Raw genomic sequence first — 72,089 nt, 5'->3', positions numbered from 1 at the left:
CAGTGCAATCCCTATCAAATTATCCATGACATTTTTCACAGAACTACAACAAACAATCCAAAAATTTATATGGAACCACAAAATAACCAGAATTGCCAAAGCAATCCTGAGAAGCCAAAACCAAGCAGGAGGCATAACTCTCCCAGACCTCAGGCAATATTACAAAGCCACAGTCATCAAGACAGTGTGGTACTGGAACCAAAACAGACATACATACCAATGGAACAGAATAGAGAACCCAGAAAAGAACCCAGACACCTTGGGTCAATTAATATTTGACAAAGGAGGCAAGAATATAAAAATGGGGGGGGGGAGTTCCCGTCGTGGCGCAGTGGTTAACGAATCCGACTAGGAACCATGAGGTTGCGGGTTTGGTCCCTGCCCTTGCTCAGTGGGTTAATGATCCTGCCTTGCCGTGAGCTGTGGTGTAGGTTGCAGACACGCCTCGGATCCCGCATTGCTGTGGCTCTGGTGTAGGCCGGCGGCTACAGCTCCAATTCGACCCCTAGCCTGGGAACCTCCATATGCCGCGGGAGCGGCCCAAAGAAGTAGCAAAAAGACAAAAAAAAATAAAAAAATAAAAATAAAAATAAAAATGGGGGAAAAAACAGTCTTTTCAGCAAGTGGTGCTGGGAAAACTGGACAGCTGCATGTAAATCAATGAAACTAGAACACACCCTCACACCATGCACAAAAATAAACTCAAAATGGCTGAAAGACCTAAATATAAGACAAGACAACATCAAACTCCTAGAAGATAACATAGACAAAACATTCTCTGATATCAAACTTACAAATGTTTTCTCAGATCATTCTTCCAAAAGAAACAGAAATAAAAAGCCAATCAATCAATGGAAAAATGGGCAAAAGACCTGAATAGACTGTTCTCCAAGGTAGATATACAGATGGCCAGCAAACACATGAGAAAATGCTCAAATCACTGATCATAAGAGAAATGCAAATCAAAACTACCATGAGATACCACCTCACACCAGTCAGAATGGCCATCATTCATAAATCCACAAATAACAAGTGCTGGAGGGGGTGTGGAGAAAAGGCAGCCCTCCTGCACTGCTGGTGGGAATGTCAACTGGTACAGCCACTATGGAGAACAGTTTGGAGATACCTTAGAAATCTATACATAGAACTTCCACATGACCCCGCAATCCCACTCTTGGGCATCTATCCGGACAAAACTCTCCTTAAAAGAGGCACATGCACCCGCATGTTCATTGCAGCACTATTCACAATAGCCAGGACATGGAAACAACCCAAATGTCCATCGACAGATGATTGGATTCGGAAGAAGTGGTGTATATACACAATGGAATACTGCTCAGCCATAAAAAAGAATGACATAATGCCACTTGCAGCAACATGGATGGAACGAGAGACTCTCATCCTGAGTGAAATGAGTCAGAAAGACAAAGACAAATACCGTATGATATCACTTATAACTGGAATCTAATATCCAGCACAAATGAACCTTTCCACAGAAAAGAAAATCATGGACTTGGAGAAAAGACTTGTGGCTGCCTGATGGGAGAGGGAGGGAGTGAGAGGGATTGGGAGCTTGGGGTTATCAGACACAACTTAGAATAGATTTACAAGGAGATCCTGCTGAGTAGCATTGAGAACTATGTCTAGATACTCATGTTGCAAGAGAACAAAGGGTGGGGGAAAAATGTAATGTATACATGTAAGGATAACTTCATCCCCTTGGTGTACAGTGGGAAAATAAAATTAAAAAAAGCAAAAATAAACCAATGGGACTTAATCAAACTGACAAGTTTTGCACAGCAAAAGAAACCAAAAAGAAAACAAAAAGACAATTTACAGAATGGGAGAAAATAATTTCAAATGATGCAACTGACAAGGCCTTAATCTCTAAAATATACAAAAAACTCATACAACTCAACAGCATAAAATCTAACAACCCAATTGAAAAATGGGCAAAAGACCTGAATAGACATTTCTCCTAAGAAGATATACAGATGTATAGATTTCTAAGGTATCTCCAAACTGTTCTCCATAGTGGCTGTACCAGTTTACATTCCCACCAGCAGTGCAGGAGGGCTGCCTTTTCTCCACACCCCCTCCAGCACTTGTTATTTGTGGATTTATGAATGATGGCCATTCTGACTGGTGTGAGGTGGTATCTCAAGGTAGTTTTGATTTGCATTTCTCTTATGATCAGCGATGTTGAGCACATGAAAAAATGCTCAACATCACTGATTATTATAGAAATGCAAATCAAAACTACTATGAGGTACCACCTCATACCAGTGAGATTGGCCATCATTAATAAGTCCACAAATAGCAAATGCTGGAGTGGGTGTGGAGAAAATGGAACCATCCTACATTCTTGGAGGAAATGTAAATTGGTACAACCACTATGGAAAACATAGAGGTTCCTTAGGAAACTAGACATAGAAATACCTTCTAATCCAGCAATCCCACTCTTGGGCATATATCCAGACAAAACTTTCCTTGAAAAAGACACATGTACCCTCATATTCATTGAAGCACTCTTCACAATTGCCAAGACATGGAAACAACCTAAATGCCAATCAACAGATGAGTGGATTAAAAATATATTGTACAGAGTTCCCGGTGTGGTGCAGTGGAACCAAATCTGACTAGGAAACATGAGGTTGTAGGTTCGATCCCTGGCCTTGCTCAGTGGGTTAAGGATTCAGCCTTGCCATGAGCTGTGGTATAGTTCACAGACACAACTCAGAATCTGGCATTGCTGTGGCTCTGTTGTAGGCCAGCAGCAACAGCTCCGATTAGACCCCCTAGCCTGGGAACCTCCATATGTCACAGATGCAGCCCTCAAAAAGACAAAAGACAAAAAAAAAGATGTTTTTATATATACACAAAGGAATACTACTCATCTATAAAACAACAAAATAATGCCATTTGCAGCAACATGGATGGAACTAGAGACATTCATACTAAGTGAAGTAAGTCAGAAGGAAAAAGAAAAATACTATATGATATCACTTATATCTGGAATCTAATATATGATACAAATGAAACTTTCCACAGAAAAGAAACTCATGGACATGGATAACAGACTTGTAGTTGCCAAGGGGGAGGGGAGGAGGAGGGAGTGGGATATACTGGGAATCTTGGGTTAATAGATATAACCTATTGCCTTTGGAATGGTTAAGCAAATAGATCTTGCTGTATAGCACTGGGAACTATATCTAGTCACTTATGATGGAGCATGATACTGTGAGAAAAAAGAGTGTATACATGTATGTGTGACTGGGTCATCTTGCTGTACAGTATAAAATTGACAGGACACTGTAAACCAGCTATCATGGAAAAAATAAAATCATTATTTAAAAAGATGAAAGCTGGAGTAGCAATACTTATACCACAAAATGGACCTTAAAATAAAGAATATTATAAGTAAAGAAGGACATTACACAATGGTGAAAGGATCAATCCAAGAAGAAGATATAACAATTGTAAATATATATGCACCCAACGTAGGATCACTACAATATATAAAGCAACTGCTTAAAAGGAGAAATTGACAGTAACACAATAATAGCGGGGGATTTCAACACCCCACTTACAGCAATGGACAGTTCATCCAGACAGAAAATCAACAAGGAAACACAGGCCCTAAAAGAAGCATTAAACCAGATGGACTTAATAGATATTTATAGGACTTTCCATCCAAAAGCAACAGAATACACATTCTTCTCAAGTGCACATGGAACATTCTCTAGGATTGATCACATTCTGGGCCACAAGTCATGCCTCAATAACTTTAAGAAAATTGAAATCATATCAAGCATCTTTTCCAACTACAATGCTATATGACTGGGAAAAAAACTGAAGATAGAATCATGGAAATCATCCAATCATGAAAGCAGACAGAAAACCAAATGAATAAAACGTGAAAGCAATAAAAGAGACCTATGGGATAATATAAAGTGTACCAATCTATGCATAATGGGGATTCCAGAAGGAGAAGAAAAAGAAAAGGGGATTGAAAATATGTTTGAAGAATTTATGGCTGAAAACTTACAAAATCTAAAGGAAACTGATATCAAGATACAGGAAGTACAGAGGGCCTCAACCTAGTTGAACCTGAACAGACACATGTCAAGGCAAATTATAATAAAAATAGCAAAAGATAAAGAGAGGATTCTAAAGGCAGCAAGAGAAAAACAAAGAGTTAATTATAAAGGAACCCCCATTATGCTATCAGCTGATTTCTCTACAGAAACACTACAGGCCAGAAGATAGTGGCAATATATATTCAGAGTCTAAATGGGAAATATTTGCAGCCTAGAGTACCCTACCCAGCAAGAATATCATTTAAAATAGAAGGAGAAATAAAGAATTTTTCCAACAACAACAACAAAAAGAAACAATAGAATACAGCAATACTAAACCAATTCTAAAAGAAATACTGAAAGGGCTCCTCCAAAAAAGAAAGAAATAAGAAGAAATAGGATAGGGCAAATCACAGTTGGAAAATAATCACTAAAATAAGCCAGTATACAGATCTAAAAGGAAAAAAAAATACTGTAAAAGTGATGATATGCACAAGGAACATCAAAAAGATAAACATGAAGATATTAAAGAAAGACATCAAAATCATGAAATGTGGGGAAGGAAAGTAAGAAAATCTAGACTCTTACTTAGAATGTGTTTGAGCCTACATGACTATCAGCCTAAAGCAAGCAGATATAGGAAGGGGTTAACACACTTGAAAAACAGGGCAATGACAAATCAAAACCAAACTATACCAGAAGTCTCTCTGGTGGCTCAGCAGTAAGGAGCCCAACTAGTATCCATGAGGATATGGATATGACCCTTGGCCTAACACACTGGGTTAAGGACCCACCATAGCAGTCAGTTGTGGTGTAGTGTGCAGATGCAGCTAGAATCCAGCACTGATGAGGCTGTGTCATAGGCCAGCAGCTGTAGCTCTGTTTCAACACCTAGCCAGGGAAATTCTATATACCACAGCTGCAGCCCTGAAGGAAAGAAGAAAGGAAGAAAGGAAGAAAGAAAGAAAGAAAGAAAGAAAGAAAGAAAGAAAGAAAGAAAGAAAGAAAGAAAGAAAGAAAGAAGGAAGGAAGGAAGGAAGGAAAGAAGGAAGGAAGGAAGGAAGGAAGGAAGGAAGGAAGGAAGGAAGGAAGGAAGGAAGGAAGGAGAGAAACAGAAAAGGCAAACACTACATTCACAAAAACTAAAAAGAAGAGGACACAACCCTAAAATAAATGGAAATCATCCAACCAAAAAAAGAAAAGAAAAGAAAGGAACAAAGGAAAAACATAGAATCAACTGGAAAACAAGTTTTAAAATGGCAGTAAATACATATTTATCAATAATTACCTTAAATGTCAATGGACTCTATGCTCCAATCAAAAGACAAAGAGTGGCAACTGGACAAAAAAGACCTTACAATATGCTGCTGCCTACAAGAGACTGACCTTAGGGCAAAGCACACATATAAATTGAAACTGAGGACATGGAAAAAGATATTCCATGTGAATGGAAAGCAAGAAAGCAGGAGTTGCAATACTCATATGAGACAAAATAGGCTTTAAAACAAACACCATAGAGAATGACAAAGAAGGACACTATTTAATGATATGAGCATCAATTCAGGAAGATGATATTACACTGGTCCATATATATGCCACTAATACAGGAGCACCCAGATACCTATAATGAATCCTAACAGACATAAAAGAAGAAATTGATGGGAATACAATCATAGTAGGAGACTTTAACACCTCACTCACATCAATGGACAGATCCACTAGACAGAAAATCAAGAAGACAACAGAGATCCTAAAGGACATAATAGAAAAGTTAAATTTGATGGACACTGTCAGGATATTACATTGAAAAAAATCAGAATATACATTCTTTTCAAGTGCACATGCAACATTCTTAAGAATTAACCACATACTGGGATAGAAATCTAACCTCAACAAATTTAAGACTATAGAAATTATTTCAAGCATATTCTCTGACCACAATGGCGTGAAACTAGAAATGAACCACAGAAAAAGAAATGAGGAAAAAACTGACTACATGGAGACTAAAAAACATGCTACTAAAAAACCAATGGGTCAATGAGGAAATCAAGAAGGAAATTTAAAAATACCTTGAGACAAATGATAATGAAACCACAACCATTCAAAATCTATGAGATAGATGCCTCAAAAGCAGTTCTTAGAAGGACGTTCATAGTGATATAGGCCTTCCTCAAAAAAGAAGAAAAGTCTCAAATCAACAAATTAACCTACCACCTAAAAGAATTAGAAAAAGAATAACAAGCGAAACCTGAAGTCAGCAGAAGGAAGGAAATCCTAAAGATCAGAGAGGAAATCAACAAAATAGAGATTCAAAAAACAATAAAACCAAAAGCCAGTTCTTTGAAAGGGTAAACAATGTCGAAATCCTCTGGCCAGACTAACCAAGAAGAGGAGAGAAAGAACTCAAGTAAACAAAATAAGAAATGTAAAAGGAGATATCTCAACAGATACTGTAGATATACAAAAAACCATTAGAAGAATACTATGAAAGATTATATGCCAACAAATTTGACAACCTAGAAGAAATGGTCAACTTTCTGGAGACATACAGCCTGCCAAAACTAAATCAAGAAGAAATACATCATTCGAACAGACTGATCACTAGAAAAGAAACTGAATATTTAATGAAAAACACCCCCTACAAACAAAATCCAGGACCAGAGGGCTTCACAGGCGAATTCTACGAAAGAATGAAAAACTTATACATCTCTTTCTTAAACTTTTTCAAAATGTTGAAGAAGAATAAAACGCCTCCCACGGCATTTTATGAATCCACTATCACTCTAATACCAAAATCAGAGAAAAATACTACCAAAAATTAAAATTATGGGCCAATATCTTTGATGCATATAGGCATAAATATTCTCAACAAAATTTTTCCAAATAAATCCAACAACATATCAAAAAGATCATATACCACAACCAAGTGGGATTAATCCCAAGTTCACAAGGATGGTTCAACATAGGCAAAACAATCAACATCATTCACCACACTAACCAAAAAAACATAAAAAAAGAAAAACATATGATCATCTCAATAGATACAGAAAAAGCACTTGACAAAATCCAACATTCATTCATATTATAAACTCTTACTAAGTGGGTATAAAGGGAACATAACATAATAAAAGTCATAGATGACAAACCCACAGCCAGTATAATACTCAATGGAGAAAAGCTGAAAGCCTTCCCACTAAAATCTGGAATAAGACAAGGATGCTCACTCTCACCACTTTTATTCAACATGGTATTAAAAGTCACCAATCAGCCAAACAAAAGAAATAAAAGGCATCCAAATTGGAAGAGAAGAGATAAAATTGTCACTGTATGCAGATGACATGATACTATATATAGAAAACCCCAAGGACGGCACACAAAAACTACTCAAACAATGAATTCAGCAAAGTAGCAGGATATAAGATTAACAATCAGAAATCAGTTGCATTTTGGTATGTTAACAATAAAATATTAGAAGAGGAATATAAAAATACAATACCTTTTAAAATTGCACCTAAGGGAGTTCCCATTTTGGTTCAGTGGAAATGAATCTAATATCCATGAGGACATAGGTTCAATCTCTAGCCTTGCTTAGTGGGTTAAAGGATCTGGCGTTGCCATGAGTTGTGGTGTAGGTCACAGACACGGCTCAGATCCCGTGTGGCTGGGGCATGGGCTGGGAGCTACAGCTCTGATTCAACCCCTAGACTGGGAACCTCCATATGCTAAGGGTGTGTCCATAAAAAGAAAAATAATAAAAAATAAAATAAAGAAATAAAATTGCACCTGAGGAGTTCCCACTGTAGTGCAATGGGATTGGGGGCATCTTGGGAGCACTGGGATGCAGGTTCTATCTCTGGCCTGGCACAGTGGGTTAAGGATCTGGCTTTGCCATAGCTGTGGCTTAGGTCACAACAGTGGCTCAGATCTGATCCCTGACCAGGGAACTCCCTATGTCACAGGGCAGCCAAAAAAAATTTTTTTTAATTTAAAATAAAAAAATAAAATTGCACCCCAAAAAATTACTATGCCTAGGAATAAACCTGATCAAGGAAGTCTAAGACACATGCTGAGAACTATAAAGCATTAATCAAGGAAATTAAAGAGGATTCAAAGAAACTTAAAAATATTCCATGCTTCTGGATTGGAAGAATTAATATCGTTAAAGTAGCCATATGACCCAAAGCAATCTACATATTCATTGAAATCCCTATAAAAATCCCTATACTCATGACATTTTTCACAGAACTAGATCAAAAAATCCAAAACATTTATGAAACAATAGAAGACCCAGAATTGCCAAAGCAATCCTGAGGGGAAAAAAAACAAGCAGGAGGCATAACTCTCTCAGACCTCAGACAATATTACAAAGCTATAGTAATCAAGACACTATGGTTCTGGTACAAAAATAGACATACAGACCAATGGAACAAAATAAAGAACCCAGATATAAACCCAGACACATGCAAACTCTGTTCAACACACAGATGAACTCAATTTCAGAGCAGAAAAAGACTCTCAGACTTTGTAAAACCTATGGTTACCAAAGGGGACACATTTGGGGGGAATGAAATGGGGGCCTGGGATTGGCATATGTACACTGAGGTATATGGAATAATTGGCCAGTGGGCCACAGAGAAATCTACCCTGTATTATGTGATAATTTAAGTGGGAAAAGAATCTAAAGGAGTATGGATGTGTGTATATGTACAACTGAATCATTTTGTTGTCCAGCAGAAATTATCACAAACTTGTAAATAAACTATACTTTAATAAAACTTTAAAAACTGGGGTGAAAATCAGTGGCCTTTCTATTAACCAACAATGAATACTCTGGAAAAAAATTAAGAAAATAATCCCACTTTTAATAACAAAAAAGGAATAAAATACATAGGAATAAAATTAACCAGAGTTGAAAGATTTTTATACTGAAAATTATAAAACAGAAAAAAGAAATTAAAGACACGAATAAATGTGGAGCTACTCCACATTCATAAATTACAAATATAATCAAAATGTCCATACTACCAAAAGTGATCTATATATTTAACACAATTCCTATCAAAATCCCAATGACATTATTTACAGAAGTAGAAAAAAAAAATACTAAAATTCATATGTAACCACAAAAGTTCCCAAATAGTCAAAGCAATCCTGAGGAAGAAAAACAGCTAAAGACATCACACTTCCTAATTTCAAAATATATTTTAAAGTTACGATAATGAAAAACAGTTTAGTACTGACATTAAAACAGACATATAGATCAATGAACAGAATGGAGAGCCCATAAATAAATCCATACATTTATGGTCAACTGATCCTTGACAATGGTGCCAAGAACACACAATGGGTATAGGATACTCTCTTCAATAAGTGGTGTTTGGAAAACTGGATATCCATATCCAAATGATTGAAACTGGAATTTTATCTCACATCTTATACAAAAACCAATAAAGCTGTATTAAAGAAATAAACATTAAACTAGAACAAATAATCCTAAAATTTATATGAAACTATAAAAGACCCATAATTGCCAAAGCAATTTTAAAGAGAAAGAACAGAGAAAGAAACATAATTGTTCCAGATTTCAGACAATACTACAAAGCTACAGTAATCAAAACATTGTGGCAATGGCACAAAAACAGACATACAGATCAATTTTACAGAATAGAAAGCCTAGAAATAAACCCACACACCTATGATCAATTAATCTTCAACAAAGGAGGCAAAAATATAAAATGGGAAAAAGACAGTCTCTTCAGTAAGTGGTACTGGGAAATTTGGAAAACTGCATGTAAATCAATGAAAGTAGAATACACCCTCACACCATGTACAAAAAATAAACTACTGGCTTAAAGACTTAAACATAAGACATAAGGAGAATGTAGACAAAACATTCTCTGACATAAATTGTATCAGCGTTTTCTTATGTCAGCCTCCCAAGGCAACATAAACCAAACAAAAATATACAAATGGGACTGAATCAAGGTTACAAGCTTTTGCACAGCAAAGGAAAAAATAAACAAAATTAAAGACAACCTATGGAATGGTCTTCTATGTTATATTTACAAATGACGTGACCAACAAGGGCTTAATTTCTAAAATATACAAGCAGCTCACACAACTCAACAAGAAAAATACAAGCACACACACACACAAAAAAAACAAAAAAAAAAACAGGAGTTCCCTTGTAATGCAGTGGGTTAAGATTCTGGCATTGTCACTGTAGTGGCTTGGGTTGCTACTGTGGAACAGGTTTGACTCCTAGACCAGGAACTTCCATATGCCAAGGGCAGGCCAAAGATGAAAAAATTAAAAAACAAAAACAAACACAGGGAACTATATCCAGTCTCTTGGGATAGACCATAATGGAAGATAATATGAGAAAAAGAATGCATGTGTGTGTATTTTTAATTATTTTTATTTTTTCCATCATAGTTGGTTTACAGTGTTCTGCCAATTTTCTACTGTACAACAAAGTGGCCCAGTCACACATAGATATACATATTCTTTTTCTCACATTATCCTCCATCATGTTGCATCATAAGTGACTAGATATGGTTCCCTGTGCTATACAGCAGGGTCTCATTGTTTATCCACTCCAAAGGCAATAGTTTGCATCTATTAACCCCAGACTCCCAGTCCATCCCACTCCCTCCCACTCTGCCTTGGCAACCACAAGTCTGTTCTCCAAGACCATGCATTTATTTTTTGTGGAAAGGTTCATTTGTGTCATATATTAGATTCCAGATATGTGATAGCCTATGGTCTTTCTCTTTCTGACTTACTGCACTTAGTATGAGAGTCTCTAGTTAACATCTATGTTGCTGTAAATGGCATTATTTTGTTCCTTTTCTGTGGCTGCGTAGTATTCCATTGTGTATATATACCCCATCTTATTAATCCATTCATCTGTCAATGAACATTGAGGTTGTTTCCATATCTTAGTTATTGTGAATAGTGCTGCAATGAACATACGGGCACATGTATCTTTTTCAAGGAAAGTTTTGTCCAGATATATGTCCGAGAGTGGGATTTCTGGGTCATACAGTAGTATATATTATATATATATATATATGTGTGTGTGTGTGTGTGTGTGTGTGTGACTGGGTCACTATGTTGTACAGTAGAAATGACTTAACATTGTAAATTGACTATACCCTAATAAAAAATGAGTTTAATTTAAAAAACAAAAACAAGGAGTTCCCGTCGTGGCGCAGTGGTTAACAAATCCGACTAGGAACCATGAGGTTGCGGGTTCGGTCCCTGCCCTTGCTCAGTGGGTTAACGATCCGGCATTGCCGTGAGCTGTGGTGTAGGTTGCAGACGCGGCTCGGATCCCGCGTTGCTGTGGCTCTGGCGTAGGCCGGTGGCTACAGCTCCGATTCAACCCCTAGCCTGGGAACCTCCATATGCCGCGGGAGCAGCTCAAGAAATAGCAACAACAACAAAAGACAAAAGACAAAAAAATAAAAAAATAAAAAATAAAAATAAAAAACAAAAACAAAAAAACAACTCAATTGAAAAATGGGCAGAAGCCCTAAATACACACTTCTCCAAAGATGCCATACATACAATAGGCAAATGAAAATATGCTCAACATTGCTAATTATTAGAGAAATGCAAATCAAAATTGAAATGAAGTACAACCTCATACCAATAACAGTGGCCATCATTACAAATTCTACTAATAACAAATGCTGGAGAGGGTGTGGAGAACAGGGAACCCTCCTATATATATTTTTTGGCCATGTATGTGGCATGTGGGAGTTCCCAGGAAAGGGATCAAACCTGGGCCACAGCAGCAACTGGAGCCACTGCAGTGACAACACTGGATCCTTAATCCATTGAGCCACAAGGGAACTCCAACCATTCTGCATTGTTGGTGAGAATGTCAGTTAGTATAACCACTATGGAAAGCAGCATAGAAGTTCGTCAAAAAACTAAAACGAGAATTACCATATGACCCAACAATCCCACTCCTAGACATATATCTGGAAAAAAACTATAATTCAAAAGGATACATATACCCTGTTTATAGCAGCACTATTTACAATAGCCAAAACATGGAAATAAACTAAATGTCCATCAATAGATGAATGGATAAAGAAATGGTACATATATACAATGGAATACTACTCTGCCTTTAAAATAATGAAATGATGCCATTTGCAGCAACATGGATGGGACTAGTGCTTATCATACTAAGTGAAGTAAGTCAGGAAAAGAAAGACAAATATGATATGATATCACTTACATATGGAATCTAAAACATGACACAAATGAATCTATCTACAAAACAGAAACAGACTCACAGATGTAGAGAACAGACTGTGGTTGCCAAAGGTGGGGGAGAGATATGAACTGGGATTTGGGGTTAGTAGATACAGACTATTAAGTACGGAAGGGATAAACAACAATGTCCTACTGTATAGCACAGGGAAGTATATACCTAAGATAAATCATAATGGAAAAGAATACTGAGGAGTTCCCATTGTGGCTCAGTGGGTTAAAAACCTCACATTAGTGTTTGTGAGGATGCAGGTTTGATCCCTATCCTCATTCAATGAATTAAAGATCCAGCATTGCAGCAATATGCAGCATAGGTTGCAGATGCGGCTCAGATCTGATATTGCTGCGGCTATGGCATAGGCCTGCAGCTGTAACTCAAATTCAACCCCAGTCCAGGAACTTCCATATGCCACAGGTTTGGCCATAAAAAGAAAAAAAGTAAAGGAATATTAAAAATAATACATATATGTACATATAACTGAATCTCTTTGCTGAACAGTGGAAATTAACACACCATTGTAAACCAACTACGCTTCAATAATATATGTGTATATATATATATATATATATATATATATATATATATATATATGAAATAAACATTAGATCTGAAATTGTAAAACAACAAAAAGAAAACAGACAAAATGCTCCTTGACCTCAATCTTACCATTATTTTGGCTATGATAACAAAAGCACAGACAACAAAAGCAAAAATAGACAATTGGTACTAAAACAAATTAAAAACTTCACAGCAAAGGAAATAATCAACAGAGTGAAAAGACAACATACAAGATGGAAGAAAATATTGGCAAACTCATACAACTCAAAGCCAAAACAAAGGAGTTTCCATCATGGCTCAGTGGTTAATGAATCCAACTAGTATCCATGAGGATGCAGGTTCGATTCCTGGCACAGCTCAGTGGGTTAAGGATCTGGCATTGCCATGAGCAGTGGTGTAGGTTTCAGACAAGGCTTGGATACTACGTTGCTGTGGCTGTGGTGTAGGCTGGCAGCTACGGTTCCAATTCAACCCCTAGTCTGGGAACTTCCATATGCTGCAGGTGCGGCCCTAAAAAGACATAAGACCGAAAAATGAAAAGAAAAAAAATCTTGATTTTTAAATGGATATAGGACCTGGAATGACATTTTTCAAAGAAGGCAAATAAATAAATAGGTGCTCAACATCACTAAATATGCAGGAATTGCAAATCAAAATTACAATATATATTATCTGCCAAGATGATTATTATCAAAAAGACAAAAAATAACATGTGTTGGCAAGGATATGGAGTAAAGGGTATCCCTGTACATTGTTGAGAGGAATGTAAAATTGGTACAGGCATTAAGGAAAACAGTATGGAGATTCTTCAAAAGTTGAACTACCAGAGTTCCTGTTGTGGCACAGCGGAAACAAATCCAACTAGTATCCATGAGGAGGCCAGTTCGATCCCTGGCCTTGCTCAGTGGGTGGGGGATCTGGCATTGCCCTAAGCTGTGGTGTAGGTAGCAGACACAGCTCAGATCCCGAGTAACCATGGCTGTGGCAGAGGCCAGCAGGTGTAAGCTCGCTCACTCTCTCTCTCTTTTTTTTTTTTTTTTTTTTTTGCTTCTCAAGGAATATATAATAACAAGGTAGACCACATATGCTTAGCTAACATGTATTTTTATATCACTGCAGCTAAAGCAAAATGTCCTGTTCACTGGGTAAACATGGCCTACTGTATATGTATACACTGCATGCAATTTTTTAAATACTGTGATTATAATTTCAGAACTTCAGAAATTAAATAGGTGCCAGTGTTCTCTCCTTTTTTTCATATGGAAAAAGAAAATCCTTTGAAAGTCATTTGAAGATTGGGACAAAATTTCCACAGCTATATTCTTAGCATCACTCTCTGTACAGTCTTCATGATTCTGATGATACAAAGAAAGCTTCAATTCAACCTTTTAGGGAAGACATTCCAGCTCTCATGGTCTCATCAACCAGGAGAATGTTGGTGGCAATCACAGTGCAGGAGTGAAGAAGCTATTTCTTTATACAGTAGTTATCTGCTGCTACCATTGGCTCACCTGTGTTCAAGTCCACACCCACAGTTTGCCCTGATTCTGAATGTTCTGCTTGAAATTTAGCTAGTGTTTCCTGAAGGTCAAAACCAGAGTTCTGAGCAAGAACCTTGGGAATAATGAGCAATGCATCAGCAAATTCTTGAACTCCAAGTTGGGCCCTGCCCTTTACACTGGGCTTGTATTTAATCAGGGCTTCTGCCATTGCCACTTCCACCACACAAGCACCAGGAAATGCACAGCCATCATCAATAGCATTTTTAACAGCCCTCAAACAATCTTATTGCCTCTTTGATTTGAGTGAGTGTGTGCTTATTTGGTCCTTTGATCACTAATGTGACAGAGCGAGGATTGTTACATTTCTAAATAAAGGTGAACTTCTCTTCTCCCAATGTATATTCATAGACAAGTCCTGCATGTCCCAAACAATCAGGATTTATGTCATCGAGAGAATTTAGGGTTACCCCACCACAAGCAAGTCAGCCTTTCCATATTTCTCCTCTTACCTCTGTGCAGAGCTATGATGCCTTCTTTTGCAAGAGCATCTAAGGAAAGGGGTCAATTTCCTTTTGATTAATAACAACAAATCCTTTATCTGAATCACAACAGACTTTCTTCTTCAGTTCTATTATTTTTTTAACTCTATCTTCAATGAATTTTCTTTCGGCTCTTACTAGTTTCTCTCTCTCTCTTCTGCACTCTTATAAAAAAAAGCCAGAATTCACTACTGTTTTTTCATATTCCAATGACACACTGCACATGAGGATGTATGCATCTTCTACTCTCTTTTTCATGTCTGGATGCCATGCCCCATGGTCCAAAACAAGACCCCTGATCAAGCTTGTATCTGTTTCAGATTTATGTTTCATCTCCATGATCTCAACCATGAAGAGGTCAATAGGTTGATCTTGTTTTTTAATGGCCAAAACAGAGTCCACTACAGCCTCTGTTAAGACATCAGCAAGTTTGGCATGAACTTTAGTACATAGAGGTGTTCTGGCCACATCTATAAGCATTTCCCTGTCCATCTCTTTGCTTACTTTAACTTGTTCCAAAAACTGAAAGTCCTTTTCCTTTGCAGTTTCAAATCCTTCTGTTATTATTCTGGGATGAAGACCTTCAGAAATGTAGAGATCCACCTGCTTCAGGAGCTCTCTAATGATCAGGACATTGGAAATGGTACCATCACCAGTTACGTCATCCTGGGCAGTTGCTACTTTGGCTATTAAGGAAGCTATTGGGTGCTGAATTGGCTATTAAGGAAGCTGTTGGGTGCTGAATTTGCATTTCATGAAGCAGCACATTCCCACCTTTAGTAAGCTTGATGTCTCCAGCACCAAAAACAAGCATCTTTATGGTGCCCTTAGGCCCCAAGTTGGTCCTCAGCACATCTTGCAGCCCCTGGGCTACACTGGTGTTAACTGCCAGCACCGCCTGGGCTCAGGCCACCTCGGCCTTGGGGTTCAGTGTCTTCACTGCCACCATAGCTGATCCAGCAGAGGAAGATGGGGATACCTGGCATGCTAAAAGCCCACAGCTGGCTCAGTATGGCTGGGAGGCGCTATCTGGGTCTTTTGGGTAGCAGCAATAGCTCTGATTTGACCCCGAGCCCGGGAACCTCCATATGCCATGGGTGCAGCCCTAAATAGCAAAAAAAAAAAAAGTAGAGCTATCATATAATTCAGCAGTCTCACATCTGGATATAGGAATAGAAATCAGGATCTCAGAGTTCCCATTGTGGCTCAGCAGTAATGAACCTGACTAGCATCCGTGAGGATGTGGTTTGATCCCTGGCCTCTCTCAGTGGGTCAAGGATCTGGTGTTGCCATGAGCTGTGGTGTAGGTTGCAGACATGGCTCAAATCTGGCATTGCTCTGGCTGTGGTGTAGGCCACCAGCTGTAGCTCCGATTTAATCCCCAGCCTGAGAACTTCCATATGCTGCAAGTTTGGCCCTAAAAAGAAAAAAAAAAGAAATCAGGATCTCAAAGAGCTTCTTCAATCCCATGTTCATTTCAGCATTATTCACAATAGCCAAGATATGGAAATAACCTAAATGTGAATCAACAAATAAATGGATAAAGAAAATATAATATGTATTTACACAATGGAAAATAATTTGCCTTAAAAAAAGAAGGAAACTTTGTCATGTGTGACATCATTGATGAAACTGGAGGACATATGCTAAGTGAAATAAGCCAGAAACAGAATGACAGATACTATATGATCTCAGTAATATGTGGGATCTAAAATAGTCAAACTGATATAAACAAAGAGTAGAAGGAATACTGGAGTAATGTTGGTCAAAAAGTATAGAGTTTTGGGAGTTCCCATCGTGGCGCAGTGGTTAACGAATCCAACTAGGAACCATGAGTTTCGGGTTCGATCCCTGCCCTTGCTCAGTGTGTTAAGGATCCGGCCTTGCCATGAGCTGTGGTGCAGGTTGCAGCCGTGGCTCAGATCCCAGCTCCGATTGGATCCCTAGCCTGGGAATCTCCGTGTGCCGCGGGAGCAGCCCTAGAAAAGGCAAAAAGACCAAAAAAAAAAAAAGTATAGAGTTTCATTATGAAAGACCAATAAATTCTGGAGATATGATGTATAGCATGATGACTATAGTTAACAATATCATATTGTATATTTGAAATGTACTAAAAAGGTGGATCTTCAGATTTTTTTATCACCAAAAAAGAAGAAATTAGTGACTATATAAGGTATTACATGTGTTAATTAGCTTTGATACGGTGATTATTTCACAGTGTATTCATACATCAAAAAATCAAGGTGTACACCCTAAACATTATTAATCAACTCAGCCTTAATGACATCTTTAAAATGCACCATACAACAAAAGCAAAATACACATTTTTTTCAAATGTACATGGAACATTCTCCAGGATAGATGACGTTTAAGGTCATAAAACAAACCTTAAAATATTTAAAAGGAATTAATCCTAGAAAGTAGTTTCACCCAGAAAAATCAAATTAAAAATTATGAATCAAAAAGAGGAGGGAAATTGGAAATTCGACAAATATTTGGAATTAAACAACATACTTCTAAATAATCCATGAACCATAGAATAAATCACAAGGAAAACTTCAAATGTTTTGAACTGAATAAAACAAATAGAACATATCCATATTATGAAAGAAGAAATATCTCACATCAAAAACCTCAGCTTCCACTTCCATAAATAAGAAAAAGAAGTACACTGAACTGAAAGCAATCCAAAAGAAGGAAATAGTGAAAATTATAGCAATATCCTATGAAATACAAAATAGAAAACAATGGGAAAAAATCAATGAAATCAAAAGTTTGTTCTTCAAAACAGCAACAAGATTGGCAAAACTTTAAGTGGACTTGCCAAGAAACAGAGAAGACACAAATTAACAAAATCAGGAATGAAAGAAAAAATTTCATTAGCCCCTACAGAAAGAAATTAAGAGAATTATAGCAAATCCTATTAACAATTTTATGCCATCAAATTAGACAACTTGAAATATATATACAAAGTCCTAGAAAAACAATTACCAAACTTAGAAAGAAATACTCGAGATAAATTAAAATCTCAATTTGCAATAGCCAAGACATGGAAACAACCTAAATGTCCATCGACAGAGGAGTGGATCAAGAAGATGTGGTACATATACGCAATGGAATGTTACTCAGCCATTAAAATGAATGAAATACCAGCATTTTTAGTAACATGGATGGACATAGAAATTATCATACTAAGTGAAGTCAGCCATACAATGAGACACCAACATCCAATGCTTTCACTGACATGTGGAATGTGAAAAAAGGACAGACTGAACTTCTTTGCAGAACCGATGCTGACTCATAGACATTGAAAAACTTATGGTCTCCAGAGGAGACAGTTTGGGGGGTGGGGGGATGTGCTTGGGTTATGGGATGGAAATCCTGTGAAATTGGATTGTTATGATCATTATATAACTACAGATGTGATCAATTCATTTGAGTAATAAAAAATCAATAAAAAATTAAAATCTCAATATACCTATAACAAGTAAAATACTAAACCAGACATCTTGTCACAATGAGAAGCCCAGGCCTAGACTGCTTCACTGGTAGATTTTAACAAGCATTTTAAGAAGAAATAATAGCAATCCTTAATAAATTTGTCCAAAAAATGTGATGTGGCATCATCTCCCAATATTTTATTAAGCTATATTAATCTGATACAAAAGACATAGACATCTTAGAAAACTAGAGAAGTATATTTCTCTTGCTTTTTTTTTTTTTTGGCCATTCCCACAGTATGCAGATGTTCCCAAACCAGGGACAGAACACATGCCACAGCAGTGACACAAGCCACAGCAGTGATGACACTAGATCCTTAACTGCTAGGTCACCAGGGAACTTTGAAAAATATACTTATTGAATATAGATACAAATTTTTTATAAAATGATAACATAATGATATGTATGATATGTATGATATGTATGATATGATATGTATGTTAAAACTATAAAACACTGATGAAAGAAATGAATGTCAAGATAAATGGAGCAATCCAAGTTCACTGATTGCAAGGTCAATAATGTTAATATGTCATTACTAGAATTTGGAGAATGCAATCTCAATACAATTCCAATCAAAATTTTAGCAGGATTTTTGTTTGTTTGGAAATTGACAAACTGATACTAAAATTTATACGTAAAGCAGATATTAATAGCCAAAATTTTCTTGAAAAAGAAGAACAAATTTGAAGGATTGTGGTTTCAAGATTTATTCTAAAGCTATAGCAATCAATATAGTATGGAATTGAAAAAGGATATACTACAGATGGCCAGCAAACACATGAAAAAATGCTCAACATCGCTGATTATAAGAGAAATGCAAATCAAAACTACCATGACATACCACCTCACACCAGTCAGAATGGCCATCATTAATGAGTTCACAAATAACAAGTGCTGGAGGGGGTGTGGAGAAAAGGGTGGGAATGTAAACTGGTACAGCCACTATGGAGAACAGTTTGGAGATACCTTAGAAATCTATACATAGAACTTCCACATGACCCCGCAATCCCACTCTTGGGCATCTATCCGGACAAAACGCTACTTAAAAGAAGCACATGCTCCCGCATGTTCATTGCAGCACTATTCACAATAGCCAGGACATGGAAACAACCCAAATGTCCATCGACAGATGATTGGATTCGGAAGAGGTGGTATATATACACAATGGAATACTGCTCAGCCATAAAAAAGAATGACATAATGCCACTTGCAGCAACATGGATGGAACTAGAGAATCTCATCCTGAGTGAAATGAGTCAGAAAGACAAAGACAAATACCGTATGATATCACTTATAACTGGAATCTAATATCCAGCACAAATGAACATCTCCACAGAAAAGAAAATCATGGACTTGGAGAAAAGACTTGTGGCTGCCTGATGGGAGGGGGAGGGAGTGGGAGGGATTGGGAGCTTGGGGTTATCAGACACAACTTGGAATAGATTTACAAGGAGATCCTGCTGGGTAGCATTGAGAACTATGTCTAGATACTCATGTTGCAAGAGAACAAAGGGTGGGGGAAAAATGTAATGTATACATGTAAGGATAACTTGATCCCCATGTTGTACAGCAGGAAAAAATAAAAAATTTAAAAAAAGGATATACATAAACCAATGCAAGAAATAGAAACATAAAGTTGAACATAAAATCCAAGCACAAGAACACATTATAGTCAAATTTTTCAAAAATAATAAAGAGAAAATCTAAAAAGCAACCAAAGGAAAAAAACACATTATTGATAAAGGAAAAAATAAAAATAACATCAGATTTCTCATTGAAAATGATACATATGAGAAGGAAATGAAACAACATTGTTAAAATACTGAAAGACAAAACCCATTCACTTGAATTCTATATTGAGCAAAAATATATTTCAAAGATGAAGGAAAAATACAGATGATTCAGATACAAAAGCTGAACAAATTCATTGCCCAGTAGACTCACAATAAAAGAAATGTTAAAGAAAATTCCTCAGGCAGAAATAAAATGCCTTGTGGAAATCTGGAGCTAAAGGAATGAAGAGCACCAGAAGTGGTAACTTCATGGCTAAGTATATAACCATTTTTTTTCTTTTTCGGCCAACCCACAGAATATGGAAGTTCCCAGGCCAGAGATCGAATCCAAGCCAAAACTGTGACCTATGCCACAGGTGCAGCAATTCCAGATCCTTAACCCAGTACGCCAGGCCAGGGATTTAACCGGCACCTCCACAGAAACAAGCCAGATTATTAATCCACTGCACCAAAGTGGGAACTCCTATATAACCATTTGTATTACTTAAATCTCTTTAAAGGAGAATTTAAAGTATAAAATAACAATACTGTAGGGTTTACAATACCTGTGAGAGTATATTTTATGAAAATAGCATAAAAGCGAGGAGGAGAGAAATGGAAGTATGTTGTTGTTAGGTTTTTGTATCTTTTGTAAACTGGTAAAACATCACCTTCAGATAGACTGAGATGAGCTAAAGATACATACTATCAATTCTACAGCAGCCACCAAAAGGACAAAACAATGAATCATTGCTAATAAACCAAGGAAGGATAACAAAAGGAATCATTAAAAAATAATCTTAAAAAGGAGGAAAAGGGGGGAAAGGAGAACAGACATGGGACGAATAAAAAAAAAATAGCAAGACTCAATCCTAAACATACCAATAATGAGATTAAAAGTAAATGGTCTACGGAGTTCCCGTCGTGGCACAGTGGTTAACGAATCCGACTAGGAACCATGAGGTTGTGGGTTCGATCCCTGCCCTTGCTCAGTGGGTTAACGATCCGGCGTTGCCGTGAGCTGTGGTGTAGGTTGCAGACGTGGCTCAGATCCTGCGTTGCTGTGGCTCTGACGTAGGCTGGCAACTGCAGCTCCGATTAGACCCCTAACTTGGGAACCTCCATATGCCGCGGGAGCGGCCCAAGAAATGGCAAAAAAGACAAAAAATAAATAAATAAATAAAGTAAATGGTCTAAACACCAACTAAAAGAGACTGTCAAATTGGGATTTTTTTCTGGCATGGAGGGGCAAACCTGTGCCATGTGGAATTTCCCAGGCCAGCTATTGAATCTGTGCCAGACCAGCAACCCAGACCACTACGGTGACAACACTGGATTCTTAACCCACTATGCCAAAAGGGAACTCCCAAATTAGATTTAAAAAAACAAGAACCAAATATATGCTACCTATGAGAAATGTACTTTAAATATACATGCACATAGGTAAAAAGTGAAAGGACGAAAAAGATATATCATGCTAAAACTAGTCAAAAGAAAGTTACAGTGGCTATATTTATATCAGACAAGATAGAGTTCAAAACAAAAAATATAAAGTGCATTTCAGAATGACAAAATGGTTAAGTTCTCTAGAAGAAAGGACAATCCTAAATGTTCATAAGATTTTCAAAATACACAAAGAAAAAACTGATAGAACTAAAAGGAGTAAGAAACATCGATAATTATGATCAAAGATTTCAATATCCCTCTCTCAGTAATTAACATAACAAATAGGCATAAAATAAGCATGGAGATAGTAGGCATAAGCAACACTACAAACCAATATGACATGATTGATGTCTATAGAGAATTCCACCCAACAACAGAAAAATACATATTCTTCCCAGGAACACATGAAATATTTTAGCAATGTAGGCCATACTTTGGGCTGTAAAACAAGTCCTGATAAATTTTAAACATTCGAGTTATATAATATTCATTCTTTTACTGCAATGGAATAAATTAGAAATCAAGAACAGTAAAATCTCTGAAAAAGCCCAAATATTTGGAAGCTAAATAACACACTTCTAAATAACCCACAAATCAAGAAAAAACAAATGGGAAATTGGAAACTATTTTGAACGTGATGAAAACATGACATATTAGAATTTGTGAGATGCTGCTAAGGGGTATTTAGAAAATTTATAGCACTAAATGCCTATATTAGAAAGAAAAGTTCTCAAATCTATAACCTCAGCTTCCTCATTAAGAAATTAAGAAATGAAGAAGAATTAAACCCTAAGTAAGCAAAATAAATGAAGCAATAAAGATCAAACCTGAATCAATGAACATGAATACAGAAAAAAGAGAAAAATTAATTAAACAAACTCTGGTTCATTGAGATGATTAATTGATAAGCTTTTAGCCAGTTTGATCAATAAAAAAAGATACAAATTACCAATAATATCAGGAATGAGAACTGTGACACCACTTTGTGTTAGTCCTTCAATTTTGTTCTTTTTACATAATTGTTTTGGCTATATTCTAAGTACTTTGCATTTCTGTACGAAATTTAGAATCAGCTTAGCAATTTATAAAAAAGGATAGTAAGAGACTATTATCAACAACACAGATAAATTTGACAAATTATTTCAAAAAATAATTTCCTTTAAAAACTAATTACCAATCCACATGTAAGAAGAAACAAAAAGTTTCTATAGCCTTATATCTACTTTGTAAACAGAAATTATAGTCATAAACCTTCCCACAAAGAAAACTTACAGCCTAGATGGCACCACTAGAGGGCCCAAGAGCCAATCCCACACAACAGTGCACAAGCACTAGATCCGAGACTTCCAGGGCCCTACAGCCAGAGACCCCAGAACCCAGATCCACCCACCAATAGTCAGATACCATCTATAAGAAAACTGCAGTCCAACAAAGATTTAAGGAAGAAATGAAGCCACTTTTACACAACTCTGCCCCAAAAATGAAGGAAAGGAAACATTTCCCAACTAATTCAGAGGCTGGCATTACCCTGATACCAAAGGAAAAGGCATTAAACAAAAAACTTCAAGCCAATATATTTTATGAACATAGACACAAAAATTCTAACAAAAAATTAATAATTTTATCTGTGGTAGACTGAATAATTCCCCAATCCTCCAAAAATGTACAAGTCCTGGAATACTGAACAAGATGGTGGAGTAGAAAGAGACTGAGCTGACCCCATTCCATAAGTACACCAAAATCACAACTATTTACAGAGAAACATTTGATGAAAAAGATAAGAATCTATCAGAAAAGAAATAAAGAAGGAACCATAACAAGATGGATAGGAGGGGTAGAAACATGATATAGTGAAATCCTATACTCCCAGGTGGGAGATCCAAAACCAGAATAGCTACAACTGCAGAGGTTCTCACAAAGGAGTGAGAGGTCAGAGTCTCACATCAGGCTCCCCAGCCTGGGAGTCCTGCACTGGGAAGGAAGGCTCCAGAACATTTGGCTATGAAACCCAGCAGGACTTACTTTCAGGAGTCCCAAAGGGCTAGGGAAAATAGAAACTTCATTCTTAAAGGGCAGAAACCAAATCTTACAGGCTCTGGAATCCAGGACAGAAGCAGTAATTTGATAGGACCCTGGGTCAAACCTACTTGCTGATCTTGAACGTCACTGGGAGAGGTAGAAGGCAACTGTAGCTCACCCTGGGGACGTAGGCACTGGCAGCAGCCATTTTGAGGAGTTCATTCTACCACATGAACATGGGTACTGGCAAGTGCCATTTTGGAATCTTCCCTCCAGCTTCATAGCCCTAGGACCAAACCCCACCCCAGCCCAAACATCTACAGGCATGACTACTGGGACACCTTAAGCCAAGCTACTAGCTAGACATGGACACAGCCCCACCAACCAGTGGACAGGCTGCCATAATATCCCCTGAGCCCACAGATGCCTCTGGATAGGGTCTTTCCCACTATAGGGCCCAAGAGCCAATCCTACACAACAGTGCACAAGCACTAGATCCGAGACTTCCAGGGCCCTACAGCCAGAGACCCCAGAACCCAGATCCACCCACCAACAGTCAGATACCATCTATAAGAAAACTGCAGCACCACAGTTTTCTGTGTTGCTGTTTTCACATGTTTCTTCAGAAACATCCCACCTACCAACAGGTCAGACTCAGCTCTGTGATCAGCTGGGCCCTGGCCCCATGCACCAGTGAGCCCATACTAGTCACAGATCCAGCTCCAAACACCAGCTACATGAAGACTGAAATTCTACAATCTGTGGACCTGACCCACTCACTAGCAACCCAGATCCTGCCCTGGAAAAAGTTGGGCCCTGGCCTCACCCATTTGCAGGCCAACACAAACTTCAAGACACCCCAGGGCACACAGCCAAATGTATCGGGAAGAGGGCCCAACCACCAGTGTTAAACATCTACTCCAGGACCCTGGGCTTGAAAGCAGACCTGGCTTCACCAAACAGTGGGAGGGCAACAGCCCTAGGGTCTCCTGGGTCACGACCCCACCAACCAGTAACCCAGCACTAGCCCGGGGCCTGCCAGGTTCTGCAGTCAGCTGCCTCATGACCCAGCCCTACCAACAACTAGCTGACAGCTACTGCATAAGGCAGGACATGAAAACCAAATGAACCAGGGGCCAACCAAGCCATCAGACTGTCCATGTGGTGAGCCCACCACAACAGAAATATACACACAGCCATCATAGGGAGAACCCCTAGATATATAGGCAATCTACCCAAGAAAGAGTTCAGGGTAGTGATCATAAAGATGATCAAAAAGTTGAGGAGAAGAATGGATGCACAATGAGTTTAACAATGAGTTAGGAGTTCCCATCATGGCTCAGTGGGAATGAATCTGACTAGTAACCATGAGGATGCAGATTCAATCCCTGGTCTCCCTCAGTGGGTTAAGGATCTGGTGCTGCTGTGAACTGTGGTGTAGGTCACAGACACGGCTCAGATCCCACATTGCTGTGGCTGTGGCATAGGCTGGTGGCTACAGCTCTGACTCAGCCCCTAGCCTGGGAACCTCCATATGCTGTGTGTGTGGCCCTTAAAAAAAAGACAGTGAATTAAAAAATAAAAAGAACAACCAGAGATAAAGAATAAAATAATTGAAATGAAAAATACACTAGAAGAAATCAAAAGCAGACTAAATAATACAAAGAAACAGATCAGTGAGCAGGAAGGCAGAGTAGCAGAAGGCACTGATGCTAAGCAGAAAAAAGAATGAACAAATGTGAGAACAGTTAATGATACCTCTGGAACATCAAGTGCCCTAATATTCACATTATAGGGGTCCCAGAAGTAGGAGAGAGAGAAAGGGTCTGAGAACATAACTGAAGACATAACAGCTGAAAATTACCCTAACCTTGGAAAGGAAACAGACATCCAAATCCAGGAAGTACAGAGAGAACCCAAGAGAATCCAAAGAGGAACACACCAAGACCAATTGTAATCAATGTGGCAAAAAATTAAAGAGAAAGATAGAATATTAAAAGCAGCATTACATACAAAGGAATTCCCATAAGGCTATCGTTGACTTTTCAGCAGAAATTTTACAGGTCAGAAGGGAATGGCATGATACATTTAAAGTGATGAAAGGGGGAGTTCCCGTCGTGGCGCAGTGGTTGACGAATCCGACTGGGAACCATGAGGTTGCGGGTTCGGTCCCTGCCCTTGCTCAGTGGGTTGGCGATCCGGCGTTGCCGTGAGCTGTGGTGTAGGTTGCGGACGCGGCTCGGATCCTGCGTTGCTGTGGCTCTGGCGTAGGCCGGTGGCTACGGCTCCGATTCGACCCCTGGCCTGGGAACCTCCATATGCCGCGGGAGCGGCCCAAGAAATAGCAACAATAATAATAACAACAACAACAAAAAAGACAAAAGACAAAAAATAAAAAAAATAAAAAAAATAAAGTGATGAAAGGGAAAACCCTACAACAAGAAAATGAAGCAAGGCTCTCATTCAGATTTGGTGGAGAGATCAAAATGTTCACAGACAAGCAGAAGCTAGAACAATTCATGGAGTTCCCTGGTGGCCTAGAGGTTGAAGATTTGGTATTGTCTCTCCTGTGGCTTGGGTTTGATCCCTGACCTGGGAATTTCTGCATTTTGTGGGTACAGCAAAAAAGAAAAAAAATGGAAAGAAAGGAAGAAATAGAAAGAAAGAAAGAAAGAAAGAAAGAAAGAAAGAAAGAAAGAAAGAAAGAAAGAAAGAAAGAAAACGAAAGAAAGAAAAGAAAGGAAGGAAGGAAGGAAGAAGGAAAGGAAAGGAAAGGAAAGGAAAGGAAAGGAAAGGAAAGGAAAGGAAAGGAAAGGAAAGGAGGAAAGGAAAGGAAAGGAAAGGAAAGGAAAGGAAAGGAAAGGAAAGGAAAGGAAAGGAAAGGAAAGGAAAAAGGAAAGGAAAGGAAAGGAAAGGGAAAAGCTAGAACTGTTCAACACCAACAAACAAGCTTTACAAAATATGTTAAAGGAATTTCTCTAGGAGGAAAAGAAAAGAATTCAACAAGAAACTTGAAAACCATGAGGGAAAAAGTTCATTAGTAAAGACAAATATATCAAAGAAGGAAATCATCCATGCACAAACCTAGTCAAAAGTTTAAAAGTAGTAAAATCATTGATAATACCTAACAATAAGCAATTAAGGGATACACAAAATAATTAGATGTAAAATATGATATCAAAAACAGTAATCATGAGGGGAGTACAAATGCAATGTTGTTAAAAATGCATTATCAGTTAAGAAATCAGCAACTTAAAACAGTCATGTATATATATATAGATGGCTATATGTAAACCTCATGATAACCATAAACCAAAATTCTATAAAAGATACACACACATAAAAGAAAAATGGATCCAAACACATAACTAAAGATAGTCACCAAGGAGTTCCCATTGTGGCTCAGTGGAAAGAAACCTGACTAGTAACCATGAGGATCCAGGTTTGATCCCTGGCCTCAGTCAGTAGGTAAAGGATCCTGCATTGTCATGAGCTGCAGTGTAGATCACAGACGCAGCTCAGATCTGGCATTGCTGTGGCTGTGGTGTAGGCCAGCAGCTACAGCTCTGATTCAACCCCTAACCTGGGAACCTCCATATGATGCAGGTGCAGCCCTAAAAAGACAAAAAAAAAAGATAGTCACCAAATCATAAGAGACAAGAACAAAAGAAGAAGAATGAAAAAGACCTTAAAAAACAATTCTCAAACAATTAACAAATGGCAATAAAAAACATGTATATCTATAATTATTTTAAATGTAAATGAACTAAATGTTCCAAACAAAAAACATAAAATGGTTGAATGAATATAAACAGAAGACCAATATGTGTGCTGCCTACAAGAAACTCACTTCAGATCTAAAGACACACAGAAACTGAAAGTAAGAGGATGGAAAAAATATTCCATGGAAATGTAAATCAAAAGAAATATGAGGTTGCAATAATATCAGATAAAATAGACTTTAAAATAAAGGTTTTGTGGCTTCAATTGAGATGGTGGAATAGGAGTTCACTGGTGGCCTAGCAATTAAGGACTCTGCAATGTCACTGCTGTGGCTCAGATTACTGCTGTGGTTAAAGTTCAATCCCTACCCTGGGAATTCCCACATGCCATGGGCATGGCCAAAAAATATATATATGGTAGACTAGAATATCATAGAGCTCACCTCCTCCCATAGATACATCAAAAATACATTTACATGTGGAACAATTCTCACAGAATATCTACTGAACACAGGCAGAAGATTTCAGACACACAAAATTGCAAATCACCACAAAAGCAGGTAGGACAAAATTTTAAAAAGGGAATCAGGATGGGACCTGTGCCCCTGGCAGGGAGCAGTGAAAAAGAAAGTGTTCCTTCACCCCAGGAAAACACTTTATTTTTGTGGGAATCAACGAGACAGAAGAAGAGTTTCAGAGGCTCATAGGAAGAGTGTAGTAGCTGATTTGTGGCAGGCAGAACAGAGAGAGACCAGGACAGATTGTTCATGCCACCTCTCTGCATTCCCCAGGCTGAGATGTGCATCTGCTGGTGTGCACAGGGGCGGAGTGCTGAAACTCAGGCATCAGAGGACAGACCAGGGGAGAGGACTGAGGTTGGCCATGCAGACACAGCCTGAAGGGGCTAGAGTATGGTGTGGGCTGCAACTGGGGGGTGTTTGTAGAGGTATCCCAGGATGCCATACAAATAAAATGGCATTGTTAACGGGTGCACAAAGGAGGGGAAGGGCCCATAATAGCAGCCTATTTTTCAGTGTGCTCCCAGAAGGAACAGCACCACCTCTACAAGCTCTGGGAGCATGCAAGCACCAGTGGGTTGCCCACACATGGAGACCGGGGTCAAATCAGAGCCAATTTCCAGGGGCCACACAATTTACAAAGCAAGGCTGAAATCTGAGCCCTCTTCCTGTGGCTCAGCAACCCACACGTTTATGCCACCTCCACCAGCTTTGTAAACTCAGCACCTGTGGGATATTTGAGTGGCCTACAGGTGCTCCTGTGGCTGAGCCAAGTCTAGGGTTAGCAGCTGTGAGCTTTGCAGGCATGCATACACAGAGGCATGGCCAGAATCTGAACTGCTTCCATAGTTCCAACAGTAGGTTCAAATGCATAAGTACTGAATTCTTGGTAACTGACTTCAGTGGATCTACATTTAAAGATCTGTGCTGGTGGCTTTGGGAACACAGCACCTAAGGGACACCAGGGCTGACTGCCTGCATTCCCACCATTGAGGTAGGGCTAAAGTCAGTGCCAACAACAATGTTCTTTGTGAACCAGCAAAATGGATGACAAGCAACACTACAGAGAATACTCCCTGACAGACAGTTCCTGCAGAGTAATATCAAGTAGCTCCAATCCCCTAGGAGTGCTCCAGTCCTGCGTACCTAACACCAGAGCTCATGAACAGTTCTGGGGGTTTCTACTCCAAAACTGGGGAGCAAATCCTGCCCCTAACAGGGCAGTGACAACCACCAAGCAAAAAAAGGAGTCCTACTCAATATCCAGTGCAGGCTCTAATCACAAAACAAATTATGCCCCTTATCAAGGGGATAATGGCCAGCAGACACTGAGGAAAACCACAGCAGGCATCCATACTAAAAACAGCCTTCACACCAAAGATATTACACTCATGCAGGCTACAAGGGGGATACTCCTACATGAAAACAGCCCTCTGAGATCAGAGTAGGTAACTGTTTCTCCTAAAAACATAGAGTAAGAGAAATATAAGTAAAACAAAGAAGCAAAGGAACCACTCCCAACTAAAAGACAAACATAATTCCATGAAAGAACAATGAAACATATTTTTCCAGTCTAATAGGCTCTGAGTTCAAAAAGGAAGTAATAAAAATGTTGAAGGAATTAAGAAAGGTCATTGACAGAAATACAGATTACTGTAAAATGGGGTTAGGAACTATAAAGAGGAACCAACAAAAATTAGAACACTCATTTGCTGAGACTAAAGCTGAGCTAAAGGCAATAAATAGTAAGATAAATAATGCAGAAGAATGAACAACTGATCTGGAAGACAGAATAATATAAATGACACCATCAGAAGAGCAGACAGAAAGACAACTGAAAAAAAATGAAGCCTATGGTATAATATAAGGTGTGCCCATTTATGCATAACAGGGACCCAAGGAGAAGAGAGATAAAAGTGGATCAAAAATGTACTTGAACGGAGTTCCCATTGTGGCTCAGTGGTTAACAAACCCAACTAAGATCCATGAGGACACGGGTTCAATCCCTGGCCTCGCTCAGTGGGTTAAAGATCCAGTGTTGCTGTGAGCTGTGGTGTATGTTGCAGATGCAGCTCAGATCTGACATTGCTGTGGCATAGGTTGCCAGTTATAACTCCTATTCAACCCCTAGTCTGAGAACCTCCATGTGCCACGGGTGCATCCCTAAAAAGACAAAAGACCAAAAAAAATGTTCTTGAAGAAATTATGCAGAAATTTTCCCACACCTAAAGAAGGAAACAGATATCCAAGAACAGGAAGCACAGAAGGTCCCAAGCAAGATGAACCCAATCAGATCTACACCAAGCCATAATTATAATTTTAAAAAGCAAAAGTTAAAGAGAATATTCTAGGAGTTCCTGTCATGATTCAAGAGAAACCAATCTGACTAGCATCCATGAGGAGGCAGGTTTGATCCCTGGCCTCACTCAGTGGGTTAAGGATCTGGCGTTTTTGTGAGCTGTGGTATAGGTCACAGATGTGGCTCGGATCTGGCATTGCTGTGGCTGTGGTGTAGGCCAGCAGCTTCAGTTTCAATTCGACCTCTAGCCTGGGAACCTCCATGTGCCTTGGGTGCAGCCCTAAAAAGACAAAAGACCAAAAAAATGAAAATGAGGGAATGGATAAAAAGATACTTCATGTAAATAGAAATGACAAGAAAGCAGAGGTAGCAGTACTCATATCAGACAAAAAAGACTTCAAAACAAAGGCCTTAAAAAAATAAAGGACAACATATAGTGATAAAAGAATCAATAATGAAGAGAATATTACACTAATTAATATATATATGTGTGTCCAATATAGAAGCACCCAAATAATAAATACTAATAGACATAAAGAGAGAAATAAAAGGGAATACAATAATCAAGAGAATTTAACACCCCACTCACATCAATGGACAGATCTTCCAGATAGAAAACCAGTAAGGAAATAGAGATGTTAAATAATACAAGTTACTTAACTGATATTGTAAGGACATGACGTTCAAAAAAAAAAAAAAAAAAAAAACTCTTTTCAAATGCATATGGAACATTCTCTAATATTGACCATAAACTAGGAAACAAAACAAGCCTGAACAAGTTTAAGAGGATAGAAATTATATCAAACATCTTTTCTGACCATGACATGAAACCACAAATCTATCACAGAAAAAGAAACAAGAAAAAAAAAAACCATTACATGGAAACTAAACAGCATGCTACTAAAATAAAAGGTTCAATTATGATATCAAAGAGGAAATTTTAAAATATCTTGAGACAAATGACAGCAAAAACACAATCATAGAAAATTTATGGGATGCAGCAAAAGTGGTTCTTAAAGGGGAGTTCATAGTGATAGAGGCCTCCCCCCCCCAAAAAAAAAGGAAAAAACCCTAGGAGTTCCCACTGTGGTGCAATTGGATTGGTAGCATCTTAGGAGTGCCAGGATACAGTTTTGATCCCCAGTCCAGCACAGTGCAGTTAAGGGTCTGGCATTGCTGCAGCTGTGGCTTAGGTTGCAACTGATGGCTCAGATATGAGCCCTGGCCCAGGAACTCCGTATGCTGTGGTGTGGCCAAAAGGGGAAAAAAAAAGCCTAACCTACCACCTAGAAAAAGAAGAACAAACAAAGCCTAAAGTCACCAGACAGAAGGAAATAATAAAAACCAGAAAGGAAATAAATAAAATATGGATTTAAAAATAGAAAAAAAATTTAATAAAACCAAGAACTAGTTCTTTGAAAGGATAAACAAAATTGACAAACTTCTGCCCAGGCTTACCAAGAATAAAAAAGAGATGGAGCCTAAATAACAAAATAAGAAATGAAGAAGGAAAAATAACAATAAATACTGATGAAATATAATAAGAGAACACTAAGAACAATTGTATGCCAACAAATTGAACAACCTAGAAGAAATGGACAAGTCTCTAGAAATATGTATGTAGCACACCAAAACTGAATCATAAGGATAATTAGAACAGACTGATCACTAGAGGTGTGATAGAATCTGAAATTTAAAAAAAATTTAAAAAAAGACTCCCTACAAACAAAACTCCAGGACCAGATAGCTTCACTGGAGAAATCTACCAAACATACAAAGAAGAGCCTATACCAATCCTTTTCAAACTCTTCCAAAAGAATGAAGAGGAAGTGGCACTCCCAAAGTCATTCTATATAGCCACCATCACCCTGATACCCAAACCAGACCGAGACAAATTTGTCTACCAAAAAAGGAAATTATAGAACACTATCTTTGATGACTACAGATATAAAAATTCTCAAGAAATATTAGCAAATCATATACAACAACAATTAAAAGATCATATACCACAGCAAGCTGGATTCATCCTGGGGTCACAAGGATGGTTCCACATATGCAAATCAATCAATATGATGCACCATATCAACAAAAGAAAAGACCAAAAAAAATGATCATTTGAATAGATGCAAAAAAAAACTTTGATAAAATTCAACATCCATTCATGATAAAAACTCTTACCAACGTGGGCATTGACGGAACATATCTAAACATAATAAAAGCTATTTATGACAAAACCAGAGTAAACATAATACTCAAAAGTGAAAAGCTGAAAGCCTTCCTGCTAAACTCTCAAAGAAGACAAGGATGTCCACTCTCACCACTTCTATTTAACAGAGCAATCAGACTAGAAAAAAATAGGTATCTATATTGGAAGAGAAGGGGTAAAACTGTCATTATATACAGATAACATGATACAATATATAGGAAACTCTAAAGACTCTACACAAAAGCTACTGGACCTGATAAGTGAATTCAGCAATAGAGAAAGATAAAAAAAAATTATCATACAGAAATTGGTTGCATATCTTTACACTAACAATGAAATTTCAGAAAGGGAATATAGAAAGCAATACATTTTGGTTTTGGTCTTTTTAGGAACACACCTGCAGCATATGGAAGTTCCTAGGTTAGGGGTCAAATCTGAGCTGTAGCTGCCAGCCTACCACAGACACAACAGTGCCAGATTGCAGCTGCATCTTTCACCTACACCATAGCTCATGGAACACTAGATCCTTAACTGACTGACCGAGGCCATGGATTGAAACTGCATCCTCATTGATATGAGTCAGATTTGTCACCACTGAGCCACAATGGGAACTCCTAGAAAACAATGCACTTTTAAATCACACACAAAAAAATTAAATATGTAGGAATACAACTGACCAAGAAGGTGAAAGACTTCTATGTTGAAAACCATAAAACATTAATAAAAGAATTAAAGAAGAGGGGAGCACAGGTTTAAGGCATTAGACTGCTGTGGCCCTCTTTGCCTGGCAAAGCAATAAAGCTATTGCTTTCAACTTTACCCCACAAAAAAGCATTACAGAGGATGAAAAGAAATGGAACAATATCCCATGTTCCTGGACTGGAAGAATTAATATTGTTAATTAGCAATACTACACAAAACAATCTACAGATTTAACATGATCCATATCAAATAACCCATGACATTTTACACAGAACTAGAAAAAATAATCCAAAACTTTATATGGAACAATAAAAGATCCAGAATTGCTAAAGCAATCCTAACGGGAAAAAAGCAGAAGGCATAACTGTCCCAGACTTCAGATAATACTACAAAGCTGATTCTCTCGCCAGCCTGCACCAGGGCCAAAGGGGGATTTTCAGAGGGATTTCTCAATGGCCAGATGGAGAAACATCTTGCCCATGAGACTCACTGCTCCTGGCCTTGCCAGGAAAAGCCACAGAGCAGGGTACACTAAAAGGATATAAGTGCTGAACATTAAAAAAGAGAGACAAGAGATGGGATTAAGATGGCAGAATAGAAGGAGTGGAGCTAAACTTCTCTCCTAAAAACAACAAAATTCACAATTAAAGGCAGAGCATTCCTCACCCAAATGGACTGGAAACCTTAAAAAAGATATCCTAATCCAGAAGAAAAAGAGGAGGCCACATCAAGAGGTAGGAGAGGTGATTTCACGAATTAAACAATGCCTTACCTCCTGGGTGGGAAGCCCCACAGACTGGAAACTAACTGGTTCACAGAGACTCACCTACAGGAGTAAGAGTTCTGAGCCCCACATCAAACTCCCAACTGTGGGAATCTGGCACTGGGAGAAAGAGCCCCCAGAGCATGTGGCATTGAAGGCCAGTGGGGCTTGTGCCCAGGAGCTCCAAGGACAGGGGGAAACGGAAACCCCATTCAGAAAAGGTGCACACAGACTTTCACACGCACTGGGTCCCAGGGCAAAGCAAAGTCTCCATAGGAATCTGGGTCAAACCTGACTGCAGTTCTTGGAGGACATCCTGGGAAAACAGGGGTGAATGTGGCTTGTTGTGAGGGAAGGACATTGAAAGCAAAGCTCCTGGGAATATTCAGCAGTGTGCCATTCTCTGGAGGTGGCCATCTTGGGAAAATCTGGCCCCATCCATCAGTCTGAGAAGCCCCAGAGCAAACAAAAATCCAGGTGGGATCAAAACCCCGCCCCTCAGTAAACAGGCTACCTAAAGACCCCTCAGGCAAACAGCTGCCTCTAATCCCAAGCAGAGACTAAACCCCACCCACCAGAGAGAATAGAATCAGCTCCACCTACCAGTGGGCAGGCATCAGCCTCTCCCATCAGGAAGCCTACAGCAAGCCCCCAATACCAACTTCAGCCACAAGGCGGGTAGACACCAGAAGTAAGAGAGGCTACAACACTATTATCTGTAAATAGATCACCACACAAAAAAATCTATAAAAATGAAAAGACAGAGAACTATATAACTCAGATGAGGGATAAAGAAAAACCCCATAAAACCAGCTAAGCAATGAGGAGATTCTCAGTCTCCAGGAAAAAGACTTTAGACTGTTGATGCTGAAGAAGATGCAGGACATTTGAAATAAACTGGAGGCAAAGATGGATACCTTACAGGACACACTGACCAAAGAGATACAAGATATCGAACATAAACAAGAAGAGATGTGAAATACAATACCTAAAATAAAAAACTCACTAGAAGAAGCTAACAGCAGAATACAGGAGGCAGAAGAACAAATAAGCGAGGTGGAGAACAGATTAGTAGAAATTATGGATGCCAAACACAAAAGAGAAAAAAGATTGAAAACAAATGAAGAGGGTCTCAGAGAACTCTGGGACAACATTAAATGCACCAACATCCATATTATAGGGGTGACAGAAGGAGGAGAGAGAGAGAAGGAGACAGAAAACATATTCCAAGAGATAATAGCTGAAAACTTCCCTAACATGGGAAAGGAACCACTCACTCAAATCCAGGAAGTGCAACGAGTGCCATATAAAATAAACCCAAGGAGGAATACACAGAGACACATATTAATCAAAATGACCAAAATTAAAGACAAAGAGAAAATCTTGAAAGCAGCTACAGAAAAGAAACAAAACACATAAAAGGGAACCCCAATAAGGATATCAGCAGATTTTTCAGCAGAAACTCTGCAGGCCAGAAGGGAGTGGCATGATATACTTAACATGATGATAGGAAAAAACCTCCAACCAAGATTACTTTACCCAGCAAGGCTCTCATTCAGATTTGAAGGAGACATCAAAACCTTCACAGATAAGCAAAAGTTGAGAGAACACAGCCACACTAAACCAGCCTATGACAAATACTAAAGGAACTTCTCTAGGCAGAAAAGAAAAGACAGCAACAGGAAACAAAAATTCCATAAATGACTAGGCTCACCTGTAAAGGTATATATACAGTAAAAATATGAAATCATCCATGAACAATTATCTCACCAAAATCAGAAATCATGAGAAGAGGTGGGTACAAATGCAGGACACTACAGATGAACTTGCAATTAAGAGAAAAACAACTTAAAACAATCTCATATACATATAGACTCTTATATCAAAACTTCAGAATAACTGAAAACCAAACATATACAATTGATACACTAACAAAGAAAAATCAACTCAAATAAAACACTAAAGTTAGTCATCAAAACACAAGAGGAGAGAACAAGAGAAGAAGGAAAGTAAAAACAGCAACAAAAACAAATCCAAAGCAATTAATAAAATGGAAATAAGGACATACATAGCAATAATTACCTTAAATGTGAATGGACTAAACACCCCAACCAAAAGACATAGACTGGCTGAATGGATACAAAAACAAGACCCATATATATATGCTGTCTTCAAGAGACCCACTTCACTTCTAGGGACACACACAAATTGAAAGTGAGAGGATGGAAGGATATAGTCCAGGCAAACGGGGATCAAAAGAAAGCTGGAGTAGCAATACTCATAACAGACAAAATAGACCTTAAATTGAAGAATATTTTAAGGGACAAAGAAGAACATTACATAATGATCAAAGGATCAATCCAAAAAGAAGATAAAACAATTTTAAATATCTACGCACCCAACATAGGTTCACCACAATATATAAGGCAACTGCTAACAACCTTAAAAGGAGAAATCAACAATAACACAATAATACTGGGGGACTTTAACACCCCACTTACAGCAATGGACAGATCATCCAGACAGAAAATCAATAAGGAAACACAGGCCCTGAATGATGCATTAGACCTGATGGACATAAGAGATATTTATAGGACATTCCATCCAAAAGCAACAGAATACACATTCGTCTCAAGTGCACATGGAACATTCTCTAAGATTGATCACATCCTGGGCTACAAATCCAACCTCGGTAACTTTAAGAAAATTGAAATCATATCAAGCATCTTTTCCAAACACAATGCTCTACGACTAGAAATCAACAAGAAGAAAACTGCAAAAAACACAAACATGTGGAGACTAAACAACATGCTACTAAACAACCAATGGATCATTGAAGAAATTGAAGAAGAAATTTAAAAATATGTAGAAGCAAATCACAATGAAGATATGACACCCCAAAACCTATGTGATGCAGCAAAAGCCATTCTAAGAGGAAAGTTTATAGCAATACAAGCTCACCTCAGAAACAAGAAAAAGCTCAAATAAACAAGCTAACTTTACACCTAAAGCAGCTCAACAGAGAAGAACAGACAAGACCTAAAGTTAGTAGAAGGAAAGAAATCATGAAGATCAGAGCAGAAATCAATGAAATAGAAATGAAGAAAACCATAGAAAAGATCACTGAAACGAAAAGCTGGTTCTTTGAAAAGATCAACAAAATTGCTAAACCTTTAGCCAGACATATCAAGAAAAAAAAGAGAGAGGACTCAAATCAATAAAATTAGAAATGGAAAAGGAGAAGTAACAACGGACATCACAGAAATACAAAGGGTCATAAGAGACTACTCTGTGCAACTATATACCAATAAAAGGGAAAACCTAGAAGAAATTGACAACGTCTTAGAAAAGTACAATCTTCCAAGACTAAACCAAGATGAAATAGAAAAGATGAATGGACCCCTCACAAGAACTGAAATTGAAACTGTGATTAAAAAACTTCCAACAAACAAAAGTCCAGGGCCAGAGGGCTTCACAGCCAAATTCCATCAAACATTTAGAAAAGAGATAATACCTCTCCTTCTGAAACTATTTCAAAAAATTGCAGAGGAAGGGACATTCCCAATCTCATTCTATGAGGCCACCATCACCCTGATACCAAAACCAGACAAAGATACCACAACAAAAGGAAACTACAGGCCAATTTCACTGATGAACATCAATGCAAAAATCCTCAACAAAATACTAGCAAACCACATCCAACAATCCATTAAAAGGATTGTACATCAGGATCAAGTGGGATTTATCCCAGGGATGCAAGGGTTCTTCAATATCTGCAAATCCATCAGTGTGATACACCACATTAACAAACTGAAGAATAAAAACCACATGATCTTCCCAAGAGATGTGGGAAAAGCCTTTGACAAAGTCCAAAACCCATTTCTGATAAAAACCCTTCCGTAAGTGGGCATAGATGGAACCTACCTCAACATAATAAAGGCCATATATGAAAAACCCACAGCGAACATCATTCTCAATGGTGAAAAGCAGAAAGCATTCCTGCTGAGATCAGGAACAAGACAAGGATGTCTGCTCTTGCCACTACCCTTCCACATAGTTTTGGAAGTCCTAGCCATGGCAATCAGAGAAGTAAAATAGATAAAAGGAATCCAGATTGGAAGGGAAGAAGTAAAATTATCACTATATGCAGATGACATGATTCTATGTTTAGATAATCCTAAAGACTCTACCAGAAAACTGTTAAGAGGTCATCCACAAATTTAGCAAAGCCACAGGATACAAAACTAATACCCAGAAACCAACTGCATTTCCATACACTAACAATGAAAGAGCAGAAAAATGAATTAGGGAAGCAATCCCATTTACCATTGCATCCAAAAGAATAAAATACCTAGGAGTAAACCTACCTAAAGAGACAAAAGACCTGAACTCTGAAAACTATAAGACACTGATGAAAGAAATCAAAGATGACACAAATAGATGGAAAGACACATCATGCTTGTGGATTGGAAGAGTTAATATTATCAACATGAATATACTACCCAAGGCAATCTACAGATTCAATGCAATCCCTATCCAATTACCCAGACATTCTTCACAGAACTCAAACAAAATAGTTTCAAGGTTGTGTGGAAGCACAAAAGACCCAGAATAGCCAAAGACATCCTGAAAAAGAAAAATGGAGCTGGAGGAATCAGGCTCCCGGACTTCAGACTATACTACAAAGCAACAATCGTCAAAACCATATGGTACTGGCACAAAGACAGAAATATAGATCCGTGGAACAGGACAGAAAGCCCAGAAGTCAACCCACACACCTATAGCCAACTCATCTATGACAAAGGTGGCAAGAAGATACAATGGAGAAAAGACAGCCTGTTCAATAAGTGGTGCTGGGAAAACTGGACAGCCACATGGAAAAGAATGAAATTAGAACACTCCCTAGCACCATCCACAAAAATCAACTCCAAATGGATTAAAGACCTAGATATAAGACCAGACAGTATAAAACTCTTAGAGGAAAACATAGGCCAAACACTCTCTGACATAAACGACAGCAACATCTTCTCAGGTCCACCTCTTAGAGTATTGATGATAAAAACAAAAATAAACAAATGGGACCTAATCAAACTTCATAGTTTCTGCACAGCAAAGGAAACCCTAAACAAAACGAAAAGACAACCCACAGAATGGGAGAAAATCTTTGCAAGTGAATCCACTGACAAGGGATTCATCTCCAAAATTTAGAAACACCTTCTGCAGCTACATACCAAAAAAACAAAAAACCCCATCAAAAAATGGCCAGAAGATCTAAACACACAATTCTCCAAAGAAGACATACAGATGGCCAAAATACACATGAAAAGATGTTCAACATCACTCAGTATTAGAGACATGCAAATCAAAACCACTCTGAGGTTCCACCTTACACCAGCCAGAATGGCCATCATCCAAAAGTCTACAAACAATAAGTGCTGGAGAGGGTGTGGAGGAAAAGGAACCCCAGTACACTGTTGGTGGGATTGTAAATTGGTGCAACCACTGTGGAAAACGGGATGGAGATTCCTCAGAAAACTAAAAACAGAAGTAGCATTTGATCAAGCCATCCCACTCCTGGGCATCTATCCAGAGAAAACAATAACTGGCAAAGACACATGTACCCCGATGTTCACTGCAGCACTATTTGCAATAGCCAAGACATGGAAACAACCTAATGTCCATTGACAGAGGAGTGGATCAAGAAGAGGTGATACATATACACAATGGAATATTACCCAGCCATTAAACAGAACGAAATAACGGCATTTTTAGCAACATGGATGGACCTCGAAATTATCATGCTAAGTGAAGTCAGTCAGACAATGAGACACCAACATCAAATACTTTCATTGACATGTGGAATCTGAAAAAAAGGACAGAATGAACTTCTTTGCAGAACATATGCTGACTCACAGATATTGAAAATCTTATGGTTTCCAAAGGAGAGAGTTTGGGGGGGGTGGGGGGATGCACTGGGGGTGTGGGATGGAAATCCTATTAAATTGGATTGTGGTGAACACTGTACAACTACAAATGTAATAAATTCATTGAGTAATAAAAAATAAATAACGGCACAGTCCAGAAGCGCCCACACGTGTCCTCCCAACTCGGCCCTAGGCCTGTTGGTCCCGCTGTTACCAGCAATGGGTCTTGCCGGACCAGCGCACACCGAGTGTACTCCCTGGCCTGCCAGATGAAGGCGAAGCGGCGGCGGCCGGACCTCAATGAGATTCACCATGAGCTGTGGCCCCAGGTTGCCACAAGGACCCGACCAGACCCCGGCGGCTAGCCCGACCTCGACCTGCCAGGGGGCGGCCTGCATCGCTGTCTGGCCTGCGCATGAGTCCCGGCCGGGTGCGGCCTGAGGAGGAGAAGGGTCCGCCGTTCGGGCTGGGGGTGTTGAGATCCGGGCCCTAGGGAACGCAGGGTCTTCTTTCCTGGGATTCATGGGTCTGCTGGCCTCCCATCCCTTCAAGCCTGGAACCTAGCATCGGGAAATGAGCTAGGGTCAGGGAGATAGGAGTACCTGAGAGGCATCACCTTCTCACTTCTCCTTACCCCCCATTCCTACAGGAGATACTTCATCGATTCTGCCAACCTGAAGACCCACTTCCGATCCAAAGACCACAAGAAAAGGTATGAAGGTATAAGAAGAGAATTAACGGATGGGTGTCCGGCAGGCAGGACTCGAATCTGGTCAGTTCTCAGTTCCTGTTCTTTTTCCCAGGTTGAAGCAGCTGAGCGTGGAGCCCTACAGTCAGGAAGAGGCAGAGAAGGCAGTGGGTATGGGTTCCTATGTGCCTCCCCAGCGGCTGGCAGTGCCCACAGAAGTATCCACTGAGGTCCCTGAGATGGACACATCTGCTTGACAGATCCTGAGAATTCAAGGCAGAAGAGTTGCCCATGGACAGTGACGCAAGGGCCAGTCTGGGAGAGACTGTACCAGTCTGTTTTGGCCCGGGCTTTGGGGAGTGGATGGCCTCTTCCCAGTGCCCTCCCTCCCAATAAAATAACTGGATAAAGGGGGCTTGCCCCTGACTCTTTAGCCCCCAGGCCACTACTCCAAAAAAAAAAAAAAATGGAGTTCCCGTTGTGGCACAGTGGTTAACGAATCCGACTAAGAACCACGGGGTTTCAGGTTCAATTCCTGGCCTTGCTCAGTGGGTTAAGGATCCGGCGTTGCTGTGAGCTGTGGTGTAGGTCACAGATGCGGCTCGGATCTGGCATTGCTGTGGCTCTGGTGTAGACCAGCGGCTACAACTCGGATTAGACCCCTAGCCTGGGAACCGCCATATGCCGCGGGAGCGGCCCTAGAAATGGCAAGAAGACAAAAAAATAAATAAAGAACAACAACAAAGAAACTACAATGAGATACCAGTACATCCTACTAGAATAGCTAATGTCAAAAAACTGACAATGGGGGGGTTCCCATTGTCTCTACTAATACCCATGAGGATGCAGATTCAATCCCTGCCCCCACTTAGTGGATTAAGAATCCGGCATTGCTGTGAGCTGAGGTGTAGGCCACAGACACGGCTCAGATCTGGTGTTGCTATGGCTGTGGCATAGGCTGGCAGCTGCAGCTCTGATTCAACTCCTAGACTGGGAACTTCCATGTGCTGCAGGTAGAGCCCTAAAAAGACTAAATAAATAAATAAATAAATTTTTAAAATTCTTTGCCATTTGGTTATAAAATGGCCTTAAGCTGTCCTGATATCCAATTTTTCATTGTACATTGTTATCTACCAGGAGAGTTTGATGGTACAATAGTGTGAAATAAGTTGGACCCCATTCAAGGGTATTTTAGAGTATTTTAGACCCTCTTCTTCAAAATTTAAAAAAAAAAAAGAGAATATATCTGAAGAACTTGATAATAGAAGCTAACATGTGGTAGATGCTTAAACAATGTCATGGAGGTGGTACAATGCAAAAGAAAGGGCCTGCACAATGTTTTTAATCACACCTGGGTTCTAATCCTGGCACCACCACTTAATATGTTGTCTTGGATACGTCCCGACAACTTTGAGCCTACTTATCTTTCATAAGGAAAGACTAATCTCTTACTGGTAGAGCTGTATTGAAGGTTTAAAGGAGGTAACGGGTTTCCAGGGCTTGGTGCAGTATGTGTTCAAGCAGCACATAATTCTCGTCTTTGGCTGCCCCAGAATGCAGGGGTCTGCAATTCCCTGGCAATCATCCTGCAGCCAAGGGCTCGCCAGTCACATAGTTTCAGTCTTAAACTTTGAATAGGTAAATTAGGGGGTGCCAGCAAGAGGCAAAGCTAAGATGTGGCTGTGGATCCAACTTGCACATCAAAGGCGAAGATGTGCAAGTTTTTGGTGGAGGGCAAAGTCTGAAGTAATCTAATACCCACTCCCTTCAAATTATGTCCAGTCTGATAAGACTGCTGGGAACTGAGGTCCTGGTCGTAACTCAAACAATCCCTGGTAAAGTAAGATTTGTTACTGGTGCCGTTATCTACCCTAGTCCCTTTCTGAGGATCCCTGACACTGCCTGTGCCTTGTCTGATGGGGTGGGCTTCCTCAGAAAGGTGGCTAATATTTTATGTGGTATAATGACTTTTAGACACCAGAAAAGGAGTTGGCTGCTACACCCCTGATGTAGTCGCTCTCTTTAGGATGCAGTCGATGAATAAATACCAGAACCTTTTGAATCGTGGAATTCAAATGCTGGTGCTAGGTGAGATATGATCACACAAAGGCAGGGCCCAGCCAGAGTGCTTCAGTTCAAGGGATTCCTCCAACTCACAGCCAGTTCAGAAATGTCCCCAAGGCAGGCTTTGCCCCCAACACACCTGCCAACAGGTGCCTTGCTTTCTCTTTGCATGAACAAGGCAATGCTGACCACACCTCAGTGCCAGCCAGGCTTGTGTGTGCTCTTCTTTCCACTATCCTATTCCTATACCTTTATAGACTCAGAAGGCTCATCACTGTTCCCCCTACTCTCACTGCCCCCCAGGTAAGGATTTGTGGACTTGGGTGGGGGGAAGACCTGTTGCGGAATGTCTTGCTGCTGAGCTCTGCTGTGGATTGGTAAAGAAATCATCACCCTCCCAGGAACTCCTAAATCTACAAGCAGCCTAGCCCCTAACTGCATCTTTAGCTGTCCAAGAGGGTTTTGTGAAGGATCAGTCTTCCAACCAGCAAAACCTATATGGTGGGAGATAAACTGTTCACATAAGTGATCTGTTGATTATTTTATTTATCTTACAAACAGAGTAGGGGTTAAATAAAGAGTATTGGGTTTGCCAGTATCAGACACTTGGGACTGTTTTGTTTATTTTTTTCCCCTCAAAAAAAATAGAGGGAAAGAGCAGGGAGAGTTCTTTTAATATGCAGGTGCTTCAGGGAGAACCAAACCATTTCATTTCATCTGTTATTTCCCATCCCACTGGATCTGGTGCTTGGAGGAGGGGAGGGAGATGAGATCAGTGGATCAGTCACAAGCACTGTCATCAGCATTGCCAGAGAGGTCAAGGACAGACATCATGGAATCAGACAGCTTGCTGGCGAGTTTGTCTGCAGGTAGAAAAAAACGGTCAGTTACTTGGTTATTGGCTTGCCAACAGGAGGCCCACAAGAGCTAGCCTACGGTTACCTAGGTCTGCATCAAACTCCCAAACTGGCTCACTGATCACCTTCCAACACTAAACAAAACAACTGGTGGCCTACTGGCAGCCACTGCTCAACCTCGCAGGTAGACCCATTCATCTACCTGTGAAATGATCACCCCAACATAGCCTGAATCTCAGAGTGTCAGACTTACTAAGCTTCAGTATTTTTATCCCTTCCTAGTATCAAAACAGCTATTTTCTTTCACTATGTTGAACTTAGCACCCTGCCATTACCCTCAAATCTCTCACAAGAAAGAGGCAGCATAGCAGTAGGGGCTTTGATCTGAGCCTGAATGCTCACCTCCATCCTCCAGCCACACCCTACTGTTCCTCAGGATTGCCTCAGACATCACCTCCTTCAGGAAGCCTTCTCTATCACCTCAACCCCACCACCACCTCCAGGCTGGGTTAGGTTCCCTCACCATGCTATGTCTTCAGTGACAATTTCCTCACCAAATAAGACTTTTGCAATGAGTTAGTGAAAATTAATATAGCATGTGACCCAAATGGACCAGCCACACAACGCACTACCATTAACACAAAGGGGAAAGTTCTTTTGTGAACTGAGGCATAACTATCCATAATATATGTTGAGTGGAAAAATGATGTGGCAAAAATGTACGTTCAGGAGACTAGCCATTTGTCTAGAAAAAGAGGAAGAACATACCGATATTTGCCTGTGCACCTACCTCAGGAATGAGATACAAGAAATTAAATGGCTGCCTCTGGGGGGAGGCCTGGGTGACTGGGGGAATGAAAGGAATTAGAAGCAGCTGATAAATAAATGGCTATTTGATATATAAGACTAGGCCAGTGGTCCTCCAAGTGTGGTCCCCAGAGGAGCAACATCAGCACTAATGGGGAACAAGTTAGAAACATAAATTCTCAGGCCCCATGGACAACCTACTCAATCAGAAACTCTGAAAGCAGGTCCCAGAAACCTGTGTTTCAATAAGCCCTCCAGGCAATTCTAAAACGAGCTAAAGTTTGAGAACCACTGTGGTAGCAGGAGAGCCTCCTAACCCATTTCTGCCCCCAACCCTAGCCTGGGGTTGGACACATGGAAATGCTCACTCAGAAGCCCCTAAATAAGGCTCTAGGTGGGCCCTTTCTGGAGCACAGTGGGGTGGTCAGGGACCCCCACCTGTACGCTTCTGGATCTTCTTCTTATTCTTCAGGGCAGATGCCAGAGCCTGGCCCTGCTGCAGAGGGTCTGTCTCCATGATTCTCTGTAGCATCGGGCGGCGGTCCACTGAGCAGACTTCCACTGTGCTGTTGTTTCTGGGGTGTCGGTCCACATTGCGCTTAGCCCACCCCATCTGATGACGGTTTGGATTGGTACAATACCCAGTGAGATCTCCAATCTGGGGAAAGAAAGGGCGACAGTGAGGTCTGGGCCCTGGAGTACCTCCAAAGACTTCTGCAAAGGAGGCAGGGACAGGCTTGCATAAGAACAGAAGCCTGGAGCCATGCAAGACTAAGCTTCAAGTCTAGCTCCACCACAGACTAGCAGGTGCTTACTTATCCTCTGGGCCACAATTTGTTCGTCTAACAAATAGGAGTGGACAAATGGGTAGCTTGCATGGCTTTTATAAGAATAAAATGAAGAGTTCCCATCGTGGCCCAGTCGAAATGAATCCAACTAGGAACCATGAGGTTGCAGGTTCGATCCCTGGCCTCATTCAGTGGGTTAAGAATCCAGCATTACCGTGAGCTATTGTGTAGGTCACAGATTTGGCTCAGATCTGATGTTTCTGTGGCTGTGGAGTAGGCTGGCAGCTGCAGCTCCTAGCCTGCGAACCTCCATATGCTATGTGTGCAGCCTTAAAAAAATAAAATAAAAAAGAATAAAATGAAAAAGTAGAATTACTTGACAACGACAATTGGTATTAAAATGATTCTCTGCTCAAAGTGACCCTTCAAAGTCTTACTCAATTTATCAAATGTTCTGACACCTATTTTATGCCCAGCTCTATAATGGGGAAATGCTGGAGAAATGAGTTGGATGCAGTTCCATTTTCAGGAAGCTACCAGACTAAAGAGGAAAAAACCAACCACACCACAAGTTAGAATGTGCTAAGTCCCCACCAAAGAAATGCAGCACGAGTGACAGAGGCTGAGGGGGTGGTGGTGGTCAACATACTTCTGCTGATGGGTCACTCCTGACTAAACACTGGAAAAGCACAGAGCATACCTGGGCACCCAAAAAGGTATCTATTTGGCTGGAATAGAAGGTACATGTGGGCAGTAAATGGTAATATTGACAGAAAGCTATGTGCCAGGTACCCTTCCAAGCACATACATATACATGCTTGTGTATATGTATACATGTATTCACACACACATAATGTATTAACTCATTCAATCCTTGCAACAATGCTCTGACAAATGAGGTACCTAAGGTCACACAGCAAGTAAGCAGTGGAATAAATTAGAACTCAAGCAGTCAGGATTCTGTATGTATGACTATCTGCTACACTAGAGCGGGGAAAAGGCAAGGCTACCACACTGTACAACCCTGGAGCACCATTCACAATATAGCATATCTAAATGGTACTTCCCAGAGTTGTGCGATGGAGTGGCCCTACTCAGGGCCCTGAACCTGAGTCTGGAACTTGTAGTACAGAGTAGGGAACTACTACTGGTCCCTGAGAGAAAATGATATGTTTGTTCTAGGGCTAATGGGCTCAGTGAGAAATATCAGGGGATAATCCTTAAACACATAACTTTAATTTCTTAAACTTTTTTGGTTATGCCCACAGCATAGGAAAATTCCCAGGCCGGAGACTGAAACCATGCCACGGCAGCAACCCGAGCTACTGCAGTGACACCAGATCCTTAACCCACTGAACCACCAGGGAACTCCATTAAACACATAACTTTAAACTGATTTTCCTACAAACACTGGGGGAACTTTCAAAACTATGAAGATGGAAATGGTGTGATTCCTACCAATGCCCCAGTGCAGGCCTCATCATCTCTTACAGAATACAGGTAGTAGTTTCCTTTCTGGACTCCCTAATTCCACTCTGGCTCCTTTCTTTCTGACTTGGTATTTACTGCAGCCACCAGAGTGATAGCTTTTTTTTTTTTCTTTTTCTGAGTCCAAGGCATGCAGAAGTTCCCAGGCCAGGGATCAAATCCACACCTTAGCAGTGACCTGAGCCACAGCAGTGAAAAAACTGGATTCTTAACAGCTAGGCTGCTAGGGAACTCCCAGAGTAATAGTTCTAATAACAAACACTTGACCTTGTCGCTTCCCTTCTAGGAGTTCTCCTGTGGTGCAGTGGGTTAAGGATATCTGGTATTGTCACTGCAGCAGCTTGGATTGCTGCTATGGTGTGGGTTTGATCCTTAGTCTGGAAATTTCTACATGCCATAGGCACAGCCCAAAAAAAAAAAAAATCACAAAACCCACCCAGACACTATGTGGCCATCAAAAACGAAGGACAGCTCTTCAAGTAATCACATGAAACAATCTGCAAAATGAATCTGTACATGAAATAAGCAATGTGCTGAACAATACAAACAGCATGCAACTACTTGAATTAAAATTGATCTATTATCTGCTTGTGTGTGTTTGTGTGTGTGTTGTGTGTGTGTTTGTGTGTAAAGATGGAAAAGCTCTGAAAGGATACTCAGGCCTGCTAATAGTGACCACCTCCAAGAAGGGAGCAAGGTAGCTAGGAGAGAAAAGCAAGAGATTTGCTTTTCACTGTACACACTCTTTACCTTTTCAAATTTATACCATGTACCCAGTCAAAAAATACTGTAAATAAGTGCCCATCGGGGCTCAGTGGTTAACGAATCCGACTAGGAACCGTGAGGTTGCGGGTTCGATCCCTGGGCTTGCTCAGTGGGTTAAGGATCTGGCGTTGCCATGAGCTGTGGTGTAGGTCGCAGACGTGACTTGGATCCCTCGTTGCTGTGGCTGTGGTGTAGGCTGGCAGCTGTAGCTCCGATTTGACCCCTAGCCTGGGAACCTCCATATGCCACAGAAGTGGCCCTAGGAGGACAAAAAGACAAAAAAAAAATTATAAATAAACAAAATAGGAAAAAATTTTTAAATTCTTTTCCTGTCCCTCAAAATGATCCATTTTTCAGTGTTTACCTATCACCCACCATCTAAAGTCAAACTCAAAGCCTTTTGTCCTCTGACACCAGATTCATCTTTCCCTGCCTCCACCCCCACTCCAGCCACTTCAGACCACTAGTGATTTTCCCAAAATACCCTGCTCTTACTTACCCTTTTGTGTCTTGGCATGCGCCCAGGATGAGCCCCTGCCAACAGGCTGCTGCCCCCATTGCCCAGAGATTTCCTTAGACTTCAAAAGGTGGCAGAAGCACCAAGGCCCCCAGGAAGAATTCGTTGACCCATGAGTAGTATAGGTTAGGGCCCTTAGACCCATGCTTTCCCAACCTCTGCCCCCAATTCCAGCCTATGTGTCTCTCATCAATCACAGTGTAGATGTCTATGGCTGAAACCACTAAACTGTGACCTCCTGAAAGACAAAGATGGGGGTACTGGCAGAAAAAGAGGTTGAAAAAGCCTCCCAAGAGTCATAGCATTGAACATCAACTTGATCCAGCAGGTGTTGGGGGGCCATGAAAGGGCAAGTGACATGGTCAGATTGGGCCACTACAAACCAGGTGAGAGATGAATATAAGCTTAGGTTAGTGTTACAGGGATAGAAAGAAGCCAAAAGCATCTCTTGAGATTTAGGAGGAAAAAGCCACAGGGCTTGGTGACTGACTGTGTATAAGATCCAAAATACTAGTTAGAAGGAAGATTCAGGGATGCCCAAGTTTGTAACTTGAACAACTGGGTGGATTAATGGGGATCCTGTTCTTTGCGCTAGAGCTGGACTGGGAAAGCTGCTTAAGAGTATGCCTCCTCCTTGGACCTGTCACTGGTTGGCAAATAAGGCACCTGCCAAGCACCCAGGAGCCCACCAGAAGTGAATTTTATGACCCACATCTCCAAGCATTATAAGCAGACCTTGTGAGAGCCAGCCAGAAGGGACTGAGCATTTCCCAGAGCCCTGGGCAGAGGATAAGGTTGCTATGAAAAAAAAAAAAAAAAGAGAGAGAACAGGTACCTTATACACGGTGGTTTTATTTTCCATGGCATCTGCTATTTTCACCATTGGAGAATGGAGCCATTTGATCTCCATTTCAAGCGGGTCCATGTCACCCAACAGCTCATCAGATTCTCCAGTGGCCAAGCCTTTAACACAAACAATATCACTGTCAGGCCCCTGGCTCTTCCCTGCTCCCAGACCTCTGGTCAGGCCTCAGTGGGAAGGATATGCGGACGCTGCCCAGGGGAGTCCAGAGGGAAGGCTCCGTTATTCCTGCTGGGAGCCCACATGACAAAGGATTAAAGGTGTGGGTTTTGCAGTAGGGTGCTCGCCTGCTGGGAGCTGGTCTTCCTCAGCTTCCTCATCTGGCAAATGAGAATGCCACAAGCCCTATGACATAGGGGTCCTGTGAGTCTCAGCAGAGGATGCCTGAAATGCACTGGCCTGAGACACTACTCCGTAAATGGCAGCTACTGGGATTCCCTCTCTAAGACCAGGCCTCTCTCCCTAACGCTCTGGTGCCATGCCTAGAGCCGGCCTCCACTGCAAACCACAAATGTGCGCATTGCCCTAGGCCCACATGACCCTCATACCTCTTCTAAACTTGGCCTCCATCCCCTTCCTTGAGCCTCTAATCTCTCATCACTCTTCAAGATCCAACACTAGGGCAACTAGGAAACTCTCACCACTAACCTCTCCCTATTCTCAATATTCAGGACTTCAGTCTTTTGCCAAAGTGCACTTTGAGTGCCAGAGCCCCACCTGTCCCTCCAATTCCACCCAACTTCCCACTTGATAGAAAAATAAAGTTCAGAAAGAGGGCTGACTTGCCCAAAGCCACATGGGGAAGATACTCTGAAGCAGGCAAGCCTCTTGTCCTCATTCGTCACATGAAAAGGCCAAGAGAAGAAAAATTATTGGCCCTCAAGAGAAAAAGCCAGGCTAGCCAAGGCTTTCTCCACTGCCCCCCCCAGCGTCCAGACAGGCCCAGAGAGCACCAAGCACTTTTCTTGGGCGGAGTAGAGAGAAGAAAAGTTATCAACCAGAGGTGCAAATAGTAGAGCACCCAAAGAGATCAAACTTCCTACAGGAGTTTCTCAAAGTCTCACCTTTGTACTCCATCAAATAACCACATGCCAGGCACTTTAAGTATCTTATATATTAAATAAGTCTTCACAACTATCTTATCAGGTGGGTACTACTGTCCCCATTTTACAGATGATGTTATGGGACATGGGGAGGTTAAGGAATTTGCACAGCACCACCTAGCCAAAAAACTCAAATTTGAATCCAGGCAGTGCATTCTTTTAACCACGTAGCTACTCTGAGCTGGGAGAGTCTTCAACAACAGAGCAAAAGAAGTAGTTTGAATGCCACCTCTGCCTGCCACTGACAATGCACTATTCAGCAAATATCACCCTTCTGTGTTTTAGATGCCTCAGCTGCCAATGGGGGTAGAAATAAAAATCTAGGAATGGATACACAATGGCTGCAGCACAGCCTGGGGCAACATGAGAGAAGGGGTTTTTGAGAGGAGACTCTCAGTCCATTCCAGATCTCAAGAGATGGGAAAGGAACCTCGCACTTCCAAAGCGCCTCACCCCACTCCAGATACTTTGTTGATTTTTTTTCCTATCCACCAAGAGCCCACATCCAGCCGGTACTCCCACCCCCATGACCCAGATTACAATTCTCTACCCCTGTGAAAAAAGACATTAAGTTTAAGACTGGTTAATCAGGAGTTCCCGTCGTGGCACAGTGGTTAATGAATCCGACTAGGAACCATGAGGTTGCAGGTTCGATCCCTGGCCTTGCTCAGTGGGTTAACGATCCGGCGTTGCCATGAGCTGTGGTGTAGGTTGCAGACGCGGCTCGGATCCCGCGTTGCTGTGGCTCTGGCATAGGCTGGCAGCTACAGCTCCGATTAGACCCCTAGCCTGGGAAACTCCATATGCCGCGGGAGCAGCCCAAGAAATAGCAAAAAGACAAAAAAAAAAAAAAAAAGACTGGTTAATCAATTTCCCCTGAGACAGAGTAGGGCCACAGCAGGGGGAGGTCAAATGTGGGATCTGACCAGCTCTAATGGAAAAAATTAAAATCATTATAACTTTTTTTAAATGTGGGATTTGTTGTCAGGTCTGTGTGGCTCCACTAGAGTAGGACCAGGCATTTGGCAGGCCAGTTCACCTGTCCACACTTACATTCCATGGTGTCCTCATTGGCCTGCTCGGTATCCTCAATGTCGAAGACCTCAGTCATCTCCTTAACAATCTCAGCGCTGAGATGGGTAGGCAGAGTGTGGGTGGAGGGTGGGAGTGTGTAGAAGCTGATCTTCCCACTGCATTGGGAGGTGGGAAGAAATTGGTGGTGATGTCATTAAGAGAGCAAATGACCAGGGAGTTCCCAAAGCGGCACAGCAGACATGAATCTGACTAGTATCCATAAGGTTGCAGGTTCAATCCCTGGCCTCGCTCAGTAGGTCAGGGATCCAGCATTGCTGTGAACTGTGGTGTAGGTTGCAAGCGTAGCTCAGATCCTGCGTTGCTGAGGCTGCAGTGTAGGCCAGTAGCTATAGCTCTGATTCAACCCCTAGCCTGGGAACTTCCATGTGCCACAGGTGCAGCCCTAAAAAACCAAAAAAAAAGGAAATGACCAAAGAGAAAATGAATTCCCAAGTCAGAAACTAAGGGTCAACTAGAAAACCCAGACAGTAGCTTCTGAACAAGAGGCTGAGTTGCGAGAAAATCACTGGGCATAAATAAACTGCTAAGCAGGACGTGACCTGGTGCCTTGGCCTTCCCTGTCCCAGGACCCAGGAAGTCCGGCTACCCCGCCACTGCAATGAACACAGATGAGGCCCTATGTGGAGCCTGACTCCCAGCATGCCTCACCCTTACCCCTAGCCCCTTCCTCACCTCACCCAGTCAGCCAGGACAGCTTTGGCTGCCTGCTCCTGACTGTATATGCCCCCCTTCTTCTTCTTCCCCAAGCGGTGGGCCACTGCAGTCAGAAAGTGTTCAGTGGTCTGGAACCCGGAGACACCGTAATAGCTGGAAATCTGGTGAAGAGGAAGAAGAGAAATCATGAAGAAAAAGGAAGGGCCCTTGAAGCAGGGTAGGACATGAGCAAGAGTCCTATGTACCTCCTCCTGGTTGCAGCGCTGCAGGATGGTCTCCACCGGGGTCACGGGGTCTGCCAGCTTCTGCACCTGGATACAGTTGCGCAGGATAGTGCCAACCTCTGAGTTGGGTCCTGGGACGATGCCTGGGGCATCCAGCAGCCTGATGAACTTATCTAGGTAAACCTCCTGCATGAACCTGAGCAGGCAGGTAGGGGGTAGGGGAGATAAGAGAGATCGCAGGGTGGTGGGGAGCAGAGGATGTGTCTGGCATCCTCTAGGCCCCAAGCACCCAGTTGGGAGGAGAGGTGAGGGGCAGATGGATGACACACAGATGAATGTGGAGAGATGTAGGGTCTGACTGTAGTCTAGCCTCCACCACTGGGGACTGAGCTACAGGACCATAGGCAAGCTTCTGACTCTTTGAGCCTCAGTTGCTTCATCTAGAAAGCAGAGCTGCTCATCAGAGCCCAATTAGGCATGGTTGTTGGGAGGCTTCCAGGAGCTAAGGGAGGAAGTACCCAGCTGGGTGACCAGCCCACACCCCAAGTGTGCCAGGTAAATGAGAGCTATTAGCGAGACTCCCGCACCCACGGAAAGGTCAGAGGCTGGTCCAAGGTAAGGGACAGGGGTTGAAGGTGTGGGAGTTGGGGGAATGGCAGGGTCAAGGAGCTGTGAAGTGAAGGAGCAGGCAGGTGCTTACTTGGTGACCCCAGGAACGGCTCCCACACTGCACGCCCGGCTGCGCTTCAGGCTATTGATCAGGCTGCTCTTCCCAACATTGGGAAGGCCTACAAAGGAGCAGCAGATGGCTCAGGGCAGGAAGGGCCCTCAGGAATACTTGGGACAGCCTGTGTGTGGGAGGCCAGGCCACAGGGAAGCCAAACACAGAATCTGGCTGGCCTCCTGCCTTCCTGTCCCAGGCCCTGACCAAGCCCCACCATGACATTTCTATCTCTTTCCTCCATATGTGAGTACACTGGCTAGACATGTCCCTCTCTCTAGATGTGCACTCACTCCTACCTACAACCAAGCTAGGAACAATGCTCTATGCAAGGCCTCTGTGACACAATCCAATGGAGGGTGGACCTTGGGAAGTGGCATGAAATAGAACTATCTGTCCTGGTGTTGTAATTCACCTGGCACAGGGGAGGGGGCTCATCTCCAGATGTCAATCTCTGAGCAGCTTTCTGCCTGTGGTGTGTGTTTCTCTGGGCATCTATAAGCACTTCTCACTCTACGGATGTCCTTGTCTGTTTCCTCCTCACTGGGTTTCCCATTCCCACCATTTTCTTTCGCTGTGTGTTAGAACTTACACATGTACCACTCTCTCACAAATGTGCCTGTGTTGGGGGAAGTTTCTGTACATTTCTTGTGTCTCTTGGTTGTTTTCATTCTAAACTTTTCCCATTTCTGTCTTTCTCATTTCACCTTTTTCTCTAACATATCTTTCTTTCTCTGTGTATCTCAGCACTTCTTTCTCTGCCAGTTTATCTCACTATCTCTCCTTCTGGCTATTGCCCTTTCTCTCCAGTTCTCCCCACTCTACCAATTCTGCCTCTTTGTAATTCCCTCTCAGCTCAGTCTGTTTTTTCTCTCTGTGTGTACGCCCCTGTGTACGTGTTTCACTTCATCTCTTTTCCTGCCCGTGCCTCCCTAATCCTGTCTCTATTTCTCTATATATACATATGTATCTCTCTCATCATAGACCTGTATCGTTCTCTGTGATTCTGGGTGTGTGACTGTCTGAAAGTCAGTCAAGTGTATCTGGGCACATGTATCCCTCTATGGCTCTATTGGCTTGGGGAAGCGGGGTGAAGAGGCTGGATGAGTGTGTGGGATGGGACTGGTCTGTATGTATTTTCCTCTGGGTCTGACATGTCTCCTCACTTGTCAATCTGTACATGTGTTGGTGAATCTGTATGTGTGTATAGGTTTGGGTATGCATTCCCCTTGTGTCTGCATCTTTGTTCCTGCCTTTTTCTATGTGCACCTCCCTCTGAATCTCTCTCTATCCCTGTGTATGGCTTGCTCTATCATTCTTTCCTTGGGTATGCACATCTGGCTCTCTACTTACATAGCGGGGGTCTCTAGCCCTCTTATGTCTCTATCTGCAGGTCCCTGAACATGTCTTTTCAATCAAATCTCCCTCTCTGGGTACCTCTGTCATTCAAATCTGTCTTCCCTTTCTATTCTCCACCAATCCCACCATTTGGCTTCCCAGATCTTTTTCTGTGTCTATGCATTTGCTCAGTATCCACCTCTCTCTCCACTGTCTTTTTCTCTTGGCTTCACTTCCTCTCCCTGCTGGTCTATCTCTGCCTCTGTCAATTTCCCTATTCCCTTCAAACCAGCCTTCCTTTGGTACATTGGATTCCAGACAGCCCCAGGTTTGAGCCTCAGCTCTGCCTTGTCAGGGTGGAGCTCCACAAGTCCCTTTCCCTTCTCTAGTCTCCAGTGTTCATATCTATGAAAGGGAAATGTTCACCCATCCCTCCCACAGGTCTGGCAGGATGAGATGGTGTCAACTCCAAGCCCCGCCCCCTGCATTTGGTCCACGATTCTAACACTTAGAGCATGGTGGTGATTCTGAGTATGCCTTCCTAGGTTCACCAATCCAAATTACAAATCACAAATCCCTTCCTGAATGGCTCCTCCCCAACCCCTGCCCTGCTAAAAAGTAACATGAAGTTTCCAGAATTCTTTCCCCCAGTGAAACCCCTGCACAAGGAAGAAGCCTAGGCCCCATGACCTCCCGAGGCCTTACCCACAACACCCACACGGATATGGGTGTGCACTTCACCAAGGCGACAATAGTTCCCCAGAACCCTCATGAGGTTTTCAGCTCCAAAGCAGGCTTTGCTTTTCAGTAGTGACTCAGAGGCCTGCTCCACTGGCACACTACAGCGATTCTGGAAAATGAGGGATATTGCAGAAGAGGCATCAGGTGGGAGATGTGGTCTGAGCCCAGATTCCCATTTCTCAGGGAAACTTTCAGGACAGCTTCCCTGTGATCACCAAGACCACCAGACTGAAGCGGAGAGCTTCTCACATAGGCCCCGAACACCTGCCATTTCCCTCCTTCCATAAAACCTATTTTTCCACTGACTTTGCATCTTCTAGTCTTTTCTGTCTCTACCTCTGCCTAGACACACATGTCCCTTGCCTCCCTCAGCAGGGGCAGGAATAGTATCCTGGCTTTCAGACAGGCCAAGTTTGAGTTCCGAGTTCTGCCTCTCACAGGCATCCTGCTCCCCCTTCTCTAGGCCTCAGTGAACCTCGTCTGCACAATGGAGACAGTCCCTTCCCTCCTCCTCCTTCTATGGAAGGAAGAGATAGTGCCTACCCACATAAAGCCTATCATTCCTTGATTCCTCACACAGGACAAGGCTATTTCAACCTCCATCTCCTTATTCCTGCCCAGAATGCCCTTTCATCCCTTCCTCTGTCCTTACTTATCCACCATGATGCTGTAAAATAGGAATTGACCTACCTATCTATTAATAAGAAAGAGGTTAAGGAGATATATCCTTAAAGTGGAATACAAATGAAAGAAAATATTAGAAAAGGATGCTTCACATTTTTGCCATCAAAAAGGCCAAAAAATATATAAAAGAGATATGTTTCTCCCACATGAACAAAGATTTAAATGTTTAATGACGGATAACAAGGGTGAAGGGGAAATAGGTCCTCTCACACATTCATCTACCCCATTAGCGGGAAGATAAATCAGTACAGCCACTAGTGGGGACAGGTGGAGGAACCAGGGTGGTTAGGGAGTGATTTGTCAGTGTCTAGGAAAATTGTAAAATGCACAAAGCCTATGACCCAGCCACTCCACCTCTCAGTACCCAACCTACACACTTGACCACTGGCCAAGAAGACATGTGTAAGGGTATGTGTTGTAGTACTGGTTATAATAATTTTTTAAAAATTGGAAACAAATTTTATTTACTGCCAGAAAGGTAGAACTCTATAGAAAGACCTCCAAGGAAAAAAAAAAAACAAAAACAGAAACCACAGGATGACATATATAATATCCCCAAACACTATTTTCTCTTTACACACACGCACACACATATCTCCACATGTAATATAAGGCACAGAAAAACATCTGGAAGGATACACACAAAACTAACAATGGTAATTCCCTCTGGGTGTGGATAAAGGAGACTGGATTAGGGGTACCGGTGAAAGGATATTTAAGTTTCACCTATACAGCTGACTTTTGAGTAACATGGGTTTGGAGGGTGGCTTAAATATAAATTTTTTTCACTAATATATACCTTAGTACTACATGGTCTGCAGTTGGTTGAATCTGTAGTGGCAGAACCACAGATACAGAGGACCAACTATAATTTATACACAGATTTTCCACTGATGATGCAGAAGGTGGATGTCCCTTAATCTCCGTTTAGTTCGAGTCAACTGTAATTGTTTTTTATTTTTTCTACTTTTTTTGGTGGGGGAGCGGCTGTGCCTGCAGCATGTGGAAGTTCCTGGGCCAGGGATCAAACCCACACCACAGCAGTGACCCAAGCTACTCCAGTGACAATGCAGGATCCTTAACCCACTGTGCCACAAGAGAACTCCTTCCTATTTCCTTTTTTAATCAGTAAGGTTTTTTTTTAATTTATTATAGTTGATTTACAATGTCATGTCAATTTCTAATCAATAAGTTTTACACCTGGTGCAAAACTGAAAAATACTCTCCAGGACCTAGTTTTTGTCCCTAGAAGCAACTAATATTTCTGTATACTTTAATATTGTATATTGAAAACACTATGTTAATGATATAATTAGAAATCAGTTTAGCCCCAGGCTACCCTGAAAAAGGCTAGATGCCCCTGGCCCCAGCTTACCAGGTTTTTGACCTGATGCTGGGTGCTGGCCTTGAAAGCCACGGTTGGCAGCTCATTCCTCAAGTAATCCAGCCACTTCTCCACAACCTCCTTGGGGACCAGGTCTGGGGAAAATAGGAACAGACAGGACTGGTAAGGAGAACATCACTTGGATGGCTCATTCCAGAGATGCAGACACCCACACCCAAGGCTTGACCCCACCTCCTACCAAAAGATATCTCTCTGGCCCTGCCAGTCTCCATCCAGTCCCCAGGTTATAGTTTAAAAGGACAGTCTAGGAATTTCTGCTGTGCAGGTTTGATCCCCGGCCCAGCGCAGTGGGTTAAAGGATCCACTGTTGCCGCAGCTGCAGCATAGGTCGCAACTGCAGCTTGGATATGATCCCTGGCCCAGGAACTTCCATATGCCTCAGGGCAGCCAAAAAAGAAAGAAAAAAAAAAGGACAATCTAATCTAGGGGACCAGTTGGCCCTCCCTGAGGAGACTTCTGTTTCCTTAAGGAAAATGGATAAACTATTCCAGATGCCTTCCTTCCAGGCCAGGAGGTCCAGGGTGCCAGACACCTCCCAAAGACTATGCTCTCCATCCCCCTCCATGGATCATTCTAGGTTGTACCAAATGTCAAGGATAACTTTGAGAAGAAGACAAGAAGGGCTACCATTTATGAAGTACTGGCCATGTGTGTACCAAGCACTTTACTATTAATTTTCACAACAACCCTGTGCGGTTAGGACGATCAGAGCCCATTTTACAGCTAGAGGAACAGAAAGAAGCTCTCAGGTGACACAACTTGTTCAAGATCCCAGAAAAAACAGACAGCACAACTGAGATGAGACCCAGACTTGAGTGACTCCTAAGCCCGTGTGCTCTTCTGTCCTAGTATCTGGGTTTCATTGTGGAGGAGACAGAAACTCACCAGGGTTGGTCAGCACAGATAAAGTTCAAAATGGCAAAAACAAAGGACTGAGAGGCAGACAGGCTCTAACTCCATCCCTAACTTCTGCTATATCATGTGTGTGTGTTTAGACAAGTGACTTCACCTCTCAAATGCCTGGCCTTAAAAACTGGAACAAGAATTCCTACCTTGCACAACTGTTACAAATACCATTGAGTTGCTGGGTCTCAGGGGCTGGTCTGAGCTAATTTTTCAAGAAGGCCTGGCCCCTACCCTGTCTTAGCCAATCGTCCAACACCCACCAATCTTGTTCAAGACCAGGACCAGCTTCTTGTTGCCTTCTGCCCCCAGGACAGCCTCCTCCATTTGGAAGCAGCGGCAGCCCAATGGGTCTCTGGCATCCAGGACTTCTAGAATTACATCAGAGTATTCCACCACCTGCAGGGCAAAAAATGGAAGATGAAGGTAAGGAAAGAACTGGGTAGCAATCAATAGGCTCATGAAAGAAAATGTCTCCATCTTTTGAAGAGGAGATGGGACTGGATTGGTGCCCTCCCTAAAGGAGCCTTAAGAAATGGACCCCCCATACCTTACGGAACTCCTTATAATAAGCCTTCCTTGTGGCCTCATCATCCAGTTGAGGAAACATATTTAACTCCTGCAAAACTTCCTCCTAAAGGAAAAAAGAGAAAGAGAGAGAGAATGGTGCAGGGGAGCAAAGAGGGTGAGAGCCATCTATGGAAATCATGGCAGGCTGGGAGAGCCATGGGAGTCCCATCTCACTAAAGAATAGCTTTGAACAGCCAACAAAGTCAGGAACTAGAAGAAGAAAGCATAGATCCACATGGACCACGTGTGCCTATTTGTAAGTGTGTGTTCAAGCATCAGCTAGAGGCCTGAATGTGCACCTGTGTGTGTAAGGGAGGAGTGTAAGAGGGAGGTGTAAGTAAGAAAAACCATCTATGGAGAACGTGGGATGGAGAAAGCAAAATGTGTACTTAACATTAGAAAAGGGACTTTGAGGAGTTCCCATTGTGGCTCAGCGGTAACAAACCCGACAAGTATCCATGAGGACACGGGTTCAATCCCTGGCCCTGCTCATTGGGTTAAGGATCCAGCATTACTGAGAGCTGTGGTGCACGTTGAAGACGCTGCTGGGATCTGGCCTTGCTGTGGTTGTGGCTTAGGCCTGCAGCTGTAGCTCCAATTAGATCCCTGCCTCGGAACTTCCACATGCCAAAACCTGCAGCCCTAAAAAGACCCCCCCCCAAAAAAAAGTGCATATTCTGTGAGACAAGAATATATGCCAGTAAAGCAGTAAGAAGTCCTAGAAAGAAGATGACTACTCTCTCAACTTTCCCCTCACATTCTTTTTGTTTTTTTTTTTTTGTCTTTTGTTGTTGTTGTTGTTGTTGCTGCTATTTCTTGGGCCGCTCCCGCAGCATATGGAGGTTCCCAGGCCAGGGGTTGAATCGGAGCTGTAGCCACCGGCCTACGCCAGAGCCACAGCAATGTGGGATCCGAGCCGCGTCTGCAACCTACACCACAGCTCACGGCAACGCCGGATCGTTAACCCACTGAGCAAGGGCAGGGACCGAACCCGCAACCTCATGGTTCCTAGTCGGATTCGTTAACCACTGCGCCATGACGGGAACTCCTCCCCTCACATTCTTACTCTTCCTGTCCCACTATTCCCTAGGCCAACACCTCCCCACTCCCACTCCCCAGTCTTTTGGTTCCAGCTTGGAAGAGTTAACCTATCCAGAGATGTATGATCACAGAAAAAGCTAAAAATGGCTCTTCACCTCCTTCTCACCTTTTCTCCCTGTCCCCACCGTTTTCCATCTTCTCTGCACTGATTCTCTACTCTCCCTCTAACAATCTCACACCCTTTCCTTTTCCCTTTCATAGAGCAATAGCAAAAGATCTTTTTGCACAAACCCACACCAGTCCTACCAAGAGGCAAAGACTCTTACCTTGCGCTCAAACTCCTCTTGGCGTCGCAGGACATCCTGACAGTAGCTCTCGATGGTCCTGCGTCTGTGTCTCTCTTGCTCCCGGGCAGCCTGCTGCTTCTCCCTCATCTCCTCAACCTAACAAGTGAACACACATCAGACCTGTAGCTGACTAGGTCTGCAGCCTGAGGGAGGGATGGAAGACCAAGAGTAACAGGGTACTGGTGACAGAGAAAGAAAACAGTGTGATACGACACAGGTGGAGAAACAGGGATACAGACTTTGGGCATATGTGACAGCAATAGATAAGGAGTTTGAGAAAAAGAAAGAGATGAAGGAAGGGAAAGTGTGGCAGAGACTATTCCAAGGAAGGTATGTGAAGCTGATGGGAATTCCCGTTGTGACTCAGTGGGTTAAGAACCTGACTAGTATCCATGAGGATGTGGGTTTGATCCCTGGCCTTGATCAGTGGGATAAGGATCCAGCATTGCCTCAAGCTGCAGTGTGGGTCATAGACGTGGCACAGATCCCCACATTTCTTTGGCTGTGGTGTATGCCAGCAGCTGCAGCTCTGATTCAACCCTTAGCCCAGGAACTTCCATAGGCTGTGGGTGGGGCCCTAAAAAGAAAAAAGAAAAGGAAAAAAAAGAAACAAAGAAGATATGTGAAGTCGAGAGAGAATATGTTCTAGACAGAGCAAACCACTTAAGACCAGAGAGGAAAAGAAAACAAGGAAATGGGATGCTCCATCATTTAAAGAGAAGTAAAAGAGATTGTAGAAGAGAAAGAAGGACATCCCAGAGAGTGAGATGATAGGAAAATTGAAGTGAGAGTGTTTCAAAGAAAGCATGGTCTCAAATGCTGAGAATCTGAATAAGATTAGGGATGTCAGAGCATGTGCTGGTGAGGTTAGCAGGGATCATTCCAGCAGTGGGTGCAGTGAGAACATAAACCAGACAGCAATGGGCTAGGAGGTTGGGAGGTGAGCAAATGGAGATGCCAAATCAAGTATCAAGCCAATTGCCCTCTCTTCCCCCTTCTACAAAAAGCCTTGACAACCCTAACAATTCTGGCCTTTGCCTTTCTTTGTTTTTGGTTTTTTTTTTCCTTTTCAGCCACCCCCTTGGCATATGCTGGATCTTTAACCCACTGCACTGGGCCAGGGATTGAACTGGCACCTCCGCAAAGATAAACTGAATCATTAACCCACTATACCACAGTGGGAATTCCTGACCTTTGCCTTACTCTGTGGACCTGGCAGTCAAGCCAAACCCTCTCTCTCCCCTAAGGTAAAGAAAGGGCTTACACTCTTTTGTGGGGTTTTTTTGTTGGTGGTTTTTTTTTTTTTTTTTTTTTTTTGGCCAAGCAAGCACCAGAGCAGTGACCTGAGCCACTGTGGTGACAACACCAGATCCTTAACCTGCTGCACCGCAGTAGAACTCCAGGGCTTACCCTCTTCTTCTTTAATTCAGCCTCTCGATTGGCATGATCACTGGAGTGAACAAACTGGGGAGCAGAGGTCACTTTGGAGGCTGCTTTCTTTCCATTCTGCTTTGCAGGCTGGTCACCACATACGAGGGGGAAAAAATGAACAGAGCTAACAATGAACTCATGAAAATCACCCTTCCCAGGATGGGGGGAGTGGTGTTAAAGCTACTCAGAAGTGTAGTTGCGGGGCAAAGGAGGAGAGATGCAAACAAAAAGAGCTCTGTCACCGGAGGTCTGCCCATATGACTAGAGAGACCCTTCCTACCCTAGCCAGGCTTGGACTAAGTGAAGGACCCCAGAAAGGTGGTAGGGGTCAGTGGGAACTAGAAAGATTTCCCAAGTAAAGGCCAAGGGAATGCTAAGTAGTTCTCCAAGTTCACCCCAGGAACAACAGTCGTAGCACTACCTGGTAACTTGTTAGAAACACCAATTATCAGATACCAAGACAGACCTACAGAATCAGAAATTCAGGGGTAGAGCCCAGCAATCTGTGTTTTAACCAACCCTACAGGTGATTCTGGAGGGCTGGTGAAAATTTGAGCACTTTAACCATGCTAAAATTTGAGAATTATTGCTCTAGGCCAAGTCCTACTTGTATACAACTTTCTAAGCTAGGAGATCCAGGAGCTAGGGCCAAAAACTATTTGAGCCTCCCTCCTCCTCATGAGCGATAGGGACTTGGGAATAAGACAGACTCAAGTCTTAGCTGTGCTACCTGGAACTTAGGAACTTTCTCACTGAGGTTCAGTTTCTTCATCTAAAAAAATGGGACAATGGCATCCTTACCAAGGTAAACCAAGCACAAAGCAGTGTATGGTTTGTGGTAAGAACTTAATAAATGCTGCTGATTCTCTGCTGAAGACACCCAGAGAGGGAGGGAAAGCCAGCTATGCTGATTCAAATGCGGTGCTCTGTCTGGAGTCATTCAACACCTACTGGCTTTGTGGGGCTCTTCTAGGGCAAGTAACCTATTCCTGACCTTACCCCCAAAGAGTATACCTTACCTGAGGGTAGAACCAACTTACCTTCTTGCAGCCTTTGGAACCTTTACCTGGCTTTTTATTTTCTACAAAACAAACAAATAAAAAAAATCATCAACCTATCCAACATTTGTTGAAACCTTAATCTAGGTCACGCCACACTGGGAACCTAAGGAAGCCTCGGAGACTATGTCTGTCTAGGCCTCACACAAGACAGATATGGAGCTGGCAGCAACAGTGTTCAGAGGAGGTACTGGATATGTTTCGGGTATTCAGTGCAAAGTGAAGCAGTTCTTAAGGGAATCTGTGAAGAGAGCAACCTGAACCTGTGCTTCTCACTCCTCTCTTCCCCAACCTCTAGCTGGGGCAGCTCAACAATTTTGGCACCAGGCTGGAGTTGGGGGGCTGGCAGCATGAGTAGGTGATCTGGAGTCCCTACTAAGCTAAGTCAGGTTACATGCCCTCAGCACAGGGGGAGAGAATTGCCCCTTCCTGCTGACCCTGCTCGTGCCATTGCCTCCAAAGGAACGTGCCTGACTCAGCTAAACTGCAGCCTCCCTTTGATACAAGGAGGAGAGAGCTCACCTTCTACAACTATGCCCTAATGAAGCCCAGACACTTAAGAGGCCTCTCCCCTCTTCAATGAGAAGTCCTACCTGCCATCCCCTTCACAGCTGGCCCCTCAGAAAGTATGGCTTCCCTTAATTCTCACCATTTAAAAAGGGGCTAAAGGAATTCCTACGGGGGGGGGGGTTATCCTAGAAGTTCGGGATACATACTACAAACAAATACAGGAGCAGCTTGAGATTACCAGACAGAGAAAGGGCACCCTAATCACATCAGGCGATTCATACCAAAGTAGAGTCAATGTAGGAAACAGAGCATTCAAATACTACTGCAAATTCTTAAGTAGATTCAAGAAAATACTTCAAAGGAACTGTGTGAGAAAGATTCCCCAAACTTGATACTGAATAAAAATTCAATAGATATAGTGAAAAACAGAAGATCCAACACTAACAACCAAATTAATAAGCTAGAAGATCACGGAAAAACTTGCTCAAAAGAGAACAAAAATCCAAAGAAATGGAAATTATGAGTAAAAAGAGAAAATGGAGAATGGACTCAGCAAAACTAGTATCTAAATAAAAGGAGATCCTGAAAAAGATATGAGTGGAGAAGCAATTATTTTTTTAAATAATAGATAAAAGTTTCCAAAGTTGAAAACAGGCTTGAAGCTTCAGACTAGAAAGGTTCATGGAGCATCAAGATTAACAAAAAAGGAGTTCCTGCTATGGCACAGCTGGTTAAGGACCCGGCATTGTCTCTGAGGTGGCACAAGTTCTATCCCCTTCCCAGCACAGCAGGTTAAGGATCTGGCACTGCCACAGCTGTGGGGTAGGTCATAGCTGCAGCTCAGATTTGATCCCTGGCCTAGGAACTTCCACATGCCATGGATGTCCCCCACCCCCAAAACAAAAAGATTTCAAGCTAAAGGAAACAAATAATGGTAGGCAAGAAATCCATTAAGATAATGCTAGTAGTGTGGCTAAGAAGTATAACACATACTAAGAAAGTATTTTTAAATTCCAGGAAGCATATTATAAGGAAATAGAACTGAAATATCAAATTATTCAACAAAATCCAGGAATCAAGCAATTGTGGTTAGAAAAGCAAAAGCATAAAACCATGCTAAAGGCCTCGTTTTGGAAGAGTAAAATAAAAGTAGTTATTATTTATTCTTGGTAAAGGGATAGAGAAACTTAGTTATGTTTCATATATACATGAATGTAACTACCTATATAATTACAGGTGAAGGAATTCTTCTAAAATTTGTTTGGCTTTTTAAAATGAAATAAATAAGGGACTAAGAAGAAACAAACAAGAAATACAAAATCAGGAGTTCCCTTCGTGGCACAGCGGAAATGAATCCAACTAGGAACCATGAGGTTGTGGGTTCGATCCCTCGCCTTGCTCAGTAGGTTAAGGATCCAGTGTTGCTGTGAGCTGTGGTGTAGATCGCAGACAGCTCGGATCTGGTGGTGCTGTGGCTGTGGCGTAGGCGGGCAGCTACAGCTCCGATTGGACCCCTAGCCTGGGAACCTCCATGTGCCACAGGTGCAGCATAAAAAGACAAAATAATTTTTTTTAATTTTTTAAAAAAGAAATATAAAATCAGATGGTAGAGGAGTTCCTGTTGTGGCGCAGCAGGAACGAATCTGAGTAGGAACCATGAGGTTGCAGGTTTGATCCCTGGCCTCGCTCAATGGGTTAGGGATCTGGCGTTGCCGTGAGCTGTGGTGTAGGTCGCAGGCGCAGCTCAGATCAGGCCAGCAGCTAGAGCTCCGATTCAACTCCTAGCCTGGGAACCTCCACATGCTGCAGGTGCGGCCTTAAAAAGAAAAAAAAATAAGATGGTAGAGATTAAACCAAACATATTAGTTATCATAATGAATGTGAATGGGTAGAATTTCCCTGTAACAACAACAACAAAAAAATCAAATCCCAAGCCTCCTTTTATTCCAAAGTACTCATGCTGCAATGAAAAGAATGTGAGGTTTGGAATGAACCAGGTCTAGCCATTTTACTCAACAATTTCCATCTGCCTAACTTCCCCGGAAAATGAGGGCCTGCACTGAATACAGGCACTCGATGAAAGAAAATACATCACTTAGGGGAAAAACATCTGCTTCAGAGAGGAAAAGGAAGGGGAGAGAAGTGGGGAAGAAGGTAGTGATGCAGTCACCACTCACTTACACTGCAACACCCAGAAGCCCCTTGTTATTGTTTCTTTTAATAGCTTCAGAGAGAAAAAAGCTACCATTTTTTAGCCAGCCAGACCCAGGTTCCTGTTCTTGCTCAATAACTACCTTGAAGGATTTTCTTCATCCACCAACTGTCACATCAATACTCAAAGATGGATCTCTCCATTCACCTATCATCTCCTATACTCTTACCTCACTACATGCCTGTACACCCAGCCTAGCACTGACTCTACCTCCTATCCTCTAAATACTCCCAATCTCCCAACTTCTTGCTTTAATAGAGACTTAGCTCTTCCCTAAGGACAATGATTCACCTGCAGGGCTCTGGAAAGGTGGCTACTGTTTTATATGAACATGAGTACCTTGGGGCCAGTAGGAAGAGGCCCAACTCACCATTGCCAAATGAATTTCTCCTTCTTGTTAAAAACGTGCAGAGGAGGGGAGTTCTAGTTTGGCTCAGCAGGTTAAGGATCCGGTGTTGTCACCGCAGTGGCTCAGGTCATTGCTGTGGTGTGGGTTCAATCCCTAGCCCAGGAACTTCTGCATGCCTCGAGAGTGACCCAAAAAAAAAAAAAAAAAAGTGTGTGTGGCAGCAGGGATAGAGGGGGGGAAATCCTGTTGTTTTTGAGATTGCTGCTACGCCTGTCACCTACAAGTCACTTTTTCTTCATTTATTGAAGCACCTGACTCACAGCTTTACTTTCAACCCAACTCCTGCCATATTCAACCTGGGAAACATCAGTAATCACCTGGTCACTTGTCACTTCCTCACCATCCTCACCTCCAGGGACCGCCTTCCATACAGCCACCTGCCTACTCACTGCCACGGTGACATCTGTGATCATCATCTGTGACTGCCTGTACTTCGGAAAGCAGTCTCATACACCCCTCTCAACTATCTTCAAGTTCATCTACTCAAATTCCTAGAGACTTCCAGAAACACTGATGTTACTCTCTTCTTTATTCAATACCCACTCTATCTCCCTCCCTGAGCAGCTTACATTCCATAATCTGTCACTACAGTGGATTACACACTTGTGCCATCAAGCACTGATGGTTATAAATCTTTTAAATGATAAAACACACCCTCCTTTTTTTTAATAGTTGGAAAGTTTCCTTTCTTTCCTTCTTTCTTTCGGCCACGCTCACAGCATGTGGAAGTTCCAGGGGCAGGGACTGAACCCTTGCCACAGCAGTGACCCAGGCCACTGCAATGACACCAGATCCTTAACCCACAGTGCCACAAGGGAACTCCTACACCCCCCTTTTAAATAACCATTCAAAAATGTACAACAGTTGGAACTGTATTTGAACACACTTTGGAGAGCTTGTCAATAACCTTCCCAGACTTAATCATTATTACCATTTGGGTTCAAGGTATCGCTAGCCCAGGGTAGGCAGCTGCACCATGCAGCACCTCCCGATTCTTCCACTGCAATCATGCTAGTTAGTCTGATCAATAGTTTAGCTGCAATCTACCAATGAAGTCTTTGTTTTGTAGGTGCATATAAAGTTTTCCTATTTAATGTTCACCATTTTCACACTAACATAGTGTATATGATTGTTCTTTAACAAGTAATACAGTCATATGGTTCCAGATTAAAACCATGTATTTTGAGGTCACCCTCCCACACTTGTCCCTAGCTACTGCAGTCCCTACAAGAAGCCACTTTACTATTTATTCATTTTTTGGCCAACTTGCAATATGCAGAAGTTCCAGGGCCAGGAATCAAACCCTCACCACAGCATGGACCCAAGCTGCTGCAGTGGCAACGCTGGATCCTTAACCCACTGTGTCACAAGAGAACTCTGAACTCTGATCACATTATTAGCTTATTGTGCATCCTCCGGTCTCTTTATGCAAATGCAAATTCCCCCCACTTTCCGCCAAAGAAGGCTGATATACTATGTACTCCTGCCAGCAACTTGCTTTTTTCTCTTCATCTAACAGTTTTTCCATACAATACAGTCTTTCTATATAAGATTTCCTCATTTTTTTTAACTATCAGGGTTTCTTTGTATGCATATACTCTATTTAACCAGCTAATTACTGTCTTTTCCATCATTATCAGTAATTCTATTATTATCTGGTATTTGATGTTCTTAAATAGAGTAAAACTAATTTTGGTTACTTTTCTTGTGTTGCTTAAAAAATGATTTTTTGCTTTGGTATTGACATAATCAGTCAGATTCTTGATGAAATTTTTGATTAAAATAAATGAATTTTTTTTCCACAGGGCCCTACATAGGCAAAGCCACTGGGTTACAAAATTCTCATCCAGTCTACCCAGTGTGATATCTAAATGTTATCATTTTCTGTTTAGACTATGCAGGAGAAAGGCCGGGAAGCACAGAACCAGAACTGCCCTATTGTCCTTGCCTCCCCTCTTATAAGGAAGAGTCCATGTATCACATGTCTTCTCCCTCTAGGCTGTAAGCATTGTGGTGGGAGGAGGGGGATTTGAGTTAGCACTACTAACTGAGACATTCTAGTGCCTGGCAAACAGCTATGCCTGGGTCCTTTGGACACGAAGATGAACCAGACGTGAGTGAGAAGTTAACAGAGTAGTGAAGAGACAGACCCAAGCATACAGTGTCAATAGTCCCAGTTCCTGTGAGTGCACAGACAAGTGGAAACTAAGGGAAGAGGTTAACAGAAAGGATTCACAGGATGAGCGATGTATAAGTTGAAAACTGAAAAATAAGCAAGAGTTATCCAGTTAAAAAATTAGAAGGAGGAGTTCCTGTCATGGCGCAGTGGAAACGAATCCAACTAGGAACCACGAGGTTGCCAATTCAATCCCTGGCCTCGCTCAGTGGGTTAAGGATCCGGCATTGCCGTGAGCTGTGGTGTAGGTCTCAGACGAGGCTCAGATCTGGTGTTGCAGCTGTGGCATAGGCCGGCAGCTGTAGCTCCAATTAGACCCCTAGCCTGGGAACCTCCATATGCTAAGGGTGTGGCCCTAAAAAGACAAAAAAAAAAAAAAAGAATGAGAAGGAAAGGAAAAGAATCTTGAGGGCAGAGGGTAGAAAGAACAGCAATTTGTCCACACTGTCTGTTTTATAGGTAAGAAAAACCCAAAGCTCAAGAGAGGTCAGACAATAATTTAGTGACAGGACAGTGTATGCATCCTCTGAGGGACTAAATTCCAAAGCGAAATAAAGGCTGAATCTTTTAAGCCAGTACTTACAGAATGCTCATAATGTGCCAGGCACTATTCTAACTATACTACCTATTTTAGGTCATTAAGTCCTCATAATAACACTGTCAGGCAAACACTAATACATCATTAAGTAGTCACTATTATTACCCCCCCCCATTCCCCCGTTTTTTATTTAAGGAGACTGCTGAAGTTAAGCAACTTGCCCAAGGTCTCACAACTAGTAAATGGAAGAGGTGAGATTCAAACTCAGTCTGGCTCCAGAGCCCATGCTCTTAACCATTGGTACAAGTTATGATACCAACTTATAAAGAAAATATAAGAAAAATAAAGAAAAATGCTAGGTTGTGTTAAGGTTATAGGCAGTGTGCTATGGTATTTACTGCTATTCACCTGCAGTCTCTTGATCAAGTCACTTAACTTTGCTGAGCCTCAGTTTCCTTATCTATAAAATGGGTATGGAGGATAAGGGGAGCACTACCTCAGAAGGAAGTTGGAAGACAACAATAATACCATATGTAAAAGACAGACTGAATGAGCTGGTACATACTGGGTGATTTTCATTTTATTTTTTTTTTCTTTTTATGGCTGCACCTGCAGTATATGGAAGTTGCCAGGCCAGGGGTCAAATCTGAGCTGTAGCTGCCAGCCTATGCCACAGGCACGGCAACACCGGATATGAGCTGTACCTGTGACCTACGCTGCAGCTTTCGGCAACGCAGGATTCTTAACCGCCTGAGCGAGGCGAGGGATGGAACCTGAATCCTCACAGAGATAAGACTGGGTCCTTAACCCACTGAGCCACAACATGAGCTCCCATACTAGGGAATTTTTAAAAGCGGCCATGAAATACTATGAATATTCATTTAGGTTTGGGATTGGGAAGAAGTGGTTAAAAGAAACTCACTGTGCCTAAGTTTCATCATGATGACTAGCTTGAAAGCAGGTAGATTCAAATCTCCAGGCTTTTGTTTCCTGTCAAAATGGAAGGAGAACCAATTTGAAGACAGAGAGGGGAACCACAAAGCTACAAGCCCCCTCCTGAGCCCCCTGAAGGCAAAATAAAATGTTAAAGAACATAATAAGGAAACACTAACAATTACAGGAATTGGGAGAAGGGGCTGTACTGGAGCTGGTGCCTGTTATGACTGAGTACAATCACACTACTCAAAGAAAGGCTAGGACTAAACCTCTCTACCTGGGTGGAGTCAGTGCCTCAATGCAGCGGATGGGATCCTTGATCCTCAATTCTCTACCCTATAGGGTTATATACTCCAGATAAGGAAAGGACTAGCACTAAACCCTTCTACTCTAAGAGAAGAGGGATATGCAAGGACAAGCTATTCCTACACAGGGTATTAACAGTATCTCTCTTCCCCAAATAGAGGGTTCTAGTCTCATCTACCCTGGAAGTGGGGAAGAAAGACGTATCTCAGGAATCTACCCTGGGGAAAAGGAACCTCCGAATAGGGCTTTTTATCTATGCCTATGTGGACTGAGGCCCATGCAAAATCTTGGGGGAGAGAGGGAAAAAACTGCATCTGCATGTATAGGTGAGGTCTGTTCCTTGGCGACTGGGGGGAAGGGAACAGGATGCCTTTTGTCACTCTATTCCAGGATACAGAGGAAATGGAGAATCTGCCACAATGGCTGTGTGCATCTCTGCTGCATGGGAGAGAAGTTCTGTGTGGCAGGGAAATGAGAGGGAGTTCTGAGTCTCTTTACCTTGGGGAGGGCCATGGGATGGGACTGATTATACCTAGCTCCACTACAAGGTGACATTAGTGCCATACTAACAAAAGGGCAATTATGCAAACTTCTATGAATGGGGTTTGCACTCTGCCTGCAGTGGGCTATTCCAGACTCTTCCATGGAGATGGGATGAGCACAATCTGCTTATCTTGCATGTGGGCTGAAGTCAGCAGTGTGCTAATATTGAAAGAAATAGGACCTCTGGTTCTCTCCATGTGGGAAGGGGGAATACAGCTATAAATTCAGTGGAATGGCCCTTACACTAGGGGAGCAGGGAGTCCTGTTTGTTTTTTCTGGCTAGAGAGAAAAAGATCTGAGCTCCTCTACCTTGGATAAAGGAGGGTGTCCATATATGCACACACTGTGGGGTGATCAATGATGTCACTGCCTCTCAACATTGCAAGGCTATACCTTTCTATTCCCTTTTCCACAGCTGGTGATGCTAAATCCTTGGGGAAAGGGGGAGAGGAGGGATGATCTGTGTCTACCTAAAAAGATCAAATCTGAGCCCCTCTATTCTGGAGGCCCCAGGAGAAGCAGTTCTGACTGTCCCTTCGTGGGTTAAGATCTGTTGCTGTTTGCTGCGGGGCATTTTTGGTGGGTCAAGCCTTTACAAATTTAGTAAGCCAGAGCCTGGGGAGGGTGGTCAGGTCTGATTTTCCACAACGGGGTCTCATTCCAACCTAGGAGGGGTAAATCTACATAGTTCTCCGTGGACGGAGGCTTGTGCCTCCAACCACATAGGGAGCGGTGGTCTACCACCTCTGCAGGAGCAGGGGCGGGGCATTAGTCAATTAGTTACACGGAGGCGAGGCAGGGAGGTCTCTAGGTTTCGACGGTAAGGAAAGGAGGCTCACTCCTCTGTATATTAAAAGTTTCTGAGCTGGTGGTCGGGCGAGGGTGCGAGTAAATAAATCAGAACTTCGGTCCTAAGGGAAGGTGCGCAGAGGTGAATCTGTGTGCCTCAGCGCCGGTATAAATCTGCGTCTTTCACCCTCATGAGGAGGGAAATGTGTCTCTCTATACGAATGGGGCTGACATCGCCACACCTTTATGGTATCCACGCCTGTCTACACAGGGAGAGTGGGGAATGGAGCCTCAGTATTCTAAAAATGAGGCGGGTACTCCACACAAGCGGGGTCTGTAACTCTCCATACAGTGTGTCCAGGGGTCTACACTTGTCTAGGTGGAGTGGGTCGATGCCCCCTACCCCGCAAGAATGCATTTGGGCGCCTGTCCACGTGCGGAGCAATCCCTGTCCCTCATCTGGGCCCTTCTACCCTGGAAGGAACGCCACTCTTTACCTCTCTATTAAAGAGCAGAGGGCACCTTTGCTTGCACCCCAAATAGATGATCCTTTCTGCGCAGCTGGCTGGGAGAGCACTCCCCACGAAAAAAAGAGAGTCGTCTCTTACCTCCGCTTCCGGCGGAGATCCGAGTGGAGAAGACAGCGCAACCCTGACGGGCCAGAAGCTGCGCTGCTGCCGCGAGGCTCCGACTTCCGGATCCCAGCCTCGCGGCGCAGACTCCTTCCGCCCAGCGCCTCCGGGGGTGGGGCTTCGGATTGACGGCTGGCGCACGCCCATCCCTTCTGCGCGGCCGCACTAGCCCCACCTCCCGGCCGCCTGGTTAGGTAAGGAAATAGCTGAGTGGGGAGGCCGGCAGGCGGGAGAGGGAAGCGGCGGTTGGCTTGTGTGGCCATATAAGCTACTTATAAGCCAAGTCTTGTCTGCGGGCCTGTGTCTGGGCTTAAATATGTGTGTTCTCGAATCTTAGTAACCAAGTGATCGCCAGGACCGCATCAGACAAGGGTGGGGGGTCGGTGCCTTTGTCTACAGTGGAAGATGGCGACTGGCAGGGTGTGAGAAAATGGCCGCCTGGATCACATGTTTTGCTGAGTATTCCCACCTGAAGTGACTGGGTTAGCTGCTCCCAGAAACCCTTCCGGCTTGCAGGGTCCCAGACAAAGCTTGAAGAAGCCACTCCCAGCTCTTTCTGCAGTAGATCCACGGCCAGACACAGGAACCAAACAGCTGGAAGCCTCTCCCACTCTTTTGCCTTCTTCCCCTCCTCCCTCCTTCCCTTAGGCCTCAGAGCAGCCTCTGCAGGAGAAGCTGGATTTATATCTCTGGAGTAGGGGCAAGTAAGGGTTTCTTCAGAAGCCATCTCAGGGAGCTCCAGACCTGGCTGGCGAATAAGGTCTCCCCCTAAAAACAGTAAATATTAGTCTGAAAATGTCTTCTTCCTGATAATTTAATTCCAGCCCGTCCTCTTCCTCAGCCTAAACTCTGGGATGAGGCTGAGCCCTATCCCAAGGATATGTTCCTCAACCTCTAGCATATCCAGGCAGAAAATGGCTCCCTCTGCCTACTCCTATCCCTTACATACACAGGAATCACTGCCCCTACATCCATGGAATTCTTCTAACCCCTTACCCCTGAGAAACACAACTCCTGTGGACCCGAAGCCAGCCCTGGCCGCCT

General features: G+C 42.1%; 1 protein-coding gene and 1 pseudogene across 1 annotated transcript; both read right to left on the bottom strand.

Moving 5' to 3' along the window:
* On the bottom strand, positions 14,304–15,917 carry LOC100521482 (annotated as a pseudogene).
* On the bottom strand, positions 43,122–71,175 carry GNL3L (G protein nucleolar 3 like). The gene is made up of 16 exons (XM_005673659.3): positions 71,022–71,175; positions 68,762–68,829; positions 61,977–62,017; positions 60,916–61,023; positions 59,485–59,601; positions 58,098–58,181; positions 57,811–57,946; positions 56,615–56,718; positions 54,520–54,664; positions 52,456–52,543; positions 51,777–51,951; positions 51,550–51,692; positions 50,836–50,972; positions 48,653–48,780; positions 44,698–44,917; positions 43,122–43,458 (listed from the first exon to the last, which is right to left on the bottom strand). The coding sequence occupies exons 2-16, from the start codon at positions 68,778–68,780 to the stop codon at positions 43,376–43,378; spliced, it is 1,728 nt and encodes a 575-aa protein (XP_005673716.1). The 5' UTR covers positions 68,781–68,829; positions 71,022–71,175; the 3' UTR covers positions 43,122–43,375.

The sequence above is a fragment of the Sus scrofa genome, chromosome X, assembly GCF_000003025.6.
Source record: "Sus scrofa isolate TJ Tabasco breed Duroc chromosome X, Sscrofa11.1, whole genome shotgun sequence".
Lineage (NCBI taxonomy): Eukaryota > Metazoa > Chordata > Mammalia > Artiodactyla > Suidae > Sus > Sus scrofa.
This window is presented reverse-complemented; position numbering and strand designations above follow the sequence as displayed.

Bases quoted from the DNA above. Each gene is read 5' to 3' on its own strand.
- GNL3L (XM_005673659.3), bottom strand. The intron at 52,544-54,519 runs GTAAGGCCTCGG...GCTCCTTTGTAG, and splicing joins TATCCGTGTGGGTGTTGTGG to GCCTTCCCAATGTTGGGAAG. The intron at 51,952-52,455 runs GTAAGCACCTGC...CTGCCTGCTCAG, and splicing joins GCCGTTCCTGGGGTCACCAA to GTTCATGCAGGAGGTTTACC.